The 72089-nt window shown below is 32.4% G+C and overlaps 1 protein-coding gene across 1 annotated transcript; it reads left to right on the forward strand.

Moving 5' to 3' along the window:
- Positions 1 to 30143: 30143 nt before the first annotated feature.
- Positions 30144 to 35995, forward strand: LOC114341816 (chromosome partition protein Smc-like). Its single transcript, XM_028292631.2, has 2 exons — positions 30144 to 30548; positions 35617 to 35995. Exons 1-2 carry the CDS (start codon positions 30338 to 30340, stop codon positions 35829 to 35831), a joined length of 426 nt encoding a protein of 141 aa, XP_028148432.1. The 5' UTR covers positions 30144 to 30337; the 3' UTR covers positions 35832 to 35995.
- Positions 35996 to 72089: the final 36094 nt, after the last annotated feature.

Consider the following 72089-nt stretch of genomic DNA (forward strand, 5'->3'; position numbering starts at 1 on the left):
TTCCAATAATACACCACTCTTCCGGTATTTGTTTCTCATTTCAGGCTCTCAGTATTATTTTATATATTTGATTAGTTAGAGTGGCACCTCAACCTTTAATAAGTTCCGCGGATGTACCATCACTTCTTGGAGATTTATAATTTTTAGGTGTTTTATTGCATCTCGTACTTCTTAAATTGATGGAGGCTCTAATGGTGTATTGTTGCTTACTCCTGGGGTTGGTTGAATTGGATCTTCTATTTCGATAGTAAGTAGTTCCTTATGTGTTCCACCCACCTTTTCAGTACTTCTTCTTTTTTATTGAGTATGTGCCCCTCCTTATCCTTACATAGTCTTAGCCTTGGTTTGAATTCCTTTCTTGCATTATTCAGATGTTCATACAATTTTCTTGTTTGTTTTTCCTTTTTTAATGCCTCAAGTTCTTCCAGTATTCTATTTTCATAAATTCGCTTTTTCCTTCTATTCACTATCTCTTCTAAGGCATTTAAATTTTTGTTGTTTTTCTCGGGTTCTTCTTTGCTGCATAAGTTTAAATGCATCGTTCTTTCTTCTTATAATGTCATCACACTCAGCTCGAACCAGTCATTGCGTGATGGTGGTTTTTCTGGTCCTAAAATATTATTTTCTGCATCTTTAATATTATTATTACACATTTCCCATTGTTCGCTGATTGTTAAATTCTCATTAATCATGTATTTAGTTTCGATATAGTTTTGAAATCTTTCTACCGTTTGAGGAGTTCAATATTAAGACGCGTTGTTTTGGCACTTCTTTCCTTCTTCGCATTTGAGATTCTAGCTCCAATTCTTGTGCCAACTAGAAAGTGATCTGAATCAATATTGCCGCCTCGACGGGTGCGGACATCCATTAGGTTTGAGAAGTGTCTAGCATCTAGGATCACATGATTAATTTGGTTGTTCGTTAATCCATCGGACGAGGTCCAAGTCTCCATATGTATTTTCTAAATTAGGTATATTAATAATAATTAGATCTATCTATCTATCTAATCAGCCCTAAACATCCATCCTTGGATATAGGCCTTCTCTTCCTTCTTCCATGCCTCTATATCTTGGGCAATTTGCATCCATTTTGACCCAGTGTGTTTCTTCAGGTCATCTGACCATTGCATCAGTGGCCTTCTCCTTTTTCGTTTGTGGTTCCATTGTCTCCATTGTATAATCGTATTAGTCTAATAATAATTAGATATATTGGATAATATCTGTAAGAATTGTTATTTTTATGTTCTGGTTACGAACTAGTATTTTGAACAATAGATACCTTTTACAGGCCTGGAAAATTTACAGTACTAGAGTTGGGCTTATACAGCTATTTCGCTAGTAATAATAAAAAAGAGACATTTTGTGTTGGTAAAAGGTTTCCTATCGGAACAATGATTCAGTTCATTTGTACTCTACAAGCTCCTAGTGGGAAAGTTTTGGGGTAGTTCTGATTTCTTTCATCATATATGGATTTTGGGCTGCTCAATCCGAATATGAGGTTTGCGGACAAAATTTCTTGCCGGAACATTGAAAAAAATCGCCAAAATATCGAAAAATTTCAGCTTTTTTCCGCTTTTTTACTCAAATCCCGAAAACTATTAACTTTTAGTAAATGGTATGTTAACAGAAATTAAAGTACTTAAAATTATCTACAAATATCACTATCGACTTTTTATTTCAGACGAACCGTTCGGTCTAAAGTGCAAGTTGAAAATTGCCAATTTTTAACGGTCTCGGCAAAACCCACATTTTACATTCCAAAACTTTAGTTTTTATTAGAATGCTGTTATTTGATAAATTTCTCGTAGTTTTCTGTACAAATATTAAATGTTAGTTCATAATATGAATATAGTATGTCTCTTCTCACAGCTTCCATGAATACATTCCATCCTAAAATACCGAGAATGCCATACACTTGCCTTAGAACCACATAAGATCAGGCACAGATGAAGTCACAGTTTCAGTTGGTGTGAACATTCCCTTCGGATCATGATTTCTGGTAAACCTTGAGGTTTTGTCCTTTCAAAATGTATTAGTTGAACAGCTCTCTGACTTCCATAAACCTCAGGTGCGGGTTTAGTTTTTAGCCGAGGAATGGATTGGTTAGGAGGCATTGCATGTTTTGGTGCAATACAAGAAATGCCACCCGTGACGTAAAAAGTGTGGTATCCGTCGATTACATGTACGTTAACCCTTTCTGTCCCAACGCTGCACATATATGTTTTTGAAAAGTGGGTTTGTATTCCCAGCCGCCGTATATATACGTTCAAGGTGTTATGGTCTCAATTTATCAAAGCCGAAAATATGCGTTGCTTATAAAATTTTAGAGTCATTGGTGTCCCAATGCTGTAGAAATATGTCCGAAAATGTTAGATTATTGTTCCCAAAGCCTGAAAATGTTGGCACCAGGTCATGCGGAGCCATTGCCGTATATATTTGTTCACATATTTTAGATATATGCTATATTGTAGCACTGGTGGCAACGCTTATGGGTAGCTGCTAGAAGGTGAAGCGTTTGTAGCCACAGAAAAGACCAGAAAAAAAAAAGAAGCGAATCGAGATACATGTGTGCAAGATGCGGAGTCGGCCTTTGCTTAGTGTCATGTTTTGAGGAGTACCACACAAAAGAAAACTTTTAATGCTAATTTACATTACATTATTTTTTTTAAGTTAGTTACATTTTTTCAAGTTGATTTTGCTCTCTAATGAGTACTTTTGAAAAGAAAACGTTTAAGTTAGTTAAAAAAAACTTATTAAAAAACATGTTTTGGTAATTTATTTGTATATTTATATGCGACGTATATAAGGCAATGGGACTCTAAGCATGAAAAACCTTTGGGATTGAGGGACCAACATGCAAATTAAGGCCTGGCATAGAAAGGGTTAAAATCAGCGTTTTCGTACACCTGTTGTGTAAAGCACGGCTGGTCAATTTTATGCGGATCGTCTGCGATTGCTGACACTTCCAGATAAGCAACGCGCTTGCTCAAAGTCTTGTAGCGGCAGTAAGGCCCAGATAGTTGGTCTCACCATTCCTTGCAGGGTTGGCTGTTTTGTCTACAAAAAGTACGGCTCAAGAAAATAGGTTAATGTAGTTTCCCTTTTTGGGGTTTCTTCATCCCATACATAAGCTGCTCTCCTGGAAGTGTCAGCATTCGCAGGCAATCCGCAGAAAATTGACCTGCCGTGTTTTACACAGCAGGTGTACGATAACGCTGATTTTAACGTACATACAAACGACGAATACCACACTTTTCACGTCATATTATGTGGCATTTCTTGTATTGCACCAAAACATGCAGTAACTCCTAAGCAATCCATTCCTCTTATAAAAAAGAATCCGCGCCTGAGGTTTATGGAAGTCAGGGAGCTGTTCCACTAATTCATTTTAAAAGGACAAAACCTCAAAGTTTATTAGAAATCAGGATAATAGATCCGAAGGAAATGTTCACACCAACTGAAACTGTGACTCCATCTGTGCCTGATATTCTATGGCTTTAAGGGAAAAGCAGAGACATTCCCGGCCTCTTAGGACTGAATGGACTCATGGAAGCTGTCATAAGAGACATACCATACCTATGAACTAACATTTATTATTTGTACAATAAAGTAGGAGAAATTTATCAAATGACAGCATTATAATAAAAAATAAAGTTTTGGAATGTAAAAAGTGGGTTTTACTGAGATCGTTAAAAATTGGCAATTTTCAACTTGCACTTTAGACCGAACGGTTCGTCTGAAAAAAAAGTAAATATGTAGTGACATGTGTAGATAATTTTAAGTACTTTAATTTCTGTTAACAGACCATTCACTAAAACTTAATAGTTTTCGAGATTTGCGCAAAAAGCGGGAAAAAGCTGAAATTTTTCGCTTTTTTCGCGATTTTTTCAATGTTCCGGCAAGAAATTTTGTCCGCAAACCTCATATTCGGATTTAGCGGTCCAAAATTCATATATAGTAAAATAAATCAGAACTACCCCAAAACTTTCCTAGTTCAAACACAATTTTATTGAATCAAAAAGAAAGTTGGCAGTGGAACGATAAACTTAGGTTAGGAATAATAAAGAGGATATAAAGAAGTATCGCAGGTCTAAAAGAGAGGAATATGAGGATATGTACAAAGCAGCAAAGTGTAGGCAGCCTTCAATAGTATCCAAGGTAGCAACTGCTAAGGAAAGATCGTATGCATAGCTGCATGAAGAGTTAGAAACACTTTAGAGGATAAAAAGGTTATAGAGCATTGCTAAAGTAAGGGAGTAGTCATAAAAGGACTTAATTCACGTGTGGCAGATTAGGAGTGCAGATGGAAGAGTGTACTAAACGATGTTGAGATATAAATCAAAGTCTGCACGAGTACTTTATAAAAAAGTTGCTAAACGCAGAACACCAAAAAGAGACAGAGGATGTGGGATACCAAATCAGAATATAATATTCGGGGTAGCGAGAGATAAGGTTTTCGAGATGTTAAATAGAATGAAGGATGTTAAGGCAGTAAGATCTGATTTCAAGAGCCAAGGTTTGGATACTCTATGAGAGGAAGCGGTTGATAGTTTGTGGCATGTGATAAGTAAGATGGCGAGAAGAGTTACTAGACAAAAGTTATGGAGATGTATTGAAAATAAACGGTTCCAGAGAATTACGTAAGGCTCTTGAATGATACCTATAAGGGAGTATACACCAAAATAGAGACATGTATTGTTGTATAATTTTTATGAGAAAAATTTAGAAAATTAATTTATGTCAGAGACCACGAGATCATAGATTTTCATCGCTCTGTATATGACCAAAAAATTGTAAATAGTATAATTTAGTTAGTAAACAATGTTTTCGCGGAAAGTGAAAATCGTTAGGTGGTTTGTTAATGGTTCTCTGAACGGACTTATACAATGGGGAACTTGCACATTTTTTATTATATAATAATGTTCAGTTTTGTATAAAAATGAGATTTCCAAAATTTCACGTTTCAAAAACTCATAATAACTTAGAAGTGCAAATTTAAAGTCTTCTTTATTTTAAAATAGTTCAAACGACCCGTGACGTCACAGAGTTTAACTACGTGGTTCCGTTTATGGTTATATTTACGTATATTCTTCTTCTTCCTCTTTAGTTTATTGGCCTCCACCTACTTGGGTATTTGCCCAGCTCGTCGTCGGGGAAAAAAGGAAAAATATTTATATTCTAATGACATTTATCGTATGTCGTTGTAATAATATATACCAGTTTGTTGAGATTGGAGTTTTATATAGTTTTTAAAGGACAGCATTTTGTAAAAGTACAAGTTTTCTATGAATAGCTCAAACGATCAAAAACACTTTTAACGTCACATAACTGTAATTTTTACTGACATTTATAATGTCTAATTTAAAATTATATATACAGTTGGTGTAGAATGTAAACATACAACCCCGTGACGTCACGACGTGTTTTGGGGTAGCTGGTATAAGTTGAATTTTTAGTCGTCTTTAGGGGCCAAACAAAAGACAAACAAAACTTTTTTATCTTTGATACAGGTTCTAAATTATGTTCTGTTGTGATTTATACCATTTTTTTCGAATTTAAAATTTTATGCAAGTTTCCTATTATGCGGTAGGATTAGAAAGTGCATTTATTTCGCTTTGGAATGAACAATAGGACGTTTATAAACGTTTCTTAGAAGGATAGAGAGTAAACAAAATTATTGAGTTTAAGAATAAAAGGATTTTTGTTTAGCATGTAGAAAAGCAAAAGTAATTATGGTGTCTCCTAGAATTTTGACAAAACGGAAAAGTAATATATACAAAAATAATTGTTCTTGAGAAATGAAAGTATGGATGTAATGTGTAGAGAGGATGTTTTGTGATTGGCGAGAAAGACGGATGGAAGTGGATGAGAGTGTTGAGTCTGAGTTTGAGGAGAGAAAAAAAGTTGCACTGTGTAAAGAAGATCTAAAGAGACCAGTCCCGTTTTTGAAAAGTAGTAAGTTTGTGTAAAGTGGTGAAGTTGGTGGCCGTGATAATCAGAATCGTGTTGAAACAAATCGTTGATCGAGTTGAGAAATTCAATCTCCTCCTGTCCGAAGAGATTCCAGTTTTCTGTCTGGAACGAGTAGCCGGGTTATATCAGTTTGCACAAGATATCGGGCAGAGAGAAAATTGAGGAGAGATTAGGAGCGAGTGCTGTTTATTTGTTTATTTGTGAAAGAGTTTGTACGAGAAGGACCGACATACCATCCAACGAGCACGTGTAGGAAAATCCAGGACTACACAATCCATAAGAGAAAGGAAAGAAGAGAAAAAAAGGTTAGTCAGATCATTTGTAAAAACGAGAGAGTGTTGTACACCACATACCATTATTTTTTGTTATTGAACAGTTGTTCTACAGCATAACATAGTCTTTAATAAATTCAAAGAATAAATAAGTAATCTATTCAAAAGGAGAAAATTAAATTTTTTTTTGTATAATACTAAGTACAGTCTACCGAATTATTTAAATAAAATTTTTGTAAATAAAGGAGATAGCAGAATTAAAGATAAATGTTAATTCGATGTTCAGCAAGCAACCAAGTAACACGTACTTTTGGTACTCAATTATCGTGCTAGTGAAATAGTGATTACAGAAACAAATTTAAAAGTAATTAAAGTAAAAACTACTAGTGAAAAGTGATTTGTATACGGTATGTTTTGATTGTGAGTAGACAAAATTTATTATTTGGGTCTATTTGGATTTGAATGTTTCAATAAATCACAACAATTATATTTATATTATCCAATTCCATGAACGGATATCGCAGCGAAAACTGTAAAACAGCACCGATGTTAGATTTTAAATAAATTTAAAAGATGTCATCCTCAAGTCAACCGCAACAAATTGCATCATATTCAAAAGCAGTTAGCCAACCACGCAATATATTAACACCAGACAGAGAACAAGAATTGTACAATTAATGACTATCTTGAAGGATTGAGTCAGCATATAGAACCAAGAAATATAATTTTCGCATCCCGTATATCAAACGGAAGAATATGCATATATCTATCATCTAAAAACTTAGTAGATAAACTCATAGCAGAAACAAATAAGATAAAAGTAAATGGAAATATACTAGAAGCAAGAAGATTAATAACTCCATCAGTCCGCTTAATTCTGTCCGGTGTATGTCCAAGTATACCTTCTAACTTAATTAAAGACGAATTAATAAAACTGGGTCTAAATCCTCTCTCAGATATATCATACCTACGAATAGGAGCAACCAATCCTGCTTTCAGTCATATTCTAAGCTTCCGACGACAACTTTTCATTTCACCTTTGCCAGAAAACCATGTATTACCTGAATCTTTTATCATCGAGTTAGAACAAACATCATACCGCATATTTATAACCCAAAACGAAACATGTTTCAAATGCAAATTAACTGGACACCAGGCAGCTAATTGTCCAAATATTTCCCCTCATAACCATGCTTACAATGATAATGCAGTGCAAACAGAGATAAGAGAAAATTCATCAATAAATCATACTCAACAAGATAATTTACAAAATACTCCGACAATTTCAAATACCACTCCCTCCACACTTACTAAGCCTTCTCAAACCACGTCGCAAACGGCAGTCATCTCAAATTTATCAATAAACCCATCCCAACAACTTTCACTACAAAGCAAACCTACACATGTGACCACTTCTTCAGTTAACACTACAATCGCAACACCTACATCGTCTGAGTTATCCTCTAATACCCAAACACAAAAATCAACCTCACCTGAAACAAGCCAACACTTAACTGCAAATAAAAATACACACACGAATACTCACGAACCCCAGATAACTTCGAACAAAGCAACAAGAAAAAGAACCTTAGAAGATGCAATCTCACCACCCACCAAAGACAACTTCGAAAAACCTAAACTTCAATTAAAGAAAAAAACCAAAACTGATGACAAAAACTTAACAGATGAGACATCAAATCTTCAAACATTACTTGAACCAGTTAGAGCAGTGTTTCCCAAACTTACCTAAAGCGCGACCCCTTTTTGTTAAAAAAATTGTTCACGACCCCCTACTCATCACCCAAATCAAAATAGCGACAAAAATAGCGTGCCTAATTTACAACTGATGGTTTCTCAAATTTTATTTTACTTTACTGTTTAAATTCAAACTAAATACATTTAAAAAATTCAACAATTATTTTAATAATTGGGATCTGTCCCACTAGTACACTAGTAGTATTTCTGCCAGACTAGCATTTACAATAAAAATAAATAATAAAAAGTTGACTGCACATTGTACACCGCGACATCTTTGTGTCTACATCGCAATACTTTTCCATGATATTCGCGAAGGCTCTACTTCTTACTTGGCTACTAGATGGCACTCTGGAACGTTCTCGTAGCCTCGTTTTGGCTTTATATAAGCGGCGATGTGCAATGAGACCTCAGTTCGAAACAGCACGTTGTGGCGAATGCAGCGGTATTAAGTAATGAGTAAATATTTTGCGACTTACGTATTCCCGTTTACGTATTTACGTCTACGATTAATTACAAATTATGGATAAGTTTTTAAAAAGAAGTGCAGAACCATCTACGTCTGAAAGTGGCAGTAATAAAAAGAAAAACAGACTTTACAGTGATGAATATCTTAAATATGGTTTTAACATTATTTCCAATAAACCACAATGTGTTATTTGTGGAGAAGTATTGTCAAACGAAAGCATGAAGCCATCAAAGTTACTTCGACATTTAAATAGCAAACATCCGGATAAAAAAGACAAACCCGTAGAATTCTTTGAAAGAAAGCTGAACGTCCTTCACAAACAGCAAGATACTTTTCAATTGGCAACCACTACTAACGAAAAAGCATTATTAGCAAGTTATAAAGTTGCTTATCGCGTTGCCAAAACTAGTAATCCGCACACAATTGCTGAAAATCTGATTTTGCCAGCAGCTGTTGAAATGGTACATATAATGATTGGTGAAAAAGAGTCTGCAAAGTTAAAAACAATACCTCTGTCAAATAATACTATCCAAAGAAGAATTAGTGATATGGCAGAAGATATTCAAGCGCAGGTTGTGGAAAATCTTAATAAATGCACGTACTTCTCTCTTCAAATGGACGAATCCACGGATATATCTAACTGTGTCCAATTTATTACGTTTGTAAGATATGATACAAATAATGGCATTCAAGAAGATATTTAATTTTGTTCCCCATTGGAGACCAATACCACTGGAAAATGTTTATTCGACAGTTTTGTGAAACGCACAAGTAAATATGTTATTGACTGGGGAAAATGTATTGCTATATGCACAGATGGCGCTAAATCTATGACAGGACATCAATCTGGTCTTGTCGTCAGATTACAAGAAATAATGCCTAATGCCACATGGAGACATTGTTTTTTACATCGAGAAGCTCTGGCGTCAAAAGCTTTACCCCATGAAATGGACTGTGTTATGAAATCCATAATTAAAGTTGTAAATTCCATTAAAGGAAAAGCTTTACAGACCCGTATTTTTCAAAAAATCTGCGAAGACATGCGTGCTATATTTCAAAATCTTCTTTATCACACCGAAGTAAAGTGGCTTTCAGGGGGCAACGTCTTAAAAAGAGTATTTGACTTAAGAGCAGAGCTTTTAATGTATTTGAAAGATGAGAAGTCCCCATATGAAAATCAATTTTCCGATCCTATTTGGCTTTTGAAACTAGGTTTCCTTGCTGATATATTCGAACAATTAAATATTTTGAACAGTAATTTGCAAGGTCGCGAGATTAATATAATTACAGACACAGATAAAATTAAGGGGTTTATAAGAAAAATCGATTTATGGTCAACTTCACTTGGCAAAAAGCAGCTCGATTCATTCCAGTGCGTTCAGGAAATTATAGAAAATGTATGTTACAGTGCTACAAATTTTGAACAAGTTTATGCAGGCATGCAAGTTACTTTGCTTAATTTAAAACAACAGCTCTGTGATTATTTCCCCGAAGAAATTCAAAACAGTTACGACAGGTGCAGATGGATACTGAATCCGTTTTTAGCCGATTCCTTTCAACATGCCGAAATACCAATAAACATGAAAGAACAACTTATTGAAATATCAAATCCAATTTTTTTCCCAGAACCCGGACGAATTTTGGACCAAAAAGATGCAGGAATACCCTCAGTTGGCGAATGAAGCTGTAAAATGTTTGGTTCCATTTGTAACATCATATTTATGTGAGTTAAGTTTCTCGTCTATGACTGCCATTAAAACAAAAGTGAGAAATCGTCTCGTACTTGAAAACGATATAATTGTGTGTGTCTCAAATACACAGCCTAGATTTGAAAAACTAGTTTCAAAAAAACAGGCGCGTGGTCTCATTAACATTGTAATATTTGACTTTATTTTTTTCTTTTACTTTTAAGGACTTTTAATATTTAGTTTTATGTTTCGTTTGATAATTAATTGTTCGTTTTTATTTACGGCTTTATTAAAATAAAAATACTTGATTTAACAAAGTAGTGTTTTTGTCTTATTTTGGAAATTTCCGGCGACCCCCCTAGTACCTCATTGCGACCCCCCAGGGGGTCGCGACCCACACTTTGGGAAACACTGAGTTAGAGAATATGTAGAAAGCAAAATGCAATTACTAAGCTTCGATCAAGTAGTGGATCTCTTCGAAAATATAAAAGGAGCAAAAGATATAATCAGCGTAACAAAATTATATTCAGAAGACTCTCATGCACTTATCAAGTTTCTGTCGGACTTACATCCATATTATACCGACAAAAGAATGAAAACCAAAAGCACCAAATTAATAGGAAAACTTGGCAAACACATAGGTTTACGCGATGTAATAAAAACTCTGAGAACATTGTCGGGAGAAGATTCCGACTAACCTGTAAATTCCTCTAAAGACTAGCCCATTTAGCATCCTTCAGCCAAGACTCCATTCTTATTAACGAGATTTCTTCCGATGACCTGAAGTCAGAAATAAAAGATAAAGTGTTAAGTGCGTAGAAAATTAGTGGAGTGAATCGCAAACATAAACACCTATTTACGCGAACTGTGCCGCCTATGTGTGAAAACTGTGAAACATCACTCTTCGTGAAGCATATATTAACTTAGTGCAAAATATATGAAGCAACAAGAAAATGAACGCTATCCCAAAGAATATAAAGGAAGCCTTAAGAATCAACACAAACGTTAAAAACAGAATAAGTTTTATCAAAGACTCTGGACTGTATCAATTATTGTAATCTTTACTAACTTTACCTTTGTTATATTTTGTAGATCGCTAATAACCCTGGTGGTTACAGCGTAAATAAATAAAAAACGCTGGACGGAAGGGCCGCCCGAGAACTTTATCGTACCGATCTATTATCGTTATGTTACTAGATACTGGCATTCTATAAAAATAACAAAGTTACTCGTTATTTTGATATTTTAGAAACACCTACTGTACTTAAAAGTATTTTATGGTTCTACGCATCATTATTTCCTGCATTTGAGAAAATGTTCGATGCCATATTTCGGGGCACACTATAGATGTGTAGATTATTGCATAAATCAATAGAATATTATAGTCATACTTTCATTTCAAATTAGTTCATTTTTCTGAGAAATTAATAGTTTACAATATTTGCATTTTATTCTATTTCGATTACGCCAGTCAATGCGCGAGATTAAGAACAAGATATTATTTCCAAATTCTATCCTACTGCATGGATTTTAATGAAATTTTGGGAGTAGCCCAATCTCCTAATTTAAAGTCTATCCTATATACTATGGCGCTTTTATCATGGGGGAAGTTCCCACCACTTCTCAGGGGTGAAATATTTTTATTTTCGAAATACATGGAGAAAAAGGAAGATTTTTAAGAAAATTTAAAAATTCGTTCTATAATTTGATCACATTTTTTACAAAAACCATTCATTTTAAACCCGTTCAACTTTTTGAAAGTAGAAATAACACTATATTAAAAGGTATTGTAGAAGAAAATCAATGCATTTAAATTATGGTGGATGGGGAGTTAAATGTATATACTTTTCATTTTTCCTTAAAGTACATTAGTCATATATTTTTTGCACCATATCTCGCTTAGTTTGTAAGTAACCGACATTTAACGGTGCTCGTTTTAAAGGCCTTTTCAAACACTACAAAAGGTGTTGGTAGCATTATACACCTAAAACCTACCGTTCCTCTGTTATTTCAAGTTGAATACACCAATTTGAGCATGCACCAAAAAACAAACTAATTTCACCTACCATATCTCTTTTTGTATTATAAATAGAACATTTACGAAGGAACGAATCTCTTTATTATTTATAATCTAAAAAATGTTTTATATAGAGTTTTTAGTTCGATGCATAGTTTTTAAGGTATTCACGAAAAATCCGCCCGAAAAGGTGTCATTTTTCAATGAAAATGGCCAATTTTCAACTACGCATAACTCAAAAAGTATTAAGTTCTCAAAAAAAAGTATAGACCAGTTTTTGCTTAGAAATAGGTTCTTTAGCCACTTCCGTGCTTATTTTGACCAACAAATTTTCCACCCCCTTGAAGAAGTGGAAACGGCCCCAAGATAAAAGCGCCATAGTATATAGGGTAGATTTTGTTTCTTGAGCTATTCCCTACTTACTGTGAAAATATCAAGTACATCAATGTAGTAGGATGGAATTCGGAGCCAAATACCCTCATTGACTGCCCTACAATAATGCTCTGCTATGAACGCGTGAGAGAGGACACACACATAAGATTATAGCAAAATTTCTATTTACCGTAACTTTTCGAGTTTTTGAGCTAGAGTAATAAATTTTATGTCATTGGAAAGGTAATTTTGCATTCTTTCAAAATATGTTAAAATATATAGGGCATATCTAAAAAAATTAAGATTTTTTATTCATTTCCGGTTCAACCGGAAGCCATGTTTTTGGTAAAATTTATTGTGATAATAGATAATAAAATACCATATATGTCTGCAAAATTTCAAATTTTAGTTTCTATTAAGAAGGAAGTTACGGGCACTCGAATATTTTTTTATAAAAAATTCATAACTCCCCTCCTATGGGGAGTTAAGATATATGACTAATGTCATTCAATTTACTGATAGAATATCAAAAATATATCAAAAAATAAAAAAATTCCTTGAAGCCATTTTTGAGAAAATCTAATTCAAATTTATGTCAAAATTTGACCCCTTAAATATAGGCAACCCGTAACTTTTTCTGAAAAACGATAACATCTTTCTTATAGCCCCATCTTTAGGCTATATAACGACTTTTTCAAATTAAACTTATCTTCAACAAGTTTTTAGATAGATAGGGAAATGTGTCGGGTGGGCGGTCGGCCATGTTGGCCGCCATTTTGAATTTGGAAATGTCAAATTCCGTATTTTTATTTACCTATCGATGAGCTTACTTTGAGTTGAATTTCATTCATTTCGGTCAAAATTTGCAAAAATGGGCCCTAAATAACCCCCCTATTTCGGCCTCCCTTTGAGAGGTTTTTTTTAAAGCTTAGTTTCTCGACAAAATTCTCTTAAAATTACTCATACCGAATTTCATAAAAATCGGTCCAGTAGTTTTTGCTGGGCGGTGGCGACATACGTACGTACATACTTCCGACATGTTTTTTTTTATTTGCTTTTTAGACTCAGGGGGACTCAAAACGTCGAAAAAAAGTGAAATCTGAAAAAAAATTTTTTGCACGATCCTATAACTTTATCTATTATACTATACTACGTATATAGTACGATAAAGTAAAAAAAGATAAATGTATTAGATAAGAAATAGTAACAACAAAATCTATTTTAGTATTCATTTAAACCTTATATTTATGGTATTTTGGATAAATAAATAATATTTCTAGTTTTCGTATGACATTAAGTGTATTTATTTTCCCTGTTTTGTCCTGGAGGAAGTAAACAACCAGAGATGTTAGAAGCCACAAACTAAAGGTAATGGATTAAAATAAATTATCCCTTAGAATAAATCTTATCTGGAGAGTTTTATTTAACTTTGGTTTTGTTTCCATAAGTAGTGATTAATATAATTGGTTAATTAATTAAAATTAGAATATGCTGATCAATCTCAGAACAGAGAGAAAGGGTACAGCATAACAGTATATACCAAGAGTTTTCCATCAAGGCTCAAAGTTAGTTTGCATCAATGGTGTTCATTGAACCACTACCTATTTAATCTTTTTATGGATGTAGCGTAAGAGAAGGTAAGGGAGGAGGCTCCTTAGTAATTTTTTTAATGAAAATTTGTGTTAGCATAGGAGAATGAAGTAATGTTGGAGGAGAAGTTGGAGGGATGGAGAAGGGTTATTAAAGATGTAGGACTTAAGGTTAGCAGCTTGAGAACGATGTATATGTATACGGTTGGAGATATCGAATTGCGTGGAGAAAAACTAGGACGGGTTGAAGAATGTAAATACCTTGGCTCTTACATAACAAAAAATGAGATGCTAAATCAAGAAGTTGCCAGCAGGATACAGAAATGTTTGGGTGAAAAAGACACGAGGTACAGAAATGAGTGGTAAAGAAGGGTAAGTAACAACGACCACTGAAAAGCGATAAGCTGAGGTAGAAGAAGAATAATTAACTTTCAGAACTAACACACTATTCTACTGTGCTGTTAGGAGACTATTGTAAAGTTTAAACCATTATATTTACAACAATAAATCAGGAAAATATCAAGCAATCTTGTTCTTTCTCTGACAGTGAATAACCAATATCTAGTTAGAACCACATTAGTTGTGCCTTACCGCTGCCGCACACCCAGAAGGCGGGAAATTTACATTAATTTAGATGCTAAGTAAATCTTGTTCTATTTTTAATTATACCTTCCCGAAAATTATACTCTCCGACTTTATATATGTGCACACCACAACGCCATCGTATAAATAACGTGGCTTAATACAATTAGCATCATAAATTTTCAGCAAAACAACCACATGTATGAGAATGGCCTCATACCCCAAGGAGACAGAGCAACAGGAGCGAAGAAATTACTACAGGGGTGTATTTACACAATAATGAGACTACAGTAATTATTGAAAAAGAACAAAACCCACAAGAAAATTAAATTCCTGTAGTTGGCTGTATACCACGAATCACAAAAAATGTAAAATTTGTTAATAAAAGGTATATTCCAAATTTAAAATATAAAAAAATATTTAAAAAAAAAAGTTAAATGTGCAAACAATTTAGAGAGAAATTTTGAGAATAGCGAACAACAAGAATCCATCGAGGATCATTGGAACCAAATCAAAACGATTATAAGCAGCTCAACTCCAAACTTCAAAGAGAAAAATCAAAAGAAGCAACATTGGATGAACGATGAGATTTTGAATTGGAATAAAAAAGGCGCAAATTTAAGAACCAAAACATCGAAATGTATAAACGCATTAATACATATAAGGACTAAAATACGAGCGGCAAAAGAAACATACTTTGAAAACAAATGTTTAGAAATTGAAGAGTTGCAGAGAAAACACGATTCATTTAATATGTCTAAACAATTAAAAGAACTCACAAGTCAGAACAAAAAACATGCAAATAACATCGTTGATAGAGACGGAAAACTGATTATCATTGATTTGGATAAAGTAAACAGATGGAAAGACTACATTGAGGAACTGTTTAATGATGAAAGGCCCGAGCTTGAAATTAACGAAGTAATTACATGACCTGACATAACTATGGGCGAAATTGAACAATCAATAAGATTAGCTAAGACCAGAAAAGCGACGGGACCAGACGAAATACCTAGTGAAATAATAAAGCTCTTCGAAAGCTCAGGTAAAAGATCTCTCCTTCAAATTTTTAATAAAGTTTATCAAACTGGCTATGTACCAACGGATGGGCTGCTGTCGACTTTTGTGACGATGCCTAAAAAGCAAACGAGAAAAGATGTAGTGACTACCGAACCATTAGCTTAATGAGTCATGTTTTAAAGATATTTCTCCGAATTTTGCACTCTATATTATAGGATGTACCAAAAAATAGAAGAACAGCTTAGTGATACACAGTTTCGATTCCGCAATAACCTTGGGACCAGAGAAGCACTGTTTAGTATTCAGGTTATGGCACAGAGATGCAGAGATGTCGACCATCCAGTTTGAATGTGTTTCATTGACTTTGAGAAGGCCTTTGATCGAGTAAAACATAACTGAAATGATTGCTATTCTTCAGAAAGTGGGTATTGATGATAAAGACCTACGCATTATCAAAAATCTTTAATGACATCAACGTGCAAATATCAGGATTGGCCGCGACCAGTCTGAAGAACTTCAATTACGAAGAGGAGTAAGGCAGCGCTGCATTTTGTCCCCACTAATATTTAACATCTATTCTGAGTTTGTTTTCAATAAAGCAGTGGATAGTGCTCAGTGTGGTATCAAAATGAATGGCGTCAGTATTAATAATTTGAGATACGCGGATGACACTGTGTTATTTGCGAGCAATTGTGAAGAACTTCAACATCTGATTAATAGAGTTACCACAACGCGTGATGAATATGAACACAAGCTAAACACCGCAAATACCAAGGTGATGGTTGTCAATAAGACGCCAATACAACCGGAAGTAATAACAGTTTATGGTGAACAATTAGAGAGAACTAACAGTATCACCTAGCTTGGCTGTAATCTAAATGTTAACTGGGACATGAGCAAAGAAATTAGAATACATATAGAGAAGGCCAGCAGTCGCGCGTTAGAGTTTATCTCACAATACGAATATAAATTGGAATTTACAACAAAATTTTATTTTATAATATTTTTATTTACTTGTTACTTTAGAAATATTATTTCTAACAATTATTGATGCTAATTGGTTCTCACCAAAGCCATAAATTTCACAAAAAGAAGAAGAAGGAGAAGAAGAAGAAGAATTTTTTTTTAATAAACCTACGCATTACTACACCCTTCCTGGAGGCACTTACGAGTAGAAAATTATGTTGCAAAGTTTTTCATCGAGTTATCACGAAAAAGGGTAAAATTTTTTCTAACGGCGCGACTGCTCCTTGGTTAAGAAAAAGAAACTTTTATGTGGAAACAACATTACTTTGAATCTGAAAATTAGATTAGTAAGATGTTATGTGTTCTCTACTATTTTGTACGGTGTCGAAGTTTGGACTTTAACAGATACACTTCTCAAGAAATTGGAAGCCTTTGAAATTTGGGTATATCGGAGAATCCTACAAATAAGTTGGGTGGATAGAGTTCGTAACGAAGTTGTTTTGAACCGGATGGGAAAACTCACGGTAGTCGTCAGAACAGTTAAAAATCGAAAACTTGAATCTTTTGGCCATGTTATGCAACACTTAGAGAGATATAATATACTCCATTTAATAATACAAGGTAGACGGAAGAAGCGGGCCAGCTCGAAGAAGAACATCATGGCTTAAAAACCTGAGAGAATGGTTTAATAGATCCTCTGCATCCCTTCCCATTTGATACCCAACGCTTTATAATCCATCAAGGCACATAAAGAAGAAGATATTTAAAAATTTCACTTAAAAGGGCCACGTCAAGACAACAAACGTTTTAGGAATAAGAATTCCATCATCAGGTTTTAAATTAAACATAGCATGACTGAGCCTCTAAAATAATAAGGTCAATACCTTTTAAAGTACATAGCTAATATTTATAAAGGTTATACATGTTGTTGGTTTAAAGTTATGATGTTTTAAATTTTCCTAGAATTAACTTCAGGCAACATATAATTCTGTCCCATGTGGGTTGCAATGTCTAGGTAATGAACCTCTATTGACGTACTTAAGATGGAAACTGAATTAAAAGGTTTTTACAAGGTGAATTACAAGCTTTATAGTATTAAATTAATCTTTTTTCGTTACAAACTTTTTTTTTTATGTATTTGTTCATAACTTTTCAGTTGGTGTATTTTGTTTTTTTATATATATATATCTTAAAGGTTAGAAGGACGCAGATCAATTAATTAGTTTTTATAAAGTCTAGGTTTATTATATAACAATGAAGCCAAAACATCACTTCTAAATATTCACAAAACACATGTATAGTATTTTTACTACAAAAACGTTATTACGTAGGTCAAAATTTTTGACGTAAGAGAACTGTCAAAACATTAGATTGTGACTTTTCATTATTGCCATGATTATTATAAACATGGCAATAATGAAAAGTCACATTCTAATGCTTTGACAGTTCTCTTACGTCAACAATTTTGACCTACGTAATAACGTTTTTATAGTAAAAATACTATACCTACTACCATTTGAACATGACATTTTTTCTGTCATATTGGATAAACAATAATTAATATAATTGTTTAAAAGCTACTTGACCTATCGGAGCCATCTTTTGCACATTATAATAACTACTTATATAAAACTCATGTTGTGAAATAATATGCTCTAAATATGTTTATTGTTTATTTTTCACAAATATAATAATCTGGGCTGATTATCGAAGAATAGGCCATTTTTGGGAAAAGTTATTTACCAGCAATTTTATTGCTGGAATCGAAGCTTATGATTATATATATTAATAATATAGGTATGCAAAATCCGCAGATAGTATGCTACTATTTTTATAAACAAAATGGCGTCCGAAAATCGTGTTTTTTTCAATTATTGCTCTATAACTCCGAAGATTTTAACTTTATAACAAAAACACTCAAATAAAAATTAACCGCAATTAAATTCTGCATACAGATAGGTTTTTTCCGATCTGCTCGGACAAAAATTTTCCTCGGAAAATCCGGGTTTTCCCAACAAAATCTTTAATTTTCAAATAAAATTTTAGATAAGTAATTATCTACCAATAATGAAATAATTTGGTGACTTAAAAGCCTTCTTGGTTTGGATTATAGTTCCAGAAGCTGGTGAAAATTGAACGAATATTTTAGCAACAATTCAATTGTTATTTAATAATTTAGGGTCGCAATAATAACCAAAATAATTATGATACACTGATCAAACTTTGAAATCTTTTAAAGATGAGATGCCTATTTAACATTTGTCGACAAAATATGAATTTTTTATTTTTTTGCATAATCTTTAAATGTTAAAAAAAATAGTTATAAACAAATTAACGTTTATCAGAAAGTTTTTATTATATTCTAATTTTAAAAAATAGTTAAAATGCGTATTTTAAATGTCTTGAAAATGAATGTTTTAAAACTTTTTTACAACCATTTGCATGAAACAGCAAAATAAACATACGATTATTGCGTTGTTTATAATTTTTTTTTAATTCTTTCACAGCGTAAAAGTGAGTTTAAAGTACAAGCTAATTACTTACAAAAAATATCGATTATTAGTTTAATGGTTATATTTTAATTAAAGATTATAAATATTTTTCTTTGTAATTTACACGCGCGAAAGTAGACTAATACAGTACCGTAGCTATGTATTATGTATTATACCCGTCCACATACACAACTCGCGCGAGTTTAAAGCGTGTCAGTCGCTTCGAGTAAACATCTCCGGCTCTGTACCAAGCCTACTTTCGCGCTAAAAAATACAAAAAAAGTATTTTCAATCTTTGATTAAAATAGAACCATAAAACTAATATTTGATATCCTTTGTGAGTAATTAGATTGTACCACAGAGTCACTTTTAAGCTTTGAAACAATTAAATCAAATTATAAACAACGGAGAAATCGCATATTTACTTTGCTGTTTCATAACTTTTTTGCAAATGGTTGGAACATTTTTTTGAAGCATTCATTTTCAAGGCATTTGAAATAGGCATTTTAAGTATTTTTTAAAATTAGAATATTATAAACAATTTCTGAGAAATGTTAATTTGTTTTTAACTATTTTTTGACATTTAAAGATTATGCAAAAATAAAAAAAACATATTTTGTCGACAAAATATTAAATAGGCATCACATCTTTATAATCTTTCTAAGTTTGATCAATGTCTCATGATTATTTTGGTTTTTATTGCGACTGTAAATTGTTAATTAGCAATTGAATTGTTGCTAAAATATTCGTTTAATTTTCACCGGCTATTGAAGTTATAATCTATACCAAGAAAGATTTAATTTCACTAAGTTAGTTAATTATTAATAAATAATGATTTGCCCAAAAAAATTATTCGGAAATTCGAGATTTTGTTGGGAAAACCCACATTTTCCGAGGAAAATTTTCGTCGGAGCAAATCGTGAAAAACATGCCTATATGTAGAATTAAATTGGGGTGAATTTTTATTTGAGGGTTTTTGGTGTAAAGTTAAAATCTTCGGAGTTATAGACTAATAATTGAAAAAAACACGATTTGGGGGCGCCATTTTGTTAATAAAAAAAGTAGCACACTATCTGCGGACTTTGCATACCTGTATTATTAATACATAGGATCATAATATTCGATTCCAGCAATGAAATTGCTGGCAAATAACCTTTCTTTGTACTTTACTAATTAGACCAGCGTATTATAACTATTTTTTTTTTCAAAATTTAGTAATTATGTAAAAAAACGAAAAATTTATATTTTGTCGATAAAATATTAAATAAGCATCTCATCTTTATAATCTTTATAAGTTTGATCAATGTATCATGATTATTTTGGTTATTATTGCGATCGTAAATTGTTAATTAACAATTGAATTGTTGCTAAAATATTCGTTTAATTTTCACCGGCTTCTGGAATTACAATATATACCAAGAAAGCTTTGATGTCACTAAGTTATTTAATTATTGAATAATAATTACTTACCTAAAACTTTATTTGAAAATTAGAGTATTTGTTGGGACAACCCGCATTTTCCGAAAAAAAAATTCGTCGGAACAAATCGGGAAAACATATCTCTAGGCAGAATTTAATTGCGGTGAATTTTTATTTGGGTGTTTTTGTTGTAATGGTAAAATATTTGTAGTTATAGAGCAATAATTGAAAAAATACGATTTGTCGGCGCCGTTTTGTTTATAAAAAAAGTAGCACACTATCTGCGGACTTTGCGTACCTATATTATTAATATATAGGATCTTATAATTCGATTCCAGCAATAAAACTGCTGGTAAATAACTTTTCCATGAATTTTGCTAATTATCCCAGAGTATAAACAATTATTGAAAACATACATACTTTCTGGTTTAATTTCCAATACAGTCCTGTCGCCAGGGGGGTAAAACTGCATCTTTTATTCAGATGGATTTACCCAAGTTTTTTATGAATTTTGACCCGTATAACACGAATTTTTTGGGTAACAGTTGATCCGGATGTCGATAAGATAAACAAAGAACTTGAGGAATTACATAACAGCGATTTCTCTAAAAACGAAACATTTTTTTGTATTTTTGGGTCATTCTAAGCAAAAATGTTCTTGCAAGTCTTTTCGTAGGATGCATAGTTTTCGAGATAGACGCGGTGGAACTTTAAAAAAATCGAAAAATTGCAATTTTTGAACCCGAATAACTTTTGATTAAAAAAGAAAATAGCAATTCTGCTTACCGTATTTGAAAGTTTAAGTCAAATTATATCAGTTTTGTTTATTTGCATTCCTAAAAATGTCTTCTATTTATATTTCTTATATTGTTAAACAAAGCTATAAACACATAGTGTTTCTCGTGGACAATACAGGATATGTGTTTTAATGCATGCTACGAAGAAATTGCCACGCTTGCACTTGTACCTACTCTACCTACTAGTTCGATTTTTAATGGGAGATCATTTAAAACATCACTCAAACACTATGTGTTTATAGCTTTGTTTAACAATAAAATAATAAATTTTTAGCAATGCAAATAATTAAAACCGAGATAATTTTATTTGAACTTTCAAATGCGGTAAGCAGAATTGCTATTTTCTTTTTTAATCAAAAGTTATTCGGGTTCAAAAATTGCAATTTTTCGATTTTTTTAAAGTTCAATCGCGTTTATCTCGAAACTATGCATTCTACAAAAAACTTGTTAGAACATTTTTTGCTTAGAATGACCCAAAAAATACAAAAAAAAATGTTTGGTTTGGGAGAAATCGCTGTTATGTAATTCCTCAAGTTCTTTGCTTATAACAATCTTATCGACATTCGGATCAACTGTTACCCAAAAAATTCTTGTGGCAACAGGACTATAATAATACCTTTTTGTTTATAATCACTTTTTAATTTAGAAGTCTCATTTTAAAGAGCAAGTACTTTCAAAATATGAACGTTTTCATCTAGAATGCGTAGTTTTTCACAATATTGAAATTAATGAAAAAAGTCACTTTGTTCAGTAAAGTTCGCAATTCGCAGTAAAAATTCCAAACACCAAGATGATGATACGTCTTTTATATTGAGTTACCCTAGAAATTTTAATTGAGAATTACCGGACAGTATTGTTTCGATTTTTAAATCTTCATTTCCTGGGTATTATTAATTCATCAAGCAAATGACTACGAATGATATACCGTCAAGACCAATATTTTATTAGCACTAAAATATACTTAATTATTATAACTATTTGCTTTTATGTGTCATCTTATTTTATTGCCATTAGAAACAACGGCATATCCGTTTAATTCAAAGCATCGTTTTCCTTTTTCCTGCATCCTCGTTTAAGTAATCCCAGTATAATGCAAAATACAAAACGAATCATTCGGTAATAGCAATTCCAGCATCATTAATGGATACTAGGAAATAGCTGTGTATGGCGCTGTAAACTTTAATAGCAATTCTCTAATGCTCAAATAATAAACAAAGCCTTATTTGTTTATGATAATAGGGTTTGCTTTATGTGCGTTCATAAAGCAGCCATTTTAATGGATGAAATTTATTCGAATCAATTGAATTGGACTTTACATCATCCATTATCACATGAAAATGGCTAAATTGTTTTGAATGTGTTGATTATTTATTTTACTGTTTATGTTACAACGATTAAAGCAATAGGATATTGTATATCTAATAGAAAGGCAACACGTTCCTGATTGGTACGCAAATCTCTGATTACTGCTTTATATGAAGTCAGAAATGCACGTGTAAGATTGAAGCTTTTCCAAAGAATAGACATATGAAATTAAATATACTGTTATGATCTGCTTTCTATTACTTTTATTTTAATTAGTATTTATTTAATTAATTATTGAATTGACGCAAATCATACAAAAAAAAATAAGAAAAAATCTCAGGGTGCCTTTTTGTCATAAAAAATAACTAAATTATCTTAGGTTATACTTATCCTTTCTCGTGGCTTCAGTATCTCTTAGTTGATCCTTATCGGGATAAAATAGGAAAAGGAAATAAATAGAAAAATCATAAATAAGCACATACAAATACCTTTATTATCAAAAGCGATGCTCTGAAAATCTGTCAATTAAATCATGTGGGCATAATTGTCCAAATGAAACTTTTACCATATAATTAATCTAATTCAAACAAATATTTATCGCTTTGTTCCTGATACCATTAATAAAATAAGCTAAACAAACAAGTTTAGGTATTTGCAAAATTACTTATACTTCCTATTAAATTTTTGAAATATTGTAATCTTAATTCATATGCTTTTACGCAAAATTTTTAACTTCTGATTATAAAGAACATCTATCCCATAAGTTATTGACTGACCTTTTTGATTCACATACAATGATGTCTCCTCTTGACCCAAACAGCTCTTCCTTGTTGATTATGTTAGGCTACCAATCAAAGCTCTCTCCGTTCTCAGCATCAATCCAGCAGCATGCCAGCAACTATTTCTCCAAAACACAAGCCCGGCCGCTTTTGACTAGTACTCGTTCAATAAACTCCAAAACTCTCTCCTCTCTTTCTCTCAATAATAATCTCCTGAGACCCCAAGTATCTTTTTTACTTGGTGTCACAAATAATTTTAATAACTATAGTTCTTGTAACTTACTCTCTTGGACTTTACAGAATAAAAGAGGTTTTTCTTCTCAATTTGATTTGTCTCTCCTTCCACTTTTCAGCTACTCTCCACTATCAAACAACCACTAATACTTGCTTCTGAACTATCCGCGAAAACTTTCGACTGCCCCTCTCGGATGCCGGCCACACAATCCCCTTTATTTTTCAAACTGTCTCAACATTCAAACTTCTCTTTCCCCATTCCAAATTGCCAAGCCAATCAGAAACATTTCTCTTTCCACATTCCTCTTTTTCATTCGAAAAACCGGGCATTCTTTCAAACAATACTTCTACTCATCCTAATCACTTTCCAGAAATTATACAAATACTCTTGTGCTTAAACAAACAGACTTAAAATTCCAAATCTCTCTACCTTTATTTTCCTAAAAACTAATAATTACAGCTACCTGTGGATCTTACCTTTCCCGTAACAAACAATCTTTTTAAATTATAATCCGAAATAATTTGTATTTTCACTTCACTTTGTTTACAAATGTCTTTAAGTCTTCAGGGAAAAACTCATTAAGGATAGACCCACTGCTGAAAAGACAATCTAAATTAAGACTGTACATATCAATTATTCGCCCAGTTGTTACATATGGGAGTGAAACATGGACTCTACATCAGCGAGAAATAAATAAATTGCTGATATTTGAAAGGAAAGTCCTCAGATTGATATTTGGTCCTCAAATAGATGAATTGACAGGAGAGTGGAGAAGGCGCCGCAATGCTGAATTGGTGACTCTATATGATACTGAAAACATCGTCAGACATATAAAAGCTAATCGGATAAGATGGGCAGGTCATGTAGTAAGATCAGAGGAAGACAGAGTGCTAAAGACAGTGTTCTTCGAGAGACCAGACGGTAGAAGATCAGTGGGCCGTCCCAGAGAAAGATGGAAGGAGGATGTTGAAACCGATCTATCTAGGATTGGGGTACAACAATGGCAAATCGAAGCGCAAGATCGCAGACGATGGAGGGCCATAGTGGATGCGGCGAGGACTCACCCCGAGTTGTAAAGCCAGTCAAGAAGAAGAAGAAGATAGACCCACTGCGTAAAAGCTACCTTCTACTAAATAGTTACAAATCAGTATACAGGGTGTATCAAATTTATGTGCCTGCGTTATAATTAAAAAATTAAAATTTTTACTCTATCTTTGATTGAAAAAGTGATACATAATAATACATACCACAATATTTTATATTTACACATGGGTCATTATAAACAGGAGTATTAAGGCTGTTTTATCGGTGCACCAAAACCTAGGGACAGTGTTTTCTCTGTTATTTACCGACAGAATGTCTCGAAATTTGGACACGTTGTTCGAAATTATGTTGCCTTTAAAATGATGGTTTTACTTTTTTTATTTTTTTGAAAATTCTGTTGAAAAATTAGATTATAATGTTTAACGTTCTATTATAACCAAACTTTTTACTCCCATCACTTGAAAGAGTTTTTTTTTCTGTAATCGTTGATTTTTTTTCACCTTTCTGTGTCCAGTAATAATCGAGAAAAGCGTGTTCCAACTTTGAAGAAAATTTGCTAAAAATATTGTAATCTAATAATGAAACGAGTTACGCAGCATTGGCGCTTAGTTTCATCGTTATCGCCTTCGTGACGACAAATCTCATGAACGTACGGTCAGTAGGTCAGTTCGCTTGAATTATAGAATCCATTTCCAGTTATTCATTCTTGTATTTTCTTCATCAACTTGCTTAGTGTTTACAGTTTACAGTATTCTTAGTTATTTTGAAAACATTAAACTTATTTAGTTTACGGGTATTTTAAGTACATAATATATTATTAGTTTAGTGGTATAAGTTACAAGTTCTTTAGTTTACGCGTATTTTTAAGTATTACATTAGTTTAGGGATATAAGTTGACAAGATAAGAAATTCGAAATACATTTTACTGCTGTCAGAAAACAGAAAAAAATGTTTATTTGATAAATAAATATTGTTTTTTTGCTTAAATTCAATATTAAAGCTGCCACCCACCTACCTCTTAGCAGTTTGGACATTTAATTTAAGCGAAAGGCAATGTTTATTTTTCAAATTAACATTTCTTTCTGTTTTCTGACAGCAGTAAAATGTATTTCGAAATAAATAAATTATATACATTCTTCTTTTTGTCTCAATTAATTTAATTAAAAAAAAGTTTTGGCCACCCTGTATAAATAATTATGTTAATGTTTACATTAGTGAATAGAGAATTAAATTACCTTTCAAATGAGCTATCACACGACCCCTATTCCTATTTAAAAAAATCACCGATTGCGTCATCACGCCCAGATAGATGACGTCACTAGTATGATATATACGCCAAAAAATTATTACTTAAAAATAAAAATCGAGCTGATTCGTAATTTATCTCCAGAGTCTCCCATTCTCGAGAAAATGAATTTATTTCAACTCAAACGTCCTCACTGTACCTATAACTTCAGAGGCTTATATCTCAGAACTATAATTTTTTGGAGCTACGCGCCCATGAAGTCTTTTGTTCTACATATCAAGGACTTCCAGAATCCAAAGTATCAGAGCATTTGACAGAGAGCCATTTCCCATAAGATTTCTGCGGGGTCCTTTCTCACCTTTAGTACCAGCCTTGGATTCTAAGCTTTCATTTGACACCTCATTTGTCATTATATCTGGTATATTGACGGAAGAATTACATTCGCGATCGGACGGAAAGACGGACAGACAGCCTCGCTAAGATTTCTCACCTTTAATAACATCTTCGGATTAAAAGCATTTATTTGACACCTCATTTTTCATTCTACCTGGTATAGTGACGGAGCAGTTATTTTCGTGGTCGGACGGACCGACAGACAGACAGCCTAGCTCAAATTTCTCACCTTTGGTACCATCCTTGGATTATAAGCTTTCATTTGACACCTTATTTGTCATTCTACCTAGTATAGTGACGGAGCAGTTATATTCGCGGTCGGACGGACCGACGGACAGACAGCCTAGGTCAAATTTCTCACTTTTAGTACCATCCTTGGATTATAAAGGACGTAATTTGGGAATTCCCCGCATGTAAAAGTCCTTACATGTTCGTCAAATTACTTTCGACTCGGCTAAATTAGTGTAGGCTAGGCCGTACTAGGCGAAGGATTTCCTGGCTGAAAAATCTACGTACGTGGTTCAACACAACCACTACAAATCTTTTCAGAGCAGCAGTGTGAAAAGTAGAGATTGCCATGATGGCCGCCAACATCCGAAACGGATAGGCACTACAAGAAGAAGAAGAAGGCCATACTAGTTTATCCTGAAGTGTGAATCTTTATTATATCAGGATAAACTAGTTTGACCTAGGCCAAACTATGTGACAAAAATGTGATAATTCTTTTTAAAATATTATCCACGATAAAATCAATCTAACAAGGTATTCCCGACAAAACTAATTTGAATGGAGAATAATGCATTTTGTTGTCATTAAAATACTTGTCCGCCGGCGCCACTGAGTAAAGATCGAATTGTCGGTCGCACTCCCTACTTCCAATCAATTTCAAGTAGGGAGTCACGTGTGTCTGACGTAAGCAGTCTACGAAAGTAAGTGATACGCCCACTTAACATTGCAATGCGCTTCAACTGATAAAACAGCCTTAAAATATACATATATCCCAAAATTATCAGCGAAAATCCTCAATACACAAACTGGAAAATTAACCACCTCTTCTTTTTCTTTATTAGCTCTTTTGAGATAATAACTTAATTTTTGACCGATGATAACTTAACAATCTCAGAGAGTAAATCAACCATTGTTACCTTTACTAGAAAACGATATTTTCCTAATAGCAATCTACAATTTGATAATTATAGTATATCTTATAAAACTTGAATAAAATTCCTTGGCGTATTCTTAGACTTCAAATTAAATTGGAAAGAACACACAAATTACATATTACGAAGAACGGAGAATGCAATGAATATCATGAAGACTGTAAGTGTCAGTAACTGGGGAGATGAACCCAACATATCAATATAACTATACAGAAATTTGATAAAATCGATCTTAGACTATGGATCTATTTTTATGGCTCAGCATCAAACTCTGTACTCCAAAAAATCGAGAAGGTCAAAAATAAAGCACTTAGGTTATGAACTGGTTATCTTCGTAGCACACCTATATTGGTCATGGTATGTGAGCTTAATGAACCTCCACTTTCATTCCGCAGGGAATACCTAAGTGAGAAATTTATAGTTAAAATGGTTTCATCTAACCGCCTGATACCCAACTCATTATTACTGGGAAAAAAGAAACTGCTTTTATTTGTGGAAAGCTTTCTTAACGTTTCCAATTCCATTGACGACATACACCAAATAGAACAAAGCTCGTCTCGAAAATTAAATTATAAAGGTTATGTATCTCCAGTTAACTGTCACTTCAGAGAGGGTTATCAGAGATTATATACGGATGGTTCAAAAATGGAAGGAAAAATTGGATATCCTATTGGATATTACAAACAAAAGGGTATAAAAATAAACAACAGATTATCTGATAAAATGACAATTTTCACAGCTAAACTCATTGCAATCAAAGAAGCATATAAAATATGTATTAATCAAAAAGAACTCAATTATGTTATATTTACAGACTGCAAAGGCATTGTAAAGAAACTGAAATATAATGTAGGTATGATACATAATTTTGAAGAAAATTATATCATCAGTGACATCATAGCAATGAACAGTGAAGCTATGAAATCGGGCACAAATATAATATTGTGCTGGATAAAAGCACACATTGGTATAAAAAACAACGAAATAGTAGATAATTTGGCTAAAAAAGCAACAATGAAGGAATCCGCTCTGCAAACCTATCAATTCCCTATGGGAGACATAATTTCTCTTATCAGGTCTATCAAACGGAAAAAATGGCAGGAACAATACAACAATCCAGACAAAGGAAAATATTACAAAAAAATCCAGCCTAAACTTCCCATCAAGACATGGTTTACTCAAGTTTCCAACCGAGGCTTTATCAAAACTATTTGTCGAATAAGAAGCAATCACAGTCTGACTGCAGTCTACAAAAGAGAAATAGGACTTGTAGATAATTATAAATGTTTATGTGGAGAACTAGCTTATCTACAACATATGTTGTTAGAATGTCCTTTACATTTTATCGAAATATCAAATTTCTATACCAATCTAGTTCAAGTTAATGTACAATTTCCTTTTAATCTTATATACCTTTTACAATCAAACAATCTAGATGTTTATAAAATTTTATACAACCATGTTAATTGTTTAATATTTCACAGTATCTAAATAAAAGTATTAGGAAATTATCTACAAGTTTTCAGAAGAAAACCACAAGAATTTTCAAAAATACAGACTTACTCTTTACTGTTTCGTGTTTGAAAAAATATAGTTTCTGAGCCCAATCTTGACCTGTGTCCAATGTTAGTGAGTTCCATCCATTTATCTAATTGCACTACAGCCCAAATCGGTATTTGTCCTTCTTCTGCAAGCTTCTTCAATAATTTAGATTTACTGCTGTTCTTTTCCATGAACGCGCTTTTAGTAGGTTTTTGGCATTCCCATCAACTTTACTAGTTAGTTGCCAGTTCCTAATTCATTGAGAGTGTATATTATATATAATTTTAACCCTTAAGCACTAACACCCCACACCCCGTCTCTCAGACGGCATTGCTTGCCGAAAGTGGGATATTTCCCTTCCTAGAAAATTATGAAGGTCACCCGTTTATGACTTTTCAAGTTGGGTTGTTCTTTAGTAGTATTGAATTCGGCAATTTGCGGCAGGTTGTTATTCGAAAGATATTTAGGCTCAAAATGTGATTTCCGTCTAATAGATTAGTGTTTCTGCCCAGTTCGTCATTACACATAATGTGCACCTGTTTGTCAGAAAACATCCAATAAGGGAATAAAGACCCTAAGGAAACTCTTTTGAAATGGTTTGATGAGGTAGAAGACGACATAAGTGAAGTGGAATCAATTTGTGATAAAAACGTTGGCACTGACTACCATTGCTACACTGTACTAACTATTTATAGTACCTGTCAGATTTTTTTTGTTTTAAAATTTTTTAAAAGCCCTTTTATTTTCATTTTTCTTACTCTTTGTATAACTCGATTATAAATTTTTATTAAAATTCTTTAATTTGTTTAATTTTTATCACACTTTTTTTTAGGAGTAAAAAGGTACACAAACAATCCTTGGTGCATTAAAATATTTAACAAAAACAAAAATTACCACTAAAATGTTAAACCCTTCTGTCAGGCGGTTAGTTCGTGTAGATTTAAGATGTTAGTACTTAAGGGCTAAAATCCAATATCTGAACAAGTGTTTAATTTTAAAGCTTGAATTATTAGCCATTTTGTGCTGTCAATGTCATGTTTGAAAATTTGTCATAGTTTTCAAAATTCCTGTTCAAAATCCCATACATTATCATTTTAAAGCATACAACAAAATTCCGTCAGTTTTATATTGCACTAAATAGATCACTTCAGAACAATTAGTTAATCATTAGTTAATCAAACGTAACTCGTCAAACGAAATATTGTTAATATTTAAACTACTCAATGTGTAACAGACCTCCACCAAGTAACCCATGTTCAATAGAAAACCGCCTGAAAGAATATATGGAGCAAAATCGAAAACTCGAGAATCAAATGAAAAGCCTACGTGTGATAATTCGGAATATGTACCAAGATCTTACTGAACTACAGGAAGAAAGGGATGACTGTGATGACATGTTTAAAAAACCGTCATGCCCACCCACCCCTTGTTCAGGTATGGTTAAAACTTTTTGTAGTTTTATAAAATAAGTCGTTGAGAACCAGATCATATTTTTTTTTTGTTGTGTTGTACTAACTAAGATTTTTCAACACAATAATGAACTATCATTATTATCAGCTCGTGTTAAGTCCAATGCAGGACATTGGGCTCCCTATTTGTATCCAGCGTGCACGGTTTTGTACAGTATGGATCCGATTTTTTGTCATCTTTCGTAGATCATCTTCCCGCTGCGTAGATTTTCTTCTTGTTTGGTTTATCTAAAATATTATCAAAATATTTCTTAATTCAACATTTCGTTGTGTCAGAATAACAAGGTTCTATCTGCAATTTTTGTCTAAACTGAGATTTTTATGTAACTTGGTCCTATTTTATATTCTTTACCTTAATATGATACTAGCACCGACATCTATTAACAGGTGGCTGAAATACATAAGTTACAAGGTTCTATCTGAAATAATTTTAAATGTTGATAAGTTAACAAGGTTCTAATTGAAATAAAAAACTGTCAACTAAGTACAGAAGGTCCTATCTGCAAGAAGTAAAAGTGTTTATAAGTTAACAATAAGACTTTATTAAATAACTTGAAGTTATTTTATTATATAATAATTGTTAAATAAGTGTATATGTGGAAGACAAACCTTTATTAAATAAGTTTAAATCATTTCTTAAATTAGAACTCCTTTGTATTAACTATGGACAAGGACGGATCTGTTTTGAGGTGGATGTGAAAGGTGGCATTCGGATTTTCGCAGATAAAGTTAGGTGACAACTTCGTCAATTGTAATTGACTTATAGGCTCCTTCTCAAATATGCCCGAAACATTATTAAAAAAATTAAAATCTTTAAAAATTTCGATAGACATCGAATTTTTTCTACTTTCTTTGCTTATAACTTTAAAACGATTCATTTTGGAACAAAGTCGTAAAAAAATAAAATAAAGATAACTAAATTTTCTATGACATACGACTGATTAAAAATGTCTTAAATTATTACCCTTTCTGCAAAATAGCAATAAATACAAAATAAGGGGGCAAAATAAGCTTGTTTTTGTTCAAAGTTTTTCAACCACTTTGGAAGCACTTAGAACCTTTGTAATTAGTTTAAAAAATTTTTATAACATACATACTTAAACTGTCCACCAAATTTCAATAAGATCGACCAATAGGGCAGTCAATGAGGGTATTTGGCTCCGAATTCCCTCCTACTACATCGATTTACTTAATATTTTCACTGTAAGTAGCGAATAGCTCAAGAAATAAAGTCTACCCTATGCCGATGTGCGCTTTTGTCTTGGGGGTGGTTCCCACCCCTTCTCGAGGGTGAAATTTTTTTTGATTAAATAGCCATAGAATAGGCTAGACATAATTTTAAGCAAAAACGGTTCTATAATTCTTTTTGAAAACTCAATACTTTTTGAGTTATTCGCGATTGAAAATTGCCCATTTTCATTGAGAAATGACACCTTTTCGGACGGATTTTGGCAAATACTTTAAAAACTATGCATCTAACAAAAAAAAAACTATTATAAAATATTTTTGTAGCCTATAAAAAACAGAACATATTCGTTCCTTCATAGATCTTCTAGTTATAATACAAAAAAGGATATGGTAGGTGAGGAGAGTTTGTTTTTTTGGTGCATGCTCAAATCGGTGTATTCAACTTAAAATAACAGAAAAACGGTCAATTTTAGGTGTATACTGATACCAATAACTTTTGTAGTTCTTGAAAAGACCTTTAAAATGAGCAATATTAAATGTCGATTACTTTCAAACTAAGCGTGATAGGCTGCAAAAAATTGATGACTAATGTATTTTAAGAAGAAAAACAGTATATTGAACCCCTCGTTCATCAGAAATATTTATGTACATCGTTTTCCTTCTACAATACTTATGCAATAGATGGCTCTACTCGAGTTACTTGGGAACAAAAAAAGAATAAACAAAATTGCTCCATGGGAAGCCAAGAAAATGCTTTTTTTAATGTATTCCGATTTTGAACTTTGAGATTACATTTTCTCCAACCTAATTTTTGATTGGAATTTTGCTTTTTGGGCAATTTTCACTCGTAATATACAGGGTGTAACGAAAATACAGGTCATAAATTTAATCACATATTCTGGGACCAAAAATAGTTTGATTGAACCTAACTTACCTTAGTACAAATGTGTATATAAAAAAAGTTACAACCCTTTGAAGTTACAAAATGAAAATCGATTTTTTCCAATATATCGAAAACTATTAAAGATTTTTTTATTGAAAATGGACATATGGCATTCTGATGACAGTAGCATCTTAAGAAAAAATTATAGTGAAATTTGGACACCCTATAAAAAATTTATGGGGGTTTAGTTCCTTTAAGCCCCCCCAAACTTTTGTGTACGTTCCAAGTAAATTATTATTGTAGTACCATTACTTAAACAACATATTTTTAAAACTTTTTTGGCTCTCAGTACTTTTTCGAAAAGTCAGTTTTTATCGAGATATTTTGAATATTTTTCAAATCCACCACATATTTGTATATGGTTAAGTACGATTATGGAGACTTGGTAATAATATGAAAATTTATGTATGATTTACATTTTTAGGTATATTTTGAACCGTATTAAAAAAGAAGTCATATCTTGATAAAAGTTACCTTCTCGAAAAAATAAAAAGAGGCAAAAAAGTTTTAAAAACATTTTGTTTAACTAATGGTATCGCAGTAATAGTTTAATTGGAGCGTACACAAACATTTGGGGGGTTTAAAGGAACAAAACCCCCATAAAATTTTTATGTAAACATATTAAAAAAGAAGCCGCAACTCGATAAAAACTGCCTTACCGAAAAAATATTGAGAGCCAAAAAAGTTTTAAAAATATTGAGTTTAACTAATGGTACCACAATAATAATTTAATTGGAACGTACAGAAAAGTTTGGGGGGTTTAAGGGAACAAAATCCCCATAAAATTTTTATGAGGAGCACAAATTTCACTATAATTTTTCTTTAAGATGCTCCTGCCATAAGAATGTCACGACATATCCATTTTCAATAAAAAATATCTAATAGTTTTCGATATATTCGAAAAAATCGATTTTCATTTTGTAACTTCAAAGGGCTATAACTTTTTTTGTGTGCATATTTGTACTAAGGTAAGTTAGGTTCATTCGAACTATTTTTGGTCCCAGAATATGTGATTTAATTTATGACCTGTATTTTTGTTACACCCTGTAGATAGTTTTTATTATAATAATATATGTTATCATTATTTTAAAGATATGAAAATTGGTGTGAATAAAGAAGATAAAAATAAAAAGGTGATGGTCCGAAAATTATGATCCTGTTGTTTATATCCTTGCCGTAAATGCCGGTTAAATTTGACCGGTTGTATCTCAGGAACGAATCACCAAAATTAAACGTTTTTTCTTTTAAAAGAAGTGTCCTGACGCTTTTTTCCAATATCGTTTTCGTTACTTAATTTAATTTAATATTTCCCGAGATATTCTATTTGTTTATAAGCCAAAAAATTGTTAATAATTTTAAAATATTCCTGAGGCCGCTTACATAGTTCAATTTTAATTCTGGACCAAGATATTTAATTATTGATTAACAACTACTTATCTAAAAGTTTAGTTGGAAATTAAAGATTTTGTTGGAAAAACCCGCTTTTTCCGGGGAAAGTTTTCGTCGAAGTAAATCGGAAAAAGCACGTCTCTATGCAGAATTTAATTGCGGTGAATTTTATTTGGGTATTTTTGGTCTAAAGTTAAAATATTTGGAGTTATAGAGCAAAAATTGAAAAAAACACGATTTTCGGGCGCCATTTTGTTTATAAAAAAAGTAGCACACTATCTGCGGACTTTGCATATTTATATTATTAATATATACAATCATAAGCTTCGATTCCAGCAATAAAATTGCTGGTAAATAACTTTTCCCAAAAATGGCCTGTTCTCCGATAATCTGTCCAGACTAATATAAAATCAATGTAATACGGACGGATTTGTGCGAAAATTGCAATATAATATTTGACTTGGATCATATATATTTTTTGCAGGTGAAAAATATGTGACACAAAGAAATCTATTGAATATGCAGCTATTGCAAGAAAACGTTTATCCCTCATATTATGATAAACTTACTAGCTTCTAACAAACCGTCAATCTTTAGGATTCTTCTAGATTATGTTAAGTGGTGTAAATTGAAACTTTAGATTAGTTTTAGCTTTGCTACCTTTGCCTTATCTCCCTGGTAATAATTCCCCGTATCCCTACTTAGTCTGTGGTTATTCACCCTGAACGACCTGGGTGCGAAAAGTTTTTTTCCCCTTCCCTCCCCTTGATTGTTCGATTGGTTTCGTAATGGTCCTGGTGTATGGTAGGTTTAATTAGGCGTTGGTTTTAAGAAGTGTTGCTGGCTAAATAGGCGCAGTTCCCAAAGCCCAAAAAAGAAGAAAAAAAAACACCTAAGATTATAATTTAATTTTTGTTTTTTATTTCTGTTTTTATTTATTTATATTGATTATTAATTTGTTTTGTTGTGTAATGCATTGCACAATAATTTTATGTGATATATTTGATTTAAAATAAATTCAAGTTTTTTTGTAATTGGTCAACAATTTCAACTTATATCTCTGACGTAGATAATAACGTGCAACGGTATCTACATTGTACGGACTGTAAATCGTAGAGTATTGGTTCGTTTTAATCGTTTTAATGGTGGGTTCTTAATAATTAGCCGTTTACATCTGGTCACAGAATAAGAACTGTTTCCTATTCTGTGCATCTGGTATTGTTGTTATCTTTTATTGTTGTTATCCTTTCTTGTAAGAGTTTCTGGAATGTTTATAGCGCTTTGTTCTTTCTTGTCTTCAGTCTTGTAAAATTCCTTGTTTATAAATGACAATCGGTGCTCATTTATTTGAAAAACCATTGTTAGCGCAGGTTTTTTTCTTTAAATTTTTGAGCATAAAACAATGTTCTATCCTGAGATATATTCAAGAATCACCACCTTCAGCTTTTGTTCTATTATAATTTTTAATCGCATAGACAATATTTAACAAAACTTCATGTTGCTTTTATTTTAGGAAACTGTCCTATATATGACATCGAACCACCGTCTTGCGATAAGCATGAAGTCCCCACTTGCAAAAAAATCATTAAAGATCTTTTCAAAAAGTATTCAAGACTGCAGAATAAATTTAAATTTAAAGAAATTGAAGTAATGAAACTAAAATGCGAGAATGAAAGACTTAGGGAACAAATGGAAAAAAATAATAATAATAGAAAATGCTTTTATTGAGTTTTGGTAAGATGGCACTCAGTAGATATCTTCCATTTAAGAATATATTCCAAACGAAATATCAAGAAGGTGATGGAATTATATTGATATCTTAAAATGGGATATTTCATGTATTTTAAACATTTGTAACACTACCTATATTAAAACTTTCCAAAATAGAATAATTTTACTACCTAAAAGAGATAATAATTTTAACCTTTAATTGAAGTCTGCAGTTTTAAATTTTTTCATACTGATTATTATATGGAAATAAAAATAAAAATTGTTTTTTATTTATGAATTAACTAATTAATTGTGAGGTAAGTTTGTGAGGTCCTTTTTCTCCTAGAAATCCATTTAGTTAGAAATAAATTGGATACTAGGTAATAATGAATCGGGATAAAAATTTCTAAATAACTGTAGTCAAAACTGAATACAGATTATAGAAAAACTTATACCAGATTGAGATTCTAGTTGATAGCAGAAAACGTGGTGAAGAATAATGATATTTCGTTAATGTTCAAATCCTGGTTTACAAAAAGTTTAAAATTAAATTGAAAAAAAAAATACATTTTCTTGTACCCCTTGAGCCGCCATATTGCCGATTTAACTACCTATAGGCAAAATAGAAGAGGCTTTCAACAACATTTTTTTTATAATAACCGTCTTTTAGGGTATATAATTTACCAGAAATTATAGGGGAGTGCATATAGATTTTCACTTCGGAAAAAATCAAACAAGATAGAACTTTTTATATTTTCATTAAGGAATCTTTAATAAACAACATATCAAAAAGTTCTACTCGAGAAGTGGGTGCTTCACTTTTTATTAAACAAATGAACTACGAAATTAGATTTTTTTTAAATAACTCCGAAAATATAAATTTTAGACAAAAACTGACTTGACCATTGAAAAATTCCGAACATTTTACAAAAAAAAATTATATAACGAATTTTCTAAAATTAAATCTGTACCTTCTATAATTTTTTATTTATAACGCTAAAGTCACCCTTCTCACAAACATTGGCGCACTGTATACTAGCGTACGGCGAAGTGCACGGTTGAGTTATTTTAATGTAATTCTTTAACTAATGGATCAAATAAAATTTTACAAATTGAACATGAAAGAAGAATAATTAAGCTACCTTATGGTTGTAATAAAAAGAAATAAAATGTATGGGCATAAGTACGGTGGGGGCGGAAAGTGAGCCATACATGAATTATTTTTAAAAAAGATTTAAAAATGTGTAAATAATACAATTTTTCTTATAAAACCCTCAATTTTGCACAACTTACCTTTCAAGCATCTTACTAAATGATCTCTCATTCAAAAAAAAATCTCAAAAATTTAATTCAAATGATATGACATCTCAAAAAATATAATTTTTGAAATCTTCGTAGTTTTATAGAATTACTACCACTTTAAGACGGTATTACCCAAGTTTGAACAGATCTATTACACATTTTTTTAAGTGTTTTTTTTAAGCTTAGGATGTAATCTTTAAAATGCACTAAATTATTATACTTTAGAAATGAAATAGACTATTTCTTTTTGAGAAAATTAAGAAATATAACGAAAATGTAATACAAAAACCGAAAATTACCAGCTAAAAAAATGTTTATACAAAGTGATCAAAACTTTTTTCTGTAAAACTTACCTAAAATACATTTTTGGGAACCTATTGATAACTTGTTTATTATCAGTTTTACTAAAAAAAGTTATTCTTTATAAAATACTCTGCATAGTATATAATCTAAGATGCAATCATCAAATATAACATTTAATTAATTTTATACGAGGTATTAAAAAAATATGAATTTCACTCAAGAGTAAAGTACCGTTATATTTCAGAATATCGAAAATTGTTATTAAGAAAAGTTGTCTGGAATTAAAAAATTTGTTTTAGTGTTCAATTGCATCCTTCTAATTAAAATATTGTGAATAATAAAGCCACTTAACTCTTAAGAAAAATCCATATTTTTTACATACCTCGTATAAAATTAAGAAAGTTTAATATCTGATGGTTGTATCTTAGATTTTATACCAGGGAGAGCATTTTATGAATAATATCTTTTTTTCTTAAAAGTGATAATAAAATAATTATCATAATTGAAATAAAATGATGATGAGTATCAGTAATTTGAGAAAAAATAGAAAAACATTTTTTCGATTAGAATGATGTAATTGTATATTTAAACATAGTTTTCAATTTCAAACAACTTTTCATAATAGCATTTTTGATATTCTGGATTATAAAGGTACTTTACTCTTTAACGAAATTCATATTTTTGACATAACTCGTATAAAATTGATAAAATATGATATCCGATGGTTGAGTTTTAGATTTAGTAATAAAAAAGTTTTCCATGTGGTTCCTAGCTACGCAGGCATACTGAATAAGAGCTTCTGCATAAGATTTTTCAAATTGCAATTCCACATTCGGATTCAGCATAATCAAAAACAAAATAGAAACATATTTGATCAAAGTAAAATGATGAATTTGACGATATTTTTAAAATTATTTATACAAAATAATAATTGTTATTGTTTAAACAATTAATAAACAATTAGCGGCCAAATCTGCGAGTAGAACTTTTTAGTTTAACATGTCGACGCTGTCAAGCCAAAACGGCATAAACGACATTAACTTGATTTTTCAGGAAATACAAAAAACTGATTATTTTTATTTTTACTAACTCTGCTTATCTGCAAAGTGACTCAAAAAAATTGGTGATTTTTTTTCAAATTTTAATATTTTGTAAACATTAATGTGGCTGAAAATACTATGTGAAATAAATTAAAAACTAGAAAATGGCGCTTATGTCCAATCAAGATATAACATTGGTGAATATGCCAAACTTACCTCTGGCGTTTACGCCGATCGCATTGTTGTAGGGTTAGCCAAAATGGCGCTTAAAAGGGATATATGCGATTAATGAAAAAAAAACGAAAACTAAAAATTGTCGTTTATGCCAACAAGAAAAATTATGAAATTACGAAGATTTTTGATAGGTTTTATTTTTTATTAATCAAAAATACATTCTAAGTTAAAAACAAAACCCTAAATTGTTCAAACATGATTTTGGTGCTAGGGTGAAATACTTAACAATAAATAATACTTAAATAGAAGAGCTATACAAAAATTGGTATAAAAATAAAACTCAAAAAACACTTTCAAAGAACAACAACTTAAAAACTAAGAAAACACAAAAATAAGAGGTACATAAAAATAGTTATTTTTTAATTTCTAAAACAAATAAGAAAGTAATTATTCACAAAAAGAACATAAGATTTACTTCTTCTCTATAGTTCAAAATAAAAGTTAATAAAAAAAAAACAGAAAAATAACAGAAAAATATTTAACAACTTTAACTTTTAAACAATTTTTAAAAAAAAGTTCACTCCGTTTTATCTTCTACATCTGTTTCATCCAGTTGATCTGAAACTATGTTTTTCATTTTAAGAGATAAATATTCTGCATGATACTCTGGTTTAATAATTCTGCTGCTAAGTTGAAACATGATGTGAGATCGTGACTAAATATTTCTTCTTCTGCTGCAACGTCTGATGGTTCCTCAAAGATGATAATGTCATTGCTAAAAGCTGGCTTCTGCAATGTTGGCATTATAAATGTCATAAACCTCTAAGGGGAATATAGGGGAATTATTGCCAGTCTGTATATTATTTTGTGCTGCTTCGGTATATGGTTTATTTTCATTTAGTAAGGCCATTATTTTTTTACTTCTGCTATGCATCTTTAACAAAAATATGGCATAAACGCCAAAAATCTATATGCCGTATCTATATGGAACTATATGCCGTAGTACAAAAAGAATTGTTCATCACACTAGTACAAAGTTACAATAAAATTTTTTAAAATAAACTATTTATTTGCGCAATTTTTAAAAAAGAAACCTGCATAAGAATACCATTGAGGAATGGCGCTTGTGTCAACCACGATGCAAATATTTGGTTTTGGCATAAGCGCCTCATAGTTTTTAAAGAAATTCAGGGTGTTTACGCTTCAAAAATCAATACAAATTGAAAATATTGCAGAGGTAAGTAATATGATGTTACTTATCCATAAAAATTGTAAAAATACATACCTTTACTATTATTACTGGACCGAACTGTACACAATGATAATCTTAGGGGCACTGGCGGTTGTGTCAATCAGTGTTCACGTCGACCTTCACGTGCGTGACTAGACTGGCGTTTATAAAAACTTTAAACCAATATTAAACCTATTTCACTTTGTTTTCGGTTATGCCGCGGTGACTGTCTGGTGCGGAAATTAAAATCCTATTTTTTCGTGCATCTACCTCAAAACTGGTCATTTTGGCGTTTATGCCATTTTGGCTTGGCAGCGTCGATGTATATAAACTAACAAAAAAAGTTTAAGGAAAATATAAGCTTGTTTGAGTTTTTCCGAAACATTGTAGGTTTTCGTTCTAATTGCACCCCCCTATTAGTAATCACAGTATCATTTTACGATAATAATATACGATTATAAAAATACTCACAGCGAAATCTAGAAGAGTTCTGGATTAAGTAAGTAAATATAAAAAATAATTTTCCCATCATAGCTAAAGAGTTTCTATAAAATTTCTAAAAATAAGACACTCACATTTAATTTTAAAACCATGTTTATTAGTAGCAATGACATTAAACCCGCAGTAGAAAATGTTTCCACTTAAAAAGTCCTATTAACTACTGGTGGTCTTCTTAATTTAATTCTCGAGTTAATTCTTTTCTAATTTCCTCACCCATTTCAACTATTTACTTACATTTCAACGGGAATGCCCAAAAGTCATGTCGAGACATCTCTATTATCTTAATTGCAGGTAGTTTTCTGTGACATATGTAAATTAAATGATAGGTAGAGGATATATAAGTGCTGATTTTAGTTAAGTGGTTAATGAGGACGTTGGGGAGAAGTGGAGTAAATATGTGATTCCAAGAAATTAAAGCATTATCTAACAATATATTATATATCTTATATAACCGTTTTCAAAAAATCTATTAGTTTTTTCGAAAAAAATGAACACCGTAATCGTGGTGATATTTTCCAAAACAAACATTCGCTATCTTTGTCCTACAATGCACTCAGTCGAATAGAATGTGGTGTCAAGAGAGTGGCAAACAAGGCTACTAAATATTTGACACGGCTTCAGCAATATTTTGAGTTCTTTATTAAATAATATTTATAGTGTATTTGATACATAATTGATTTAAGACATGAAATAAATGAATGTTATTTATTGTTTATTATTTATGGAAGGTCCAAGTAGAGAATACACCAGGATATATTCTGTGATCCAAGTATTTTGTTATTTAAAACGTTCTCAAAATTTATCTAAGCTTTCCATGGTAACAATATATTATTAAAAAATAACTTTTTGTCTTGTCTTGAGTATTAGATCTAATTGTATAGTATATAAATTATTGTAATCGCCGAATGCATAGCTAGTGAAAAAATAATCAGACAAATAATTAGCTGAACTAATAATTTAAGCGATTAAACAAGTAACGGTTATCCACGAACATTAAAAATCAATCTCATAAGTTTTTTTTCCTCTGATTCTGGCCTTGGTTTAGAACTAGAACCTTTAGCCACGTAATTGTATAACTTATCACTAAGTCAGGTGTAATGTGTAATGTGTGTTTGTGTTGAGTAAGTGTCTTGTTACTTTTCAAAGTTGACGTCATTGTCTTTGCAAACAGACGCTAATTGTATCCGAACGTCTGCGGTCCCTCCGGTGAGTACCGATCCCACAAGGACAGAAACTATTTTCATTTATTAATTTATAATAAATGAAAAAATTCCTGACCCTGGTGAGATTCGAACTCACTACCATTCGGAACTTTCGATCCAAAGGTTAGGCGCTCTTACCACTGAGCCACAGAGGGGCTTAATCTCTAAGTCAATGATGACAATGTGATTGTCAACTAATCGCCATACCGGTAAGAATTTTATTACACGTAATTTGCCGTGAAACGAAAGAAAAAGTGGGGATATCCGTAAAATATTTGCGCCTGCGCTCTTAAGATTTACATATTTGAAAAATTATTTGATGAAAAATATGATTGACTGAAACTTGTAATGACTTTGAGAATTAATCAGGTTACAAAAGGAAGAAGAAAAATATGAAAACGAGTTGACACTTGACAAAAAATTGGAAATTCTTTTCTAATGAAGACGTTTTAAAATACTCTCTTACTTCCTCTAAAATATTAAGGTGGTTGATTAAGATGTAATTTATATTTGATGATAATGATATGACTGATATTATGACTATTCTACTTGTTGTCTCTTTTGATTGAGGGGATTTCCACGTGTAGAGATGACTTTCTGGAAGTTGAAATCAGGTATTAATTTGTAATGATGAAGTAATTTTCGTGGCAAAACTCGATTAGACGATCACTTCTTTGATTTTTTTTCCCAAGCCAAAATGACCTGTGCAGTTTTGCGGTAACTTATCTCCAACTTTAGTGTTAAAGTCTCCCATAATTATTATTGTTTTGTGTTTCTATTTTGTTTTTAGCACTTCTTCTATCTGACGGTAGAATTCTTTAATTTTCTGCTCACCTGCATCAGTAGTAGAAACATAAACTTGAATTATATTTATATTAACAGGGTTGGCATTCAGCAGTTTTAAAATTACTCTGAGACTGGGATGTACTTAGTGACATACTTATAGGCTATTGATTATATTCAAAATAAGAGAGCTAAAAGGGACTACAACGTTAATGGGATTTTATTATCTCATATGGTCAATGGACCTCTAAATTTGAAAAACCCGTGGAGTGCTACCATTTAAATGGATGCGTTTTTGAGAAAGGGGCGAATTAGTCCATAGACACAGGGTGAATTAGGGTGAAATCTATGCACTTTTAGTACAAACACGTCTACACGAAAATTGTTCCAGGTTAAATTTACTATCGAAATATCATATTTCTGAGTCAAAAATATTTTTTTACAATAATATACTCAAAAGAATAACAAGAAAATAACACAAAAGAAAGCAATTTTGTTTTTTGCCTTATAACTTCTTTCCATATGGATAAAGATATAAGCATTGCTTCAGCGAAAAATAACTACCATCTTCCTCGTTAAAACGACGTTTGGTAGAGGTGTCCAGGATTTATAGTTCCTGAAATGGGATTTTTCAAATTTCGCCGCTTACAGCATTTTTGGTCCATTGTCCTCATTATTTCGCAAATATTGTTCTGTACCTTTTTTCTACTCATTTCTAGGTATATGCAATGGTACACTTAGTAGAAAGAGAAGTCAATTACCTTTAAAATGGTCTATTGTATAAGGTTGTACGACTATTTTTAAGCAAGTTATGCTTTTTCAAGATTTTATACTTTTATGATTTTTGATATTTTTTATGATTATTTTTAAAATTTTTCATTATGACTTTTTTTCTTGTACATTCAGGTATATACATTGTGAAATAAAAAAGGATATTTTCTCTACTTTAAAATGGTGTATCCCAAAAACTTCTAGGACTATTTCTAAACAAGATATCCGTAGGATATCCAAGAGTATCCGTAATTTGAAAAAAAATTTAAAATTTTCCATTTTTTTTAATTAGAAGAATATAATGGCATATTATACCATGATCTTTAATTCCAAATAACCTTTCTTATAACACTTTCCGATATTTTGAAATATAAAGCTACTTTACTCTTGAGCGAAATTCATATTTTTTAACATACCTCGTATACTATTGACAAAATTTTATATTTGATGATTGCATCTTAGGTTTTAGACTATGCAGAGCATTTTATAAAGAATAAGTTTTTTTCATAAAGTTAATAATAAAAAAGTTTTCCATATGGTTACAGCTTAGTGGGACCTATTGCATGTGTATGTGACATTTTGAAAAAGCATATCTTGTTTATAAAATTATAATCCTAGAGTTTTTACAATACACAGTTTTAACGTAAATAAAATAAGTTTTCTTTCTTATTGCACAATGTATATAATTAAATATACAACAAAAAAGTTATAATGGGAAATTTAAAAATAATCGTAAAATATATCAAAAATCACTAAAAGTATACAAATTTGAAAAACCATATCTTGCTTAAAAATAGTCACACAGCATTTGGCGATAGATCATTTTAAAGATAATTGGTTTTTCTTCCTATTAAATGTAACATTACGTGCAATATATCTTAAGCTGCGTAGAAAAAAGATACAGAACAATGTTTGCGAAGTAACAAGGAAAATGTCCCAAAGTCGCTGTGAGTGGCGAATTTTTGAAAAATCATAATTTGGAAACTGTAAATCACAGGGACTGCCTATACCTCTATCCCCACTGAAAAAAGTTTTGGGATAAAAAACACAATTGCTATCTTTAGTGTTTTTTTCTTGCTTTTCTTTTGAATATATTTTTGTAAAAAAAATATTTTTTACCTTAAAATGTGATGTTTCTATAGTAAATTAACCTGAAACAATTTTCCTGTAGACATGTTTGCACCAAATGTGCATAGAACTCACTCTAATTCGCCCTGTGTCTAGGGACTAATTCACCCTTTTCTCAAAAACGCACCCCTTTAAATGGTAGCACTCCGCGGTTTATTCATACTGAGAGGTCCATTTACTATATGAAACAATAAAACCCCGTTAACGTTGTAGTTCCTTTCTAAAATACATAATCAATAGCCTATTAACAATATGCTGTGTCACAATAATTACTGACACTCTGTTGCCATGCATATGTACGGTATGCGGCAAAATAAACAGTACTCAAATTCGTGTTCCTCAAATTTGTATGTGTCATGTGCCGAAACGTATTGAGTGGTTTCTGAACGTTGCTTTAACATTTGTCAATATCATGTTAATGTCAGATACTTCAGGATGCTTCTCAGTTTTGCAGAAAATTTTTTTATAGTGGAGTAATATTTTCGGCTATACGGAAAAGGTCACGAAAAGAGTCCAAGCTTAAAGTCAGCAATGGTTTCAGCAGGACGGGATAACCTGTCTCGCCAGGGAGTCTCTACGAATATTGTCCGATCATTTTTGCAGCTGCCACTCACCAGAACTAACGCCACCAGATGCGTACACATGGAAATGCTGAAGGGGTCACCGTCTGCCATTTGGGAATTGAGGACTAGAATTGAAGAGTTTTTTCGTGCCAGAGGCAGTGGCGGATCTAGAAATTTGCATTGGGAGGGGAAATTTGCCTTAGGGGGGAACTTCCAATGAAAATCCAACCAAAAGACATAAAAAAGATAAACTCAGATTACATGAAAACATAAATAATAACTTATAGGCATTAAGTTCCCTTAATTTTTATAACTAGCGTATTTACTGGGTTAAATTTTTCTTTCTGCGGTTTCGGTGTCATGTGAGCTATTTCGATGTTTGAACAATTATTTTTTCCTGTTATTTTTGACGTTTGTTTGGATGGAAATTTCCTTAATTTCCCTCCCCGTAGATCCACCACTGGCCAGAGGGCATCTTTAACATCTGTTTTATCGGGAATGTGCGTCGTCGTGAATTATTTTTACAAGGCTTTATAATGTATTATATTGTTCGTCCGCTATAGCTTTTCCCATGCGTCACCATTCATTTTCAAACAAATTAAGTCAAAACATAAAGTGAAACGTACACCGATGTGTGTAGTATATAGGGTGAGGCAGATAAAGGGCCTATTAGAAATATCTCGAGAACTAAAGGCAACAGAATCATAAAAATTGGAATGAAGGGGTTTTGAAGAGTGATCTATTTAATGAAAATATTTTCATCAATTTTCTACTTCCGGTTATACCGGAAGTTGCTAATAACTTCGTTTTTTTAAATGGGACACCCTGTATATTTTGACATTTTTGGATTTTCCTCGATGTCTCCTTTCTTAATATATGAGGTTTTATATTATTATACAGGGTAGTTTAAAAGATAATTACGTGTTTATATTAATTTCGTAGCAAATTTCACACCCTGTAGAACTATAGTACTTTGACATTAAAAACTCTACTTACGTTCAAATGATTTTCATTATAGTCTACTATTGTTAAACAATATTAGTATAGCTATATATTGAATTTTAGTATACAGGATTGGTCAAAACAGGGAATGAATATTTTCTGAGTTTTCTTAAATGGAACACCCTGTATTTTAGAATTGTAATGAAATGATACTTTACGGTACTTTTTTATTTTATAAGCATTCCCTATACCTAACTGCTTTAATTTGTGAGTTATTGGTAATTCAAGCCAAACATTAATTGCAACAAAAAATACGTGAAATTTTGCAAGGTTGGCCTTGAAAATATTCAGTCACAAATAATTTTTCGGAAATAAATACATATTAATCTAGACTGATCGTTAAAATTCCCAATATTGGTTGAGCTATCAAAATACTTGCGTAGTTAAGGTTGTTGGTGCGATTAACAATTAAGCACAAATTAAAGCAGTTAGGTATAGGGAATGCCTAAGAAATAAAAAAAGTAACATAAATATCATTTCATTACAATACTAAAATACAGGATGTTCCATTTAAGAAAACTCAGAAAATACTCATTCTGAGTTTCGACCAACCCTGTATACTAAAATTTAACTATTAGCTATACTAATAATTTCTGACAATAGTAGACAATATTAAAAGTCATTTGAACATAAATAAAGTTTTTGATGTCAAACTACTCCAATTCTACAGGGTGTGAAAGTTGCTAGGAAATTAATAACAAAAACGTAATTATCTTTTAAACTACCCTGTATAACAATACAAGACCTCATATTTTAAGAAATAAGACTTCGAATAGAATCCAAAAATGTAAAAATATACAGGGTGTCCCATTTAAAAAAAACGAAGGTATAAGCAACTTCCGGTATAACCGGAAGTATCAAATAGATGAAAATATTTTCATTAAATAGATCACTCTTCAAAACCCCTTCATGCCAATTTTCATGGGTCTGTTGCCTTTATTTCTCGAGATATTTCTAATAGGCCCTTTATCTGCCTCACCCTGTATAGTATACAGTATAGTATACAGTATAGTATACAGTATAAAGTATACAGTATACAAAATGTATATACACATCGACGTTCGTTTCACTTTATGTTTTAACTTAATTTGTTTGAAAATGAATCGTGACGCATGGGAAAAGTTATAGCGGACGAACTATAGATATATAAATAATTATAAACATTCCAATTATCATTTCAGTCCTGTTTATTTTGCCGCATACTGTACTTGGTTTCCAGAAAAATGTACTGCGTATCTGCTTGCTACGAAACACTGTTTCGCTCACTACTACACATAATTAGTCCAGAAAGCCACTGCGCATCCGCTAGGAAAAATATTCTAATTCGGATTTATTGCACGATCTTACTCAAAAATGACTCCTTTTAACAAATTTGCATGTTGCCAGGACCAAAAAGTGGTCAAAAATTTTTTAAACGTTTTTTTTTTGTTTTTTTCATAAAATTATTTTTTTTGCATGGAAAAAAGTTTTTTTAGGATTTTTGGATCATTCCAAACAGAAAAGGTCTTTGGTGACTTTTCTCGAAAAATGATAGTTTTTGACATATCAGCGATTAAAAATTGAAAAATTGCGAAATCGGCCATTTTTAACCCTCAAAAACTATGTGAAAAACTGAAAATATTAATGTTGCCAAGGTAGGTAGATATTCTTTAACCCTGCTGTCCCGTTTGAGTCAACTACACAAATGTACTGTTCGGGTCAATATGACCCAACTATGGTTTACGCTCCTTAATCGAAATAAAATAAGCTAATGGTGATAAATAAAACTTTATTAACAAGAAATTATGGTTAATTAAACAAAAATTATGTTGCTAATGTAAATTAAACCTTACTAACCAGAATAACAGGTATTTTTTTCCTTCAGAAAAGCCTAGTAACAAATATCCACAAAAATTTAATAACTGGGACAGTATTAAAAAGAATGGATTTTACAAATATGTTTATGATACTCGTATATACAACATAATAATTCGTCTTGTTATCGTTTTCAGGGCAAGTTTACAGCGTGCTCGTTTAGCAGGCGGAGTTAGATTGTCCATAGACGGTTCACTAGCATTTCCATTTTGTCTACTTGTTTCTGCTCGTGTCCTTTTTACAAGTTTACCGTGAATTATTTATTGGTATATTTTTTGTGAGTTATTTTAGTTATTGGTATATTTTTTCTGGAAATGATGATTGGTTTTACTAGTTTTTTTCCCAATTCCTCAAGAAAAATTCGCCGTTTTGCCAGTTTATTGGTATTCCATTGGATATTTATTGATGTCCATAACACGAACACGTTGTAGGCAGAAATGTCCAGCAGATTATAAAAAACAATCATTGGCCAGCGATTTATCTCTTCTTACATGTATACGTGCCAACAAGCTAATCTAGAGTACCCACTGCTCCCTTATTGGAATTGTAATATAAAATAATTTGGGGCTTTTTCATTTGATGAAAGTGATGCATGATTAGTCGACCCATGATGCAAAGTACTCATAAGAACAACATTTTTAATATTTTTAGGAATAGTGTCATCAACAGTGGTATCGTGCGTGAAGCAAAAAAGACGAGCTATGAACTTCTTTATTCGCTATTTTTGCTGACAGCTCCGGTTTATTTTACCCATAGTCCCCGGCATTGTATCTACTTTGTTTTAGAAGAAATTGTCCTAAATTTTACGATGTAAAAAGTTATTACACGTAATACTGTGGCCTTCCATATCACTACTCAAGTCACACATCACACGCATTCCTGTATGGATCTGCAATTTTAAAGCAAACGAAGTTTTACTATTCATAATTACATAAAACCCAATCTTTTGTGCCGTATTGCGCTGGCTTGCTTGGAATGTACCATTTGAAGGGAGAGCGGCATCTAAAGGCAACTAGTTGCTTATCAACGTTAACATTTTCATCAGGGTTAAAAAAATTTGGCACATTTTATACCTACGTTTCCAAAATTTCACGTATTGCATCAAGTTTCTAGTAGTTTTGTTATCTAAACGTATTACTTGCAAACTTTTTGTAAATATATCAAGCGACATTGTCGATTGAAATAAACTACGACTCGTTTCTTCATTCCACAAGCTTTAATTTGATTCATCATGGGACTTATAAACTCGAGCTAAAAATAAAAGACCAATGTATGCTTGGAAACGGAACCCAACTTTATTCATGTCATTCCAGTTGGTTCCAAAGACATGCTGTCCGTCCATGTTGATCATATTTATAATTTAATTTGCAACATCGTCCAGCTATACTATAGTTTATTTTACAAGTTCTAGCTTGCAGAAACCTGTTTTTATTTACAGATGAATCAGGCTGACAAACACACAGGTACTGCTAATATAGAATACTGCCAACTAAACACACATACACAGGTAATTTTTAACGGTTTAAATACGCGGGTCATATTGACCTGAACGTACCCTAGGTCACAATTTCATTTTTATTAAAAAGATCAGAAAGTTGATTGTTTATCTCATATGCAATTGAAAGACCTCATATTAGGTAATAAAGTCACGAAACATTAAATCGTTACGCCGCGTAATAATTCGTAAAATAAGAAACAAATTATTTTTTGGGTCAAATAGACCCGAACAGGACAGCAGGGTTAAACATCGGTTGATAAAATCCCAAAGAGTTTTTTGTAATGCAATATTCAAAACTTTTTTGTTTTTTAATTGATAATCAAGCGTGCGCGACACTATTTTCCACCGACAGTATGGTGCAAATGAAAGTAATAAATTCGTTATTTCGTAAACCGGCGACGTTAAGGAAAAATCCCGAAACAGATCGATTTTTATTTTTAAGTTATGATATTGTGGCATATATGGTATACTAGTGACGTCATCCGTCTGGGCGTGATGACGTAATCGATGATTTTTTTAAATGAGAATAGGGGTCGTGTGGTAGCTCATTTGAAAGGTTCTTCAATTCTCTATTCAGTGATGTAAACATTTACATAATTATTTATACCCTTCTACTTCTTTTTTTGTCAAATAATTTAATTTAATAAAAATTTTTTGGACACTCTGTATAAATAATTATGTCAATGTTTATATTACTGAATAGAGAATTGAAGAACCTTACAAATGAGCTAGCACACGACCCCTATTCTCATTTAAAAAAATCATCGATTACGTCATCACGCTCAGATGGATGACGTCACTAGTATACCATATATGCCACAATATTATAAGTTAAAAATAAAAATCGACCTGTTTCGGGATTTTTCCTTAAAGTCGCCGGTTTACGAAATAACGAATTTACTCCTTTCATTTGCACCATACTGTAGGTGGAAAATAATGTCGCGCACGCTTGGTTAGCAATTAAAAAACAAAGGAGTTTTGAATATTGTATTGCAAAAAACTCTTCGGAATTTCATCAACTGATGTTTAAAGAATATCTACCTACCTTGGCAACTTGAAATTTTCAGTTTTTCACATAGTTTTTTAGGGTTAAAAATGGCCGATTTCGCAATTTTTCAATTTTTTAATCGCTTATATGTCAAAAACTATCATTTTTAGAGAAAAGTCACTAAAGACCTTTTCGGTTTGGAATGATCCAAGAAACCTAAAAAAACTTTTTCCCAGGCAAAAAAAATAATTGTAGAAAAAAACAAAAAAAAAACTTTTAAAAAATTTTTGACCACCTTTTGGTCCTGGCAACATGCAAATTTGATAAAAGGAGTCCTTTTTGAGTAAGATTGTGCAAAAAATCCGAATTAGAATATTTTTCCTAGCGGATGCGCAGTGGCTTTCTGGACTAAATAGTATTATTTAGTTTATACATTTCGGAGAATAGATTTCTCGGTTTAGCGATTTTATTAAAAGTTGTTGCATTGCGTGTAGCTACTTCAACTTATGCCTAGTGATGTTTTGTTAACAGGGATTTCGCTGGTCAGCAAGCTGGGACAACTCTGTGCTTTGATTACTTATTCCTCCCCCTACTAGATTTTGAATTCCTAATGCCATGATGACTTTACTAGGAAAATAATGGGATGGTTTTCCGTTACCTTCTCCATTGAATAGTTAACCGATCAATCTAATAAAGTAATTGTCGCCTAAAAGTGTTCGTATTAAACTGTTTCGAAGAATTCTTTTTCACCCTAACACAGTAATGAAAATGCCATTTTCCTGTGCTAGGTTGTTTTGATAATCTCCAAGTAATTTATTTTCTTGGTACCATCCAGATCTTAAAAGTGGGCTCACACACTTTTAAGAAGGCAGATTTGAACGAATATTTTATCAATATAAATGGAGAGAAGCTTAGTCATTTGATATTCGTAGATAACACCGTCCTAATAGCCGATGCAATAGATGATGCAATAATAATATTGAACAAATTATATCACGATTATCTCCCTAGGGAGAAAAATTACGACTTTGCTCCTTACAATGAGGCCAGGAAATGTATACTTTGGATAGAGGTAGGTGCAAAACGTTATTTATTCGATAACAGCTCTTTTTTTACATTTGAGCAACAATTTAATTTCACACTGTATTTTAAAAACGGCTGTGAGTCAGGAAGTACTGAAATACGTCAAAATAATAAGGAAGCTATTTTGCAATGTATGATTCACGTCTGTGCACTTTCCCAGTCTACAATCAGTTATTTTAATTTGAGGAACCAACATACTACCTCATCTAAAAATTAATTTAGTAAATATCCTCCCGATAATTAAAAAAACTTCACCGAAATTTTTCACTAGTACGCGATTTACTCAAATATTTATACAGTAAATGAACAATAATTAACTTTTTCATAAACATTTTCGGCAGACTAAAAGTTATAAGTAACGAAGATTGATTAATTGCGCATAGAACTTTTTTACAGTATTCGTCTAATCTGGCCAAAGTCAGCACGCTTTCCGGGCACCCAAGTCGTTTAATAAATTAGATACTTTATATAAAAGCGCTTATTGTATAAAGGGAACAAGTCCGCAATAGTTAGTTTTGGAAAAATATTTCAACTGCATAATATGACTGCAATGTCAAATTCTTTATTGGTTGTCGGCCAGTGCTGAAACTGCTCAAAAAATTCTTTATCTTTTTCTGCAATGTAAGTCTAAGCTTTTCTTTCGTAAGTCAATTTATTTGGAAACGAAGTAGGTGCAACATTTTTTTTGGCAAATTGAATTTGGAAGGAATAACTACATCTATGGACTCTAATGCTGTTCTAAATCCAGGACTCTCACTTGAATAAGAATAAGTTTAATATTTATATTTTGATTTGGCAAAATTTTCTTTAATTTTCTTTGTACCCATTACTTCCTCTGCATTTTTTTAAATCTGACCACCACATTTAAACTAAAAAAACTTCATGTGTATCTGACACTTTTACAGTAAGTCAGTGGTCTCGATGTTTTTGCATTTGCTATTGTTGACACGTACTGCGTTGGAGTATAAACCTGGTCATAACGCAATAGCTCTATAAGAACCCTGTTATAAGTCCAAAATATCTGTCGCACGGTAAAAATGAATGTCCTTGTTCCGAGAAATATTGATAAATTATTTTATATCGTCTAGAGATTTAAAACTTGACCCTCCAGAGCCCAAATTTTTAGTACCTCTACCAAATATCACACGAAACTAAAAATTATAGGGTAAAAATCTGTCTGATCGCCCAAATTTTAAAAGCTGAATCTTTCCCTATCTAGTCCAGATGCTGGTTTGGGTATTGCAGCTATAAAATACTTAAAAAGTAAGTCTGGAAACTTTTTTTACGGTAGGGTACTAGAGTAGGTTACTAGAGGGTTGAAAATCGAACAAGGATGAGGATTCTATTTTGACGACTCCCACAAGTAAATCATTAAATACCTGTGATTCAGTGATAGTTTATGAAATTTGTTAAATATAATCCTACAGGAAAGGTTTTTCGCACACCCTTTTCGCACGACAGAAAAAATTTAACTGATGCAACTTTGTATATTACATAATATTTGTAAGTATTTTGGTTTTCTGGTAATTTTCAGTTATTTAACTTTTAAGCATTTAGTTCTAAGACGGTATAAAGTTCGCCAGGTCAGGTAGTTACTGTAGTAGGTTATACGTCTCGGACTAGTTCCCTTTATACGCTTAACAAAAATTTTATCATGCGCTATTTTGCGAAAGGCGAATGAGACAAATTTTCCTTATATACTCATTTATTCTTCGACTCTAGTTTAAGAAATGGGTATCTTAGCATTAGTCGTAGATACTGATGTGGACTTGTTCCCTTTTACAATAAGCGTTTCCTTCTACGTGTCCAAGACGTTACTAAAATAATGTCAGGAAGTGAATACGTCAAATTAGATATTTTATGTATACCTAATTCACATCTCGGCACTCTCACAGTGTACCGGGTGGCCAACTAAGAACGGCCGTCGGCTATATCTCAGAAACGGATTATGTCAGAGCTTCGGGATAAAAAATTTTATGACAAAAGTGACCTCGAGAAAAGCCTGGAAATTATTTTTAGAATTGTAGGTCTACCGCTAGATGGCGCAATTTAAACAGAAAAATTTAAAAAGGAAAATTTGACAAAATTTTACCAATTAACAGGCATTCAAAATACGATCATCTTATTCTTCATAAAATTATGCGTATATTTTGTAATACAAGTTTTGGTCAATCTTTTAAAATAAGAGGTAGGGGAGAGTGGGAACCTTGTTACGGAAAAGTGCTTGTAAGTCCGGTTCTGCTTAACCGATCTTTACAAATTTGGTCTTGTTGTAAACAGCTCTTTACTGGCAATGTAGGAGTTATAATGTCGAAGCAACCTAATATGTTTGGTACCTGCTAGAGGGCGCTATTTAATTTTTATTTTAAATCTAGTTTTCCTTGAAAAATATTAAATAGAAACATACCGTTTTATTATCAGATTATAAAAGAAGAATAAATTAGCAATAAAATACCGAAAACAGCATGTCGATATCTTCTTCCAATCCGGAGATATCTTAAAAAACGTGTTAAATGGGAGAAACTTTTATGCTTAACTTAACAGTAGTTATAAACCCACTAACTTAACTAATAATTGCATAGGTCTTACAAATTACATTAATTTACAATAACAATACATTGTAAATCATAAATTATAAAAAAAATGCTCAGATACAATTGGCTTTTAACTACATAAATTAAAATTTATACTTACCTACTACCAATAATACACAAACTAAGTACCTAAGTAAATTCCAAAATAGTAATTACTGAGAAAAAACTAAGACTAATGGCGCCCAAGGTGCTCAAAATGTTGTCCATCATTTGCAATACAAGACAAAAGTCTCCGACGAGTGGATAAAACGGAAGCTTCAATTTCTGCTACTGGGATGCTTTGTATTGCATCTCGTATTCTTTGAATCATATTATCCCTTGTCGTAGGTCTATTAATAAAAACTATCTCTTTTATTCTTCCCCACAAATAAAAATCCAAACACGTTAGGTCGGGGGACCTTGCTGGCCAAGCAAATAGGCTTCCACGTCCTATCCACCTATCAGGATAGGTTTGGTCTAAGAAATTCCGAACACCTCTATAGTAATGTGCTGGGCACCCATCATGCTGAAAAATCATGTCTCGACGAGTTGCTAATGGTACGTCTTCTAAAAGTAGTGGCAATTGGTTCATTAGAAAATCTAAATAATTTTCTCCATTCAAATTTTCATTAAAAAAATATGGTCCAATTATTTGTCCACCTAGAATACCGCACCATACATTAACAGACCAACGACCCTGATGCCGAACCTCCTGCATCCAATGGGGATTCGTTTCAGACCAGTAATGCATATTATGGCGATTTACATGGCCATCACTACGAAATGTAGCCTCATCTGACCACATAATACTTGAAAGTAATTCGGGGTTGTCGTCTATCATATTTAGTAGCCAGTTACAATAATCCAGCCTGGTATCGAAATCTTCAGCATTTAAATGTTGGTGTAGGACAAGGTGATATGGATGCAATCTAAAATAGTAAATTTTGAGATAATTAAAATTTTGCAAAATGTGGAAAATATAAATATTTACAAACTATCATTCAAATATTGGATGAACTATAAAAATTATGGCGTATTCTAATTGCGAATAAAGTAAACGAATATGATTTACTAAAGTTACCTGTGGTCTCTTAAAATATTTTGGACAGTGGTTCGACTTATTCCCAAACTTCTGGCGATAGCTCTTGTGCTTAAATGGGGGTTTACATTTATAAACGCTAAAACGTTTATTACATTTTCCTCAGTGCGACCTATACGACGTCTTCGATGCAAAGGTAAATGCACACTTCCTGTCGTACGTAAACGTTGTGCGATTCGAATAAAAACTCGTCTACCGTGATGTCGTCTGTTGGGATACTGCTGTGCATATACTCTAGCAGCAACAGTGGCATTTCTCATACATTCAAAATAAACTGCCAACATGTCAAAAGCTTCTTCATTTGTAATAATCATATTTTTATATTTATATTAACGAATGTAATTAATTAAAAAGGTAACAACATAAACAATAGACACAATTACAACGCCATTAAAAGTTTTGACATTAGAAGCGATATTCATTTGTTAATCATAGCCTTGCTTGTAGGTATGTAAAGGGCAATTTATTTTATACTTATTACTGAAGTGTAATAATTTGACTGTTACTGATTAATCGACTTAGGTAATAGTTTCCTAATACTTTTCATCAGTCCTTGATTCATAAGATAAATGGTGGTACAATATACCTACTTACCTAATAATATAGTAACATAATAAGTCGAAATTAGAATATGCATAAAAGTTTCTCCCATTTAACACGTTTTTTAAGATATCTCCGGATTGGAAGAAGATATCGACATGCTGTTTTCGGTATTTTATTGCTAATTTATTCTTCTTTTATAATCTGATAATAAAACGGTATGTTTCTATTTAATATTTTTCAAGGAAAACTAGATTTAAAATAAAAATTAAATAGCGCCCTCTAGCAGGTACCAAACATATTAGGTTGCTTCGACATTATAACTCCTACATTGCCAGTAAAGAGCTGTTTACAACAAGACCAAATTTGTAAAGATCGGTTAAGCAGAACCGGACTTACAAGCACTTTTCCGTAACAAGGTTCCCACTCTCCCCTACCTCTTATTTTAAAAGATTGACCAAAACTTGTATTACAAAATATACGCATAATTTTATGAAGAATAAGATGATCGTATTTTGAATGCCTGTTAATTGGTAAAATTTTGTCAAATTTTCCTTTTTAAATTTTTCTGTTTAAATTGCGCCATCTAGCGGTAGACCTACAATTCTAAAAATAATTTCCAGGCTTTTCTCGAGGTCACTTTTGTCATAAAATTTTTTATCCCGAAGCTCTGACATAATCCGTTTCTGAGATATAGCCGACGGCCGTTCTTAGTTGGCCACCCGGTATAATCAACTATTTTAATTTGAGTTACAAACATACTAGCTCAGCCAAAAATTAATTTATTAAAAATATCCTCCCGTTAATTAAAAAATCTTTACCGAGATTTTTCAGTAGTACGCGATTTACTCAAATATTTGTACAGTAACCGAACAATAATTAACTTTTTCATAAAAAGTTTCGGGAGTCTAAAAGTTAGTGGCGAAGATTGATTAAGTGCGCATAGAATTTTTTTACAGTCCTCGTCTAACCTGGCCAATGTCAGCACTCTTTCCGAACACCCAAGTCGTTTAATAAATTAGATACTTTATATAAAAGGGCTTATTGTATAAAGGGAACAAGTCCGCAATAGTTAGTTTTGGAAAAATATTTCAAATGCATAATATGACTGCAATGTCAAATTCTTCATTGGTCGTCGGCCAGTGCTGAAACTGCTCAAAAAATTCTTTATCTTTTTCGGCAATGTAAGTTTAAGCTTTTCTTTCGTAAGTCAATTTATTTGGAAACGAAGTAGCTGCAAAATTTTTTTGGCAAATTGAATTTGGAAGGAATAACTCCCCATCTATGAACTCTAATGCTGTTCTAAATCCAGGACTCTCACTTGAATAAGAATAAGTTTAATGTTTACATTTCATTTTGATTTGGCAAAATTTTCTTTAATTTTCTTTGTACCCATTACTTCCTCTGCATTTTTTTTAATCTGACCACCACATTTAAACTATAAAACTTCATGTGTATCTATAAAAAACTATAAAACTTTAAAACTATAAAACTTACCATGCCAAAACAATAAAATTATAAAATTAATTTTATCTGAATTTTCTAATTATAAATACATCTATACAGATGGTTCAAAAACATGTAATAGTGTAGGTAGCGCTTATTATGTTTCTAATATAAAAAGTGGTAATTCTTTTAGACTACCTAAATTTACATCTATCTTTACTGCCGAACTTTATGCTATTGAAATAGCTCTAACTTACGCGGTCGATCAGAACTTTGGAGACACGGTTATACTATCAGATTCTTTATCTGCTCTTGAGGCAATATCACAACCATTAACCAAAAAACACAAGAATGAGTTGTTATGCCATATTAAAAAGACAATCGCTCGATTTAAAAATAATAGCAGTGACTTGGTCTTTATCTGGGTAAAAGGTCATGCCGGAATCAAAGAAAATGAGATAGGGGATGAAATGGCAAAAAATTCAGCAACTTTAAATGAAATAGTAGATTTAAAAATCTCCAGCGATTACATTCCAGAATTGCATAAAAAATTAAGAAAGAAATGGGAAACTATTTGGCTTAAGTTTGTACAAACTTCGAGGAATCCATACACTTAGATATACCCACAACTTCCGCAAAATATCCCACATATATTTGATTATCACGTTACTCGATTTTATTCCACATCCCTAAGTCGCTTAAGATTAAACTGTGGCAACTTTCCTGCACATTTAGCTAAAATAGGAATGCGTATCAACTCTCTCTGTTCACGTGATAACTACTCTACTGCAGATTTAAATCATATAATCTTTAATTGTGAACTTAATAAATACCATACGAAAGCACTAATTGCTAGACTTCAGGAGCAGAATGTAAGTTTACCGCTGAATATTTCACACCTACTAGCTTCAACACCAAAACTATTAATGATATTATCATACAATTTCTTAAAGATTATAAAATAAAAATTTAATATGACATCTTCAATCTTCAACTTCCAAATATCTGTGGCAAAAAGTTCATCTAATGCCATCCCCTCTTTGTGAACACAAACACACATGTGTATCTGACACTTTTACAGTAAGTCAGTGGTCTCGATGTTTTTGCATTTGCTATTATTGACACGTACTGCGTTGGAGTATACAGTGCCGCGCCAGCACGTGTTAGCGCCTGTGTGCAAAACATTTAATGGCGCCCAAAAATACGCATTTTTTTTTAAATCGTCTAGTTAAATTAAATAATGTGAAAATGAACAATTATTTATTGTAACCAAACAAAAATAACTAAAAATTCTCATATATGCAACAGGAAAATAATTAAGTAAAAATAAATCTTTGGTATAACAACATAAATAACTAAGGGGTCGTGCAAGTATTACGTAACGCAGGTTGGGGGGAGGGTCAAAAATCTTCAAAAATTACGTTACGCAATAGTTAAACGCTTATTAGAGTGCGTTACGTAGGGGGAGGAGGGGTCAAAAATCTTAAAAAATCGCGTTACTTAATACTTGAACGCTCCCTAAAGATACAGGTAAACTTGAAAATAAATATCTATTTTAGAAAAAAATTACTTTTCGCGTGTCTTCCAGCATTTACTGGAATCAGACTGCAAACCCAGAGTTGAAAGTGAACATCATGCGTGGAGTGAGGCAAGGCTGTATTTTGTACACTCTAATTTTCAACCTCAACTTTGAAAAAATATTAATCGAAGCTTTAAATGAAACTGAAAAAGGAATTCTACTAAACAAGTACCTGCTAAATACAGGTATGCAGATCACACCATAATATTTGCGGACAACCTAGAAGACCTACAAGTCCTTATGAACAAAATCACATATTACAGTCGACTCAATATAAACGTAATAAAGACAAAGCTTATGATCATTAGCAAGAAAAAGATAGCAAAAGGGCAACTCTAAATCAACCAAACCCCCGTAGAAAGAGTGACGCACGCAACTACCTCGGCACCATAATAAATGAAGAATGGACTAACAACCAAGAAATAAGAGCGCGCATTGGAAAAGCTAAATCCACCTTCAACCGTATGGGGGCTTTCTTCAAGAGTCACAACCTCTCTCTCTTGGTAAGTACTTATAAAAGTAAGAATGCTGCGATGCTCCGTCTTCTCTGTCTTTTTTATGGTGTTAAATCGTGGACCTTGAAGGAAGATATGTGCAAACGATTGGAAGCTTTGAGATGTGGCTATACCGTAGAATTCTTAAAATCTCGTGAACTGACCGGGTCACAAATGAGAAGGTCCTCAGAGAAATGAAGAAGAACCAAGAAGAACTGACCACCATCAAATCTCGAAGTTAGAATACTTATGTTAGTACACATTATGCGAAATGAATCCAGATATGCCCCAATACAAGCCATCGTGCAAGGAAAAATATTTTGAAAAGCGAAGTCCAGCAAGAAAAAAAACATCCTGGTTAAAATACCTCAGAACCTGGTTCAACACAACATCTGTGCAACTTTTCCGCTCTGCATATCGCGGATATAGCTAAGATAAAGATTGCCATGATAATCGCCAATCTTCGTCATGGATAGGCACATCAAGAAGAAGAAACAGTTAATTCCTTTAATATATTTTAAAATTTTACAAACATCATTATTTAATTCCTTTAACAAAGGCTGCAGCTTTATAATTCATACAATTCTTTAAACAAATCGTCTCCCTCTATAATCTAGATGATCATTAAATCTTAGACTTTTTCCAAATTTCTTCACAAAAGTTTTACTTGTGAGTTTTTTATACTGTCGTTAAAATTACCTATATAAAAATTTGAAAGAATTAACATGATTTTCCAATATGAAAATCTTTCGTTTACTGATGTTAATGCTTGCTCGAGAACACAATGAAAGAAATTAACTTTGTATGACATTTTAGAATCCAAAATTGGTTCGTTTTTATGCTCATAATCGAACTAGGCTCCACATCCAGTTTCTCTGCAGTTTCATTTGCTGTAGTAATTACATCATTAAATTTGATATATTATGTCCTAAACTCTAGCAACAATTGTTTCATCTCTTGTAAAGCATTTAAGGTTTAAGGCCAGCAGTATATTCATTGTTGTTGCTTGAAAAATTTTGCTAATGAAGTTTCATTAGAACTTTATACCATAGGTATGTAGACTGCGCAACTGAGCTAAACATCTAGGTATCTATCAACTATCTAACAACTATCTCCTAAACATCTAGCTTCATAATTTCAATCACGAACTTTATCCTAATGCGTTATATCACATAAAGCATAAATAAATTTCTGACAAATTTTTGTATAATGGCTTTAAAGCATCAATTGTGCTGGACCAGCATGTATTAGATAAATGCTGTATTGATAAAAGCCAGACTTGCAAAGTGTTGTTTTATAAAATCCCAACGTTTGGTAGAAGCTGAAAAAATAATGGGTAAGTGATATTTTGATCCGCCTAAAATTTTTGTGAAAACTCTAGTGGCGCCCCTTAATTGCTGGCGCCTGTGTGCGCCGCACACATTGCACACGTGGACGGCGCGGCCCTGGGAGTATAAACCTGGTCATACCGCAATAGCGCTATAAGAACCCTGTTATAAGTCCAAAATATCTGTCGCACGGTAAAAATGAATGTCCTTGTTCCGAGAAATATTGATGAATTCTTTTATATCCTCCAGAGATTTAAAACTTGACCCTCCAGTGCCCAAATTTTTAGTACCTCTACCAAATATCACACGAAACTAAAAATTATAGGGTAAAAATCTGTCTGATCGCCCAAAATTTTTAAAAGCTGAATCTTTCCCTATCTAGTCCAGATGCTGGTTTGGGTATTGCAGCTATAAAATACTTAAAAAGTAAGTCTGGAAACTTTTTTACGGTAGGGTACTAGAGTAAGGTACTAGAGGGTTGAAAATCGAACAAGGATGAGGATTCTATTTTGACGACTCCCACAAGTAAATCATTAAATACCTGTGATTCAGTGATAGTTTATGAAATTTGTTAAATATAATCCTACAGGAAAGGTTTTTCGCACACCCTTTTCGCACGACAGAAAAAATTTAACTGATTCAACTTTGTATATTACATAATATTTGTGAGTATTTTGGTTTTCTGGTAATTTTCAGTTATTTAACTTTTAAGCATTTAGTTCTAAGACGGTATAAAGTTCGCCAGGTCAGGTAGTTACTGTAGTAGGTTATACGTCTCGGACTAGTTCCCTTTATACGCTTAACAAAAATTTTATCATGCGCTATTTTGCGAAAGGCGAATGAGACAAATTTTCCTTATATACTCATTTATTCTTCGACTCTAGTTTAAGAAATGGGTATCTTAGCATTAGTCGTAGATACTGATGTGGACTTGTTCCCTTTTACAATAAGCGTTTCCTTCTACGTGTCCAAGACGTTACTAAAATAATGTCAGGAAGTGAATACGTCAAATTAGATATTTTATGTATACCTAATTCACATCTCGGCACTCTCACAGTGTATAATCAACTATTTTAATTTGAGTTACAAACATACTAGCTCAGCCAAAAATTAATTTATTAAAAATATCCTCCCGTTAATTAAAAAATCTCAACCGAGATTTTTCAGTAGTACGCGATTTACTCAAATATTTATACAGTAACCGAACAATAATTAACTTTTTCATAAAAAGTTTCGGGAGTCTAAAAGTTAGTGGCGAAGATTGATTAAGTGCGCATAGAATTTTTTTACAGTCCTCGTCTAACCTGGCCAATGTCAGCACTCTTTCCGAACACCCAAGTCGTTTAATAAATTAGATACTTTATATAAAAGGGCTTATTGTATAAAGGGAACAAGTCCGCAATAGTTAGTTTTGGAAAAATATTGCAACTGCATATGACCGCAATGTCATATTCTTCATTGTTCGTCGGCCAGTCCTTAAACTGCTCAAAAAATTCTTTATCTTTTTCGGCAATATAAGTCAAAACTTTTCTTTCGTAAGTAATTTTATTTGGAAACGAAGTAACTGCAACATTTTTTTGTTGACAAATTCAATTTGGAAGAAATAACTCGATCTATGAACTCTAATGCTGTTCTAAATCCAGGACTTTCACTTGAATAAGCTTAATGTTTATATTTTGATTTAATTTTCTTTGTACTCATAACTTCCTCTGCATTTTTTTTAAATCTGACAACCATATTTAGACAAGGCGGAAACGGCGGGTTCGTTGGGAAAAATATTCCCATGAGATATTTTTGCATAATCACATTCGTGAGACATCCCAGAATAAGGTTCAAGAAGTCGCCCACGAGAAAATTGGGCCAATTTTTTTTTAATAATTTTTTTTTAATCAAATTGCAAAAATCAATATTTTTGGCCCGGACTAATTTTTTTTAAACTTTTTGGACCATTCTGGACAAAAAAGGTCTCTTATTTTTCTCTAAAGTTGATCTTTTTCGAGTTATAACCAAGTTAAAATTTGAAAAACGCGAAAATGGCCATTTTTAAGACTTAATAACTCGGTCAAAAATTATTACAGTAAAACCTGCCATATCCGGATCAATGTGGCGACAGACCGATCCGGATATGAAAAAATCCAGATATCAAGACCACTTCTTTTACGTTTGCAAAAGATCCCTTTGAAAGACCACTATGAAACGTTATCTCCTTCATAGATTCCAGACTTCCAACTTTCGTCGACAGACATGTTTTAAGATTCTATAATAAGTACATTATTTCGCCGTCTTTTAGTTCTTTGGGGTCGGGATGAGAGGGTGCGTTGTCCAACAGCAGGGCTGCCTTTCTCGGTAGATCCGGACGGCAGAACCGTCCGGATATGGGGAGGTCCGGATATGACAGGTCCGGATATGGCAGGTTGTACTGTATTTTGAATGTCAGAAAGTGACTAGATCAAAGTTTAAAGTCGCCGTTACATGATCCTGAAGAAATCTGTGTTATTAATTTACTACTAAGCTGTTATTTTTAATTAATAACAATGATTGGTTACATCATATTGGCGCTGCTGTAAATGTGAGTGCGAGTAAGATGCACAATTGGACTGCTGGAATGGCTTCTCTCTCGCACTCAGCATTTACAGCCCTGCACACGTGCATGGCGCTTATTATTATTACTTAAAAATATCAGCTTAGTAATAAAATAATGACAAAAATTTCTTCAGGATCTTGTAGGGGGGGCTTTAAACTTTAATTTAGTCATATATTGACTTTCATAATAATAACTTTTAACCGAGTTATAGCCTTGAAAATCGCCATTTTTCGTTTTTTTCAATTTTAAATTGTTTGTAAGTCGAAAACGATCAACTTTAGAGAAAAATTATAAGAGACCTTTTTTGTCCAGAATGGTCCAAAAAATTAAATAAAAAATTGTTCTGGCCAAAAATACTGATTCTTGCAATTTGATTAAAAAAAATTGTTAAAAAAAAATTGGCCCACTTTTCACGTAGGCGAATTCTTGAACCTTATTCTGGGATGTCTCACGAACGTGATTATGCAAAAAAATTTCATGGGAATATTTTTCCCTTCGAACCCGCCGTTTTCGCCTTGTCTAATTGTAAACTATAAAACTTCTTGTGTATCTGACACTTTTACAGTAAGTCAGTGGTCTTGATGTTTTTGCATTTTTTTGCCATTATTGACACGTACTGCGTTGGAGTATAAACCTGGTCATAGCGCAATAGCGCTATAAGAACCCTGTTATAAGTCCAAAACATCTGTCGCACGGTAAAAATGAATGTCCTTGATCCGAGAAATATTGATGAATTATTTTATATCCTCCAGAGATTTAAAACTTGACCCTCTAGTGCTCAAATTTTTTAGTGAATCTACCAAATATCACACGAAACTAAAAATTATAAGGTAAAAATCTATCTGATCGCCCAAATTTTTAAAAGCTTAATGCTTCTCCTATCTATTCCAGAGGCTGGTTTGGGTATTGCAGCTATAAAATAATTAAAAAGTAAGTGTGGAACCTTTTTTTACCGTAGAATACTAGAGTAGGGTACTAGAGGGTTGAAAAATCGAACAAAGATGAGAATTCTATTTTGACTCCCACAAGTAAATCACCAAATACCTGTGATTCTAAATATATGTGAAACATAATCCTGCAGGAAAGGTTTTTTCGCACGCCCTATTCGCACGAGAGAAAAAATTAAACTGATTTAACGTTGTATACATAATATTTTTGAGTATTTTGGTTTGTTGGTAATTTTTAGTTATTTAACTTTTAACATGTAATTTTAAGGCGGTATAAAGTTCGCCAGGTCAGGTAGTTACTGTAGTAGGTTACACGTTTCGGACTAGTTCCCTTTATACGCTTAACAAAAATTTTGGACATCTTGGGTATTAGTGCACCCTATGTAACGCACAGCTGAATCTTATGTTTGTGCGTCACAGTGTTGCCATGCTGTTTTCTAGATTTGTTTCATAATGTCAATCAATGTTAAATGTACCTACAAGAATTATAGAATAAGAACGTTTACTTCTCCGTCATTATACTAGGTATAATGACAAATGAGGTGGCAAATGAAAGCTTATAATCCAAGGATAGTACTAAAGGTGAGAAATTAGACCTAGATTGTCTGTCCGTCTGTCTGTCTGACCGCGAATATAACTCCTCCGTCACTATACCAGGTAGAATGACAAACGAGGTGTCAAATGAAAGCTTATAATCCAAGGATGTTACTGAAGGTGCGGAATTTTATAAGCTTTTATTTGACACCTCATTTGTTGTTCTACCTGGTATAGTGACGAAGGAATTATATACGCGGTCGGACAGACAGACGGACAGGCTACGTTAAATTTCTCACCTTTAGTACCATCCTTGGATTATAAGCTTTTATTTGACACCTCATTTGTCATTCTACCTGCTATAGTGACGGAGGAGTTATATTCGCGGTCGGACGGACAAGACGGACGGACGGACAGACGGACGTGGATAATTCAATGTTTTCACATTTTTTCAAAATTGGTGAAAACAACAACATAATAAATTTTACTTAATTGGTGTTTCAAAACTACTTACTTTGAACACATTACACAATATTACAAGGTTCCTAGCAAGTTAAACTTCACAATGATTTAAAATAATTAAGTAAAAACCTATCTATACATAACATATTAGAATATACCTAAAATACACAAATGATACATTTCACACACAAATATATTATCACAAAAAATTATAACGTGATAGTATGAAAAAATAGAGGATGCGGCAACGGTGTTACAAGTGATGGTCGGATCCAATGCCAAAATCTACACAGGCATATTAGGGTGCACTAATAACCAAGATGTCCAAAATTTTATCCTGCGCTATCTTGCGAATGGCGAGTGAGACAAGTTTTAGTTATACATATACTAATTGATTCTTCAACTTTAGTTTAAAAAATGTGTATCTTAGTTTTATTCGTAGATACTGATGTGGACTTGTTCCCTTTATACAATAGGTGCTTCCTTCTACGTGTCCAAGACGTTACTAAAATAATGTCAGGAAGTGAATAAGTCAAATTAGATATTTTATGTATACCTAATTCACTTCTCGGCACTCTCACAGTGTATAATCAACTATTATAATTTGATTTACCAACATACCAGCTCAGCCAAAAATTAATTAATTTAGTAAATATCCTCCCGTTAATTAAAAAACCTTTACCGAGATTTTTCACTAGTACGCGATTTACTCAAATATTTATACAGTAACCGAACAATAATTAACTTTTTCATAAAAAGTTTCGGGAGTCTAAAAGTTAGTGACGAAGATTGATTAAGTGCGCATAGAATTTTTTTACAGTCCTCGTCTAACCTGGCCAATGTCAGCACTCTTTCCGGACACCCAAGTCGTTTAATAAATTAGATACTTCATTAATCCTTCGCTTGATTGCTATGTCATCCACAATTCGTTGGTATAATTCAGTCGTTAATTTTCGACTCTGTGAAAGGAGTAGTTGGTTTTTTGAAGTAGGGGTGAGATGAGGATGCGCTTGGTTTTTGTGTATCTGATGCTAAAGTGCTGCTAAAAATCGAGAAATGTATTTTTTAAGTTAAAAATACACAACAAAATATGGGTTGTCTGTGATAATACAAATGTATAAAGATTTCTATTTGCCCCAGTAATCGAAGCATTTATATATTTTTTTTATTTCTAAGTGCTACTATCTGGTCTTTGACCATTGAGTAACTTTTTATCTATCCTATATCCTATCTTACTACCTACTTAATATCAAAGAGTCACTCTTTGATGTCTTCTTAGTTGTCTTTATTATTACTGGCGCACTTTTTGCTTGTGCACTGTCACACAAAGCGCTGCTTTTCACTTTATCACGCACTACACCAACACGTTGCTTGCACACTAGTCGCACAATGCTCCGCTATTAGCTTTGTCGCACACTACACCAACTCGTGAGGTTTGGTCCTCTTCAGTCTCCTTTTCTGGTTTGAGTTGTCCAGGAGCTGGATGGCCTCAATATTTTCGTGGAGAAGAAGTCTTTTTTCATGACTTTCTGCGTGTTTTCGGATTTCTTTGTCGACGGGCTCCATTCGTAGATCCTTGTGGAGGTCGTCATTACGGATGTACCAGGGTGCGGTAACTATGCCCCTTAATACTTTGTTTTGAAAAGTTTGTATTATTTTCAAGTTTGTCTTTTTTGTACATCCCAATAGTTGGATATCATACGTCCAGACTGGTTTTATAATTGGTTTGTAGATTGGCATCTTGTTATACGTTGACAACCCTGAGTATCTTCCCAGTAGCCAGTACAATTTGTTATATTTGATATTTAATTCTTCTTTCTTTTTCTTTATATGTGCTTTCCAGCGAAGCTTCGTGTCTAGCGTTAAGCCCAGGTATTTTGCTGTGTTGGCATAAGGAATGTCTTGTCCATTAATTTTTATTGGTGCGTAGAGAATTTTTTTATTAGTGAAATCAACATGTACTGATTTGCTTTAATTCAATGTAAATTTCCACGTCTTAATCCATTTTTGGAATTTGTACATCGCATTTTGCAGTTTAGTGGCTGTTTCTACGTTATCTTTACCTACTGCTAATATGGCGGTGTCGTCGGCAAAGGTAGCTAAACAGTAGTTATCGAATTCTGGTAGATAACATGTATAAAGGAGATATAGGACCGGGCCCAATACGCTACCCAGCGAGACTCCGGCTTTTATTTCTATAAGTTCAGAAAAAGCATCATCTTGCTTGACTCTGAAATATCTAGCAGTTAAGTACGATTTAATTATGTCTGTGTACGATTTTGGAAGAATAGTCTCTAATTTATGAATTAGTCCTTCATGCCAAACTCTGTCAAATGCCTGGGCAACATATAAGAATAATTGATGGATTCGACCGTTACTTGATGGAAGTTTATTTTATCTCACAATAAAAACACTGAAAACTTTTGTTTTCTATACTTCCACAAAATTTATTATTTACAACTATGTGACTACAGCTGTTTCTCAAGTGATATAGTTTACAATGTGTTTGCCTTTTTAAGTCTATCTGAAGAGGTTGAGGAGTGGGGAACTGTTTGTCTCGAGTTAGTCATTCAGAATTATATCTGTATTTTTCAGTTTATTAATTTTCATAGATTCTAAAAAAGATAGCTTAAGGCCTTTATTTTGGATATGCAGAATTTGAAACTCTTCATTGAAAGAATGATTATGATCTAGAAGGTGAAGTGCGTATGTAGAAGTGTCTGTTTTTCTATTGTTGAAAGCCCTTTTGTGTTCTGCTATCCGTTTGTCAAAAGTTCTGCCAGTTTGACCGATGTACGTTTTCGGACAGTCACCACAAGTTAGTTTGTACACACCACTCTGTAGTTGCTTTCTCTTTCGGCTTTTATTGTTCTTAATATATTTGCTTAAGTTGTTGTTAGTTCTGAAAGCTGGTATTATTCCTTTCCAGATACATAAAAAAGAAAGGAATAATACCAGCTTTCAGAACTAACAACAACTTAAGCAAAAATATATTAAGAACAATAAAAGCCGAAAGAGAAAGCAACTACAGAGTGGTGTGTACAAACGAACTTGTGGTGACTGTCCGAAAACGTACATCGGTCAAACTGGCAGAACTTTTGACAAATGGATAGCAGAACACAAAAGGGCTTTCAACAATAGAAAAACAGACACTTCTACATACGCACTTCACCTTCTAGATCATAATCATTCTTTCAATGAAGAGTTTAAAATTTTGCATATACAAAATAAAGGTCTTAAGCTATCTTTTTTAGAATCTATGGAAATTAATAAACTGAAAAATACAGATAAAATTCTGAATGACTAACTCGAGACAAACAGCTCCCCACTCCTCAACCTCTTCAGTTAGACTTAAAAAGGCAAACACATTGTAAATTATTTCACTTGAGAAAGGCACTCTGCCGAAACAGCTGTAGTCACATAGTTGTAAATAATAAATTTTGTGGAAGTATAGGTGATTTGGAATTAATTGTTTGTTTACTATAATTGGTTGCAATCTTCTGAGGAGAAGTTTTTCAAATAATTTAGACATTGTGGGTAGTAGTGATATTGGTCTATAGGAGGAGGTTATATGTGGTGGTTTGCCTGGTTTTGGTATCACTACTATTTCCGCCACTTTCCACAATGAAGGAACATATTTTAATCTGATCGCAGCATTAATTAAATAGGTCAACTTGACAATTGCTTTTCTTGGGAGCTGTTTTAATATTTTTTGTCCTGTAATTAAATCAAAGCCAGGAGCTTTTCTCGGCTTACAGTTACTGGCATTATGTCCTCTTCTTCTTGCAAATGGTTGCTCTGTAATGCTTCTTCTTCTTTTTGTTGTTGATGCGGTTGAAATATTTTTTCTAGATGGGTAGCAAAGCCTTCTGCTTTTTGTTCGCTGCTTCTAGCCCAAGTGCCGTCTTCTTTTTTTATGGGTGGTATTTGCATCATTGGTCTTTTTAATCCATAGTGAGTATTCTGTGGATCTATCATTCGCTAGGTTGTTTAAGTAGGTCCTAATGGATTCTTCCACTATGTCATCCACAGTTCGTTGGTATAATTCAGTCGTTAATTTTCTACTCTGTGAAAGGAGTAGTTGGTTTTTTGAAGTAGGGGTGAGATGAGGATGCGCTTGGTTTTTGTGTATCTGATTCTAAAGTGCTGCTAAAAATCGAGAAATGTATTTTTCAACTTAAAAATACACAACAAAATATAGGTTGTCTGTGATAATACAAATGTATACAGATTTCTATTTGCCCCAGGAATCGAAGCATTTATAAGTCGAAAAATCACTGGGCACTATTTTCCGTAAATATACTGGTGTAAATCCATAGAAAAGATATACCATCTCGTGAAATGGTGAATATTAAAATTTTTATTGCGGCCTGGCTTTTTATTAATATTTAAAAAAACGCATTTGTTTATTCATTTTATTACATATTGTGAAAAAATATGGAGAAAATTTTTCTCCGTTTTTCCACAGTGTATATATATTTTAATTGTGCCAAATCTCCTACTTGTCTGGCTTTTTTTATATGTTCAGATTCAGTAAGTTATTTCTTGCTTTGAGACTTTAAAACCCTCATAATGAACTCTCAGAAAGATTTAAAATATATTCTAATTTCAGTTTTCTTTCAATTTACATTATTATATTAATAGTCCAGGAACCGAAGCTTTTCACCTCGCAATTGTCCAAAATCTTTTAAAATTTGGCAAGTTTGTGCCTCAGAGAGCACACATTCACCGACAATTTTGGAATCATGAGAAAACCATAGATCCAAAACGACAGTTTTTATGTTCTTATCTTGAAAAAACGTGTATTAAAAGAATAAGAGAACGAACAGGTGCTCAAACAAGTGGAGTTTTATAATGTGACAAAGAGAAAAGTAGCCATCTAAAAATAAAGTAAAGAATGACGTAAAGGATAGGATTCATGAGCATATAATGGCCTATCCATGTGAAGAATCACATTATAGTCGAAGAAGGACGGCGAACAAATATTTAGGAGGTTACTAAAATATTTCTACAATGTTTAGGATGTTTAAGGAAGAGATGTGAGATGTGAAAAATAATCCTTTGGACGAAGTAGACAAAGAATGGCTTTACAATCCCATTTTTAATACAGAATTTAATTTATCATTAGCTGTTCCTTCAAAAGACCCTTGTGATAAATGTGATGAATTTCTATTCAATCTAAGACTGTCAACGTCTGAAGCTGAGTGAGAAACAGTAAAAGTGATGGTACAAATTGAAACAAATAGACAAGGAGATGTCCCTCAATAGCCCTGGACAAAAAGTTTTATTGATAAATTTACAAAAATATCTTACTTGCCCAAAGCTAACTGATCCTCAAAGTTTTTACAGTCTATGGTGTTTTAATTATACAATTTATGATTCAACGGAAAAACAGGCGAACTGTCTAATGTGGGATGAATCAATTGCTGATTGAGGTGGAAACGAAATGGCCTCGTGCTTGGTCCAATACATTCATTCATTACCTCAAAGCAAAATTTCTATTGTTATTTGGACCAATAATTGCTCATCTCAAAACCGTAACTTACAAATTATTATGTATTACTTTTATCTACATTCGAGATATCCACAAATCCACATATAAAAGAAATCACTCACAAATTCCTTTTGCGAGAGCATACGCACATGGAGGTGGACAGTATACACTCAGTTATAGAACGAGAGGCTAAAAATGCCCTAATTTTCAAATTATTATCTACTCCATAGGATTGGTTACGGTTGGCTAATATTTTCGTAAAAAACAAATATTTCAAAGTGTATCAAATGACAATTTATAATCTTAAAGACTTAATAAACTGTGCAATTCTTACGATTCGCCGTTTCAAAATAAAAATAAAACTGAGAATAATGAGAAAAAATTAATTTCACAAACAGTATGTATGTAAATCAGAATTCAGACAAGAAAATCCTGGGATTCTGTACTTTAAAATAGACTTCGATTTGGAATTTAAGATTGTAGACTTAACCGAAGAGTTGGTAGAAGAAATCATCAATCTGTAGAAGATTCTCTGATTTCGATGAGAGATACCTTAAATCCGATAAGTACTAAAAAATTCAATGATCTTCTGCTAAAGTGGGTTCCAGCAAGGATTCACGATTTTTTTCAGACTCTAGTACATAAAGACACAATTCATATTACTGATATAGCGGCAGTAGCCCTGCATTTGTTAAGTTTTTAATAATTTTTTTATGTACTTCAAAAAGATATTGTTAATTTTTTTAGTTAATAAAAATACACTTGCGTTACAACAATTTCTCTTTTTTGTTTAATTCGACTTTTTAAGTAGTTTGTTTAGTACTTGTATTAATGGTTTTGTTACAAATACGTCCGTATAAAATTTTTAGTTTTCTATAGCTAAGCATTTCCTTAATTTTGTAAAATAGGTATGATATTTTTCGTAATAGAGCTCCGTATTTGCCATAGGATAGGTAGCAAAATTAATATTAAGTCACAGTCAAAAATTTATTTTTCAGAGTGAAAATGTGTTAAGTCCATTTTTTTAAAAAACAGTCATTTTCAAAAAATTTTCTTTTTAGTGGTAAAAAGAACAATGATCATTATTCACATTTATAAGAATATGCCAAATAAAATTTAATGTATTAAATGGAAAATGATACAAAACACTAAAAATAATTTTTATTTTCGCTCTCCTGTAAAATTTACATTTTGTGACTTAATACACTTTTGTTCTGAGGTACGGATTAATAGTCCAGGAACCGAAGCTTTTCACCTCGCAATTTTTACAGAATGGATCGATTTGCTTCAAAATTTGAGAATAAGTAGTGGATAGTCCAATGATCCAAATCTATATGATGCCGAAAGGCGCTTTTACCATGGGGGTGGTTGCCACCCCATCTCGAGGGTGGAAATTTTGTATTATATTTTGACCTCAAAAGTTGATAAAACATTCATTTTAAGCAAAACATATTTCATACATTTTTTTTGATAAAATTAATAGTTTTTGATTTATTCGCTAACGAAAGTGTTAGTTTTATATCGAAAAAATCAATGTTTTTCGATATTATACTCATTTACGATTCACTCAATTTTTGCCGTAAAAAAATTTTTTCAATCCATGTTCTTGGGAATTAAATAACCTATAATTTCATATTAAAACATTTTTTCGTATCTCTGATGGTAATCTTTCTATTCTGAAGAAAATATAATTTTTTACCAAACTACAAAAATTCGTTATTCGTTTTTGAACCAAGTTTTTTAAAAACTAATCATTCTAAGCCAGTCAAACTT

This window comes from Diabrotica virgifera, chromosome 9 (assembly GCF_917563875.1).
Source record: "Diabrotica virgifera virgifera chromosome 9, PGI_DIABVI_V3a".
NCBI classification, from domain to species: domain Eukaryota; kingdom Metazoa; phylum Arthropoda; class Insecta; order Coleoptera; family Chrysomelidae; genus Diabrotica; species Diabrotica virgifera.

Bases quoted from the DNA above. Each gene is read 5' to 3' on its own strand.
- LOC114341816 (XM_028292631.2), top strand. From the start codon at position 30,338: ATGTGTAACAGACCTCCACCAAGTAACCCATGTTCAATAGAAAACCGC. The intron at 30,549-35,616 runs GTATGGTTAAAA...CTTTTATTTTAG, and splicing joins CCCACCCACCCCTTGTTCAG to GAAACTGTCCTATATATGAC.